The 72,089-nt window shown below is 32.7% G+C and overlaps 2 protein-coding genes across 3 annotated transcripts; one reads left to right on the top strand and one right to left on the bottom strand.

Annotated features, from left to right (window-relative positions):
- Positions 1-30,629: 30,629 nt before the first annotated feature.
- On the bottom strand, positions 30,630-35,345 carry LOC107954765 (E3 ubiquitin-protein ligase At3g02290). 2 transcript variants are annotated; one of them, XM_016890426.2, is made up of 5 exons: positions 35,082-35,342; positions 33,777-34,140; positions 32,960-33,383; positions 31,822-31,931; positions 30,630-30,950 (listed from the first exon to the last, which is right to left on the bottom strand). In XM_016890426.2, the coding sequence occupies exons 2-5, from the start codon at positions 33,894-33,896 to the stop codon at positions 30,924-30,926; spliced, it is 681 nt and encodes a 226-aa protein (XP_016745915.1). In that variant the 5' UTR covers positions 33,897-34,140; positions 35,082-35,342; the 3' UTR covers positions 30,630-30,923. The 2 variants fall into 2 exon arrangements, with proteins under 2 accessions (XP_016745915.1, XP_016745916.1); XM_016890427.2 differs by lacking the exon at positions 31,822-31,931 and having other exon boundaries at positions 35,082-35,345.
- Positions 35,346-37,272: 1,927 nt separating this feature from the next.
- LOC121219076 (10 kDa chaperonin 1, chloroplastic) lies at positions 37,273-39,248 on the top strand. The gene is made up of 5 exons (XM_041096600.1): positions 37,273-37,483; positions 38,357-38,422; positions 38,510-38,557; positions 38,679-38,708; positions 39,005-39,248. The coding sequence occupies exons 1-5, from the start codon at positions 37,451-37,453 to the stop codon at positions 39,071-39,073; spliced, it is 246 nt and encodes an 81-aa protein (XP_040952534.1). The 5' UTR covers positions 37,273-37,450; the 3' UTR covers positions 39,074-39,248.
- The last annotated feature ends 32,841 nt before the right edge of the window (positions 39,249-72,089 follow it).

Consider the following 72,089-nt stretch of genomic DNA (forward strand, 5'->3'; position numbering starts at 1 on the left):
TATATAAAACATAAATGGGATGGGAGAAAATAACCATAAATTAAATGTAGGCCTTTCTTTTATTTTTTTCCTATTTTTATCATGTTATGCCATTTATCATTGTTTGTTTTTATTTATCATTATAGTTTTTTTTTTAAATATATGTTCTTTTTTTTTATAGAAAAAGCAAAGGCATGTAAGGGCATAAAATAAATTATGCAATAATATCTTCATCCAACAGCAACCAATGAATGATATCTAAATTGTCCAAACAAAAATCAAAAGAGCAACCATCATTTAGAGTTCAATGGGCGAGACTGTGACCAACCCCATTGGTTAACCTAGGAATATAATGATTTCTAACAAAATCAAAATCAAAATCAAAACCAACACAAACACCATCAACCTCTCCAACGATTATACAATACAAGAATAAGTCCAAAGTTTGGCGATAAGCCTAATAGTAAGAGCAAATTAGTAGCAACTTTTTATAATAAATTGACGATAACCATGATATCTAGCAAGAAAAAAGCCCTCTACAACTTCAAAAGCCTTGGCAAAGAGAAGGTTGAAAGCATGGTCTAACGCCCCAAATTTTCAATTTTGAATAGTATTATTTCAGGAGAATTCATTGTGAAATTATGAGGAAAATTTGAAAAGAGTTATTAGATTAATATTATTATTGAGTTAATTCTACGTGATCTGTTAAGTAAGTATTATGGGACGAGATTTATAGAATGATTGGAAGGATTCCTCAACTAACAAGGTAGGAAAGATTAAGTATGATAATGGTATGATAACTTACGTATAAAGAAGTGATAAGACTGTATGGTATTAGCTGAAGGAAATGACACAGAATATCACTCATAGCAACTTCTACAAGATTTCAAAGTCTCCATCAAGGTATAATGAGTTCACTAAGTACTTTTGTACTTACAGTATTTGTTATTTCTTTTTAGGAATTGAAAAGAGACTTCGCTTGGAGGGACAACGCCAAGAGTACGCCAAGGTTGTGGCGGGGTTGAGTTGTTATTCATACAGTGGATATGTGGCGCAGTTTTGAACACACCTTAGAGTTTGTCTTGAAATAGTTTCTAACTTGTAAAAATTTGTATCAAATTTGATGTAATGAATTATTTATCATATATTCTACTTTAACTTTCCAAATGTTAAGTTCTTCTTTTGGAATTTCTAATAATAGGTTTAAATTAAATGAGAAAATGTAATATGCTTTCATTAAATGTTTTGTATTGTTTAGTAACACTCGAGATCTAGATTCGGTGATTCAGGTGGGGTTGAGGGTGTTACACCCAACGTACGCACGTTGAGGCGCGGTCAAAGTATATTATGAAGACACCATAATGTTGAAGAAATAACATGGGAAAGTGAAGAAGCTATGAGACAACAATATCCTCAACTATTTGAGTCAGGTAAATTTCGAGGGTGAATTATTATTTTAAAGAGGAGGGAGAAATGTAGCATCCTCAATACCCTAGAGTTGAGAGGAGTGTTAAATCGAGAGTAAATGTGTTAGAATTTGAGAAGGTCATAAAATAGAAATTATCAGTGTTAGTAGAGGGTGAAGATAGATACTTAAAGTAACTGAAAAGACACGTATGCTGTGAAAAATAAATCCGAGGTATTAACTAAATTGTAAGAGAAATAAATCATACTGTAACTCATTGTTATTGTCCGAATGGACTTCATTAAAAACCATTGTGGTGTCAAAACCCACATCTCAAAACCTTTCAACACTTAGTTACACCCTATTTCCCCATCTTTATCAATCACACCTCATATATCTAACATAGGTACACATTCAAATAGACTATACTCATTTTCTTAACCAAATCATGCTCAATACACATTTCAAACACACACCACACCACACAATCACGTATCACAGTATACATCTCAAACACACATACACAGTTGCTTTACAAAACCATATGCATCCATACCTATAGTCCATTACATACCAGACTCACGAGGACACTATATCAAGATCTCACACATATTTTCAATAGTCATTCAAGTTTTATTGATACTAGAACATTGATCACAAAAGATTTATCTCGAAAGACTTGTAGGAGTCGATATTAATGACTCACCTACTGCCAGCTACCAACTCCAGACTTAGACATTTAGTTCGAACCAGCAACAACAACTGCTTAAAGAACATGAATTCACCATTAAAACCAATTTACAGTCAAATGCTAACATTTCATCTACAGATAATCCCTATGCAGGGCTTCTTATTCATAACTTACATTCTATATACTTTATAGCATCTCTTAACACGAATAGTTACCAAACTTACTAGGAGATGGAACACCCTTTGTTTATTTTAAAAAACTTTAGCTTCCAGTTTAAATAAAAAAAACAACTAGAAAATAACATTTAATATTTAAGAAAAAAGAAAGAATTAAAGTGTAACATCCTATATTCGGTCCAGCCACCGGCTCCGAGCTATAAGGTATTACAACTATAACACTTTGACATCATTCATAATTTAATTAAAAATAACCAAATAAATTCATTTGTAATCATTTTTCCATGTTATTCAATTAAAACGAAACTTAATTTGAGCTTACGGAACATTTAAAATAAACTTGGAACAATTCTCTATTAAAATGAAACTTTTAAAAAGTTGGAGTAAAAAGTGAAAATAGGGGTCACACAGCGGTGTGGCGAGGCCGTGTGACAGAGCTAAACCTGTGTGGCTCAAAAATATGGTCGTGTAGCCAAACCATGTAACAACCTGTGCCCGTGTAACATAGAGTCAAACGGTCGTGTCGCCTGGCCATGTAACTCTCTATGGCGTGTGGACAAACCTGCACCAAAAATCAAAGAGGCCACATGGTCGTGTCATCCAACGGTGTAGGACACACGACCATGTAGCAGACTGTGTCACAGACCATGTGTGCCCAAACTTCCTTCAAACTCAAGTTGATTCACCTATAAATTCTTAAACTCCAAGCCAAGCATTTACCATCTCATAAACCTAATAAAAAAAAGTACCAAAACATGTCAAAATATGTCACTTTACATACAACTTATGTGCCTAACTAATATGCCCTCATTAGCATCACAATTCAAATATAAGAAAAATCAACCATTCATGACAAGACTTTTATACTTAAACATATTATTATCTAAACACTTATAAAGCCAATCAAACATTAACTAACATCATCACATAAGCACTTATTACATCAAAGTTGCTTATGGTAAGAACCAAAACATGATCATTATCTTGAAACAAAAATATCCTACATACATGCCACAAGTAACCAACATTCAAGCATCAAAATCTATTGAATCAGATGATGGTAGGTGTGAGCTCCCGTTGATCAAATCTGTAATACCCCAAAAATTACTATAATAAGAAAGATATTACCCTTGACATAGAAAAATAAGTATATAAAATGACAAAAAGAGAAATTTTGAGTTATGTCAACATTGGGAAGTATATTATGAAATATTAATTCAAGAAAGGACTAAATCGCAAAAGTGAGAAAAGTTTTGTGGCCCAAGAGTAAATACTCAAAATTTGAGGGGTTAAAGTGTAAATATGAAAAGTTGAAGGACTAATAGTGAAAATATTTTAAGGGTGGAATGATCTAGAAACTAAGGAAAATGGATGAATTAGGACCAAGTTGAATAATTGGAAAAAGTATGAGGGGTTAAATCATAATTTTACCAAAATAAGTGATGAGTCAAATGAGGAATTTTGAAGAATCATAGGGGCAAAATGGTCTATTAGCAAGGAAGATAATTTTGAAGAGTAATGATGATGTTGGTGATATTTTAGACTAATTAAATAAATAAATATTAGTTTCTTAATATTTTGATTTGATTTTTAATTATATTTTATTATTAATTTATTTAGTATATAAGGAAAGAAAGATGAAGAATTCTCTTCGTATTTCCATGCTACCAATGTGAGAAGAGAAAAGAAAGAAAGAAATTTTCTTTTCTTTACAATTTGGTCCTTTCACCAAAAATCCATCATTTTCACCAAGAATTTCAAGAAATTTTCATAATTACCAAGAAAGTAAAGTGATAAGGAGAATATGGAGAACAAGAAAATCACCTTGAATTTAAGAAAATGGAAGTTGGAGGAGAGAGAAAATCAAGTTAAAGATTGAAATCAATAGGATAAGGCAAGAACATTAAGATTTCAATATATTTTTAAGTTTGATGTTATTGAAAAAGCATGAAAATGATGTTAAAGTAGAGTTTTCTTATATATATATGTTCTTGATATGTTAGTGAAGGGAAATAAGATGAAGTGATGGGAAATATTGTAGAGAAAAGAAAGGAGGATGTTATAAACTTGGTTATCAACATTTTGCACTAAAATAGTTTTGGACAGCAGCAGTAGTTTGACTTTGAAAATTCACCCAAAATTGTATAAATTGAATTATAGGTTAATTAAAGTATTAAATTAAATCCTATTGAGTCTATTTTTACATAGAAGAAACGTTGTAAGAAAAATAATTTTATATTGTGAGATATATGACTTTTTGTGAGACAAGGTCAGATTGATTTCGGGTTCCCCTATTCTGACTTTGAAAAATCATAAAAAATTATAAAAAATAATTAGGGGTTAAATTTATATTTTTAAATTATTAATTAGTCTATTTTCAAGATAAACAAACACAAACATCATCCAAATCCCGTATTAAGAGATAATTAATTTTTAGCGAAGAAAGGTTGAAGCTGTCAAATAGCAGAACACGGATAAATTTGAAGATTTTACTGTACTTATTGGTTAAAATATAAATTCTTAAATTTTTATGGTAGAAATATATTTGAGTCTAGTTTCAAAAACATCAAGCAGATCTTAATTTAGAATTATGTAGCTCAAGATATAAATAATTTAGTGACTATGACTCAAGTGGACAGCTTTGATATGAACATATAAGCATGTTATATACTAAAAACTAAATATTCTAACATATATATATACATTAAGGATGTGGAATGGAGAGGAGGAAAATATATATGAATATTCAGCTAACATGGGTTTCCATTAAAACTGGCTAATTTGCATGTTTTAGGCTCGGGTACTAAATTGAATAAAAGTAAAATTTTAGGGGAAATTTTGTAAAAATGTCGAAAATGACCAAATTCCATGAAATGAATTGTTTTATTGTATAATTTAATATATTGAAATAAATTATTAATATCAAGTGGGTTTAGAGCTTTAATTTTGTTGTATAATGATATTATAAAGTGATTTTGTTAAATATTAATGTTAGTATCAAATTGTGAAAATAGTTAAAATATTAGGGTTTGGTATTAAATTTGTATTTTATTAAGGGCTTTATGATAGCTTAGAATATTTGTATAAATTAGTAATTGAGAAAAATTAGTTGATTTGATAGATTAACTAATTAAGGGACTAAATTGTAAAAGTTGTAAAAGCTAGGGTAATTGTGTAAATTCAAAAAATTGAAGGTTATAAATTGTGAAATAAATTGGAACTGAAATATATGCTAATGAATGAGTAATTTTATATTTTAGATCAAGATTGCGTATATACTTGTGAAAAAAGAAAAATAACGGAATAGTCTCTAAACTCTTGCAATTATTATAATTCAATTCAGGTAAGTTCATATGGTTAAACTTTTACTGTTTGTATATTAAATTGATGAATGATATTATGTATTTATTTATATCTATTGATGAAAGTAAAATATTGTTAAAATTATGGATTTTGAATTGAATGCTCAAAATGAATGGAATGCGGGATTGAGTACAATCATTCTGTAGCAAAGGATGAATTGAAGGTAAATGCAAAGGATGAATTGACAAAAAATTACCCAAGTTACCCGAGGTTCAGCATTTTTTGCAAACATTCGTGTTTATTTTCCGTTTAGCTCTTACGAGCTTCCGTTTAGCTCTTACAAGCTTCCGTTCAACCCTTATGGGCTTTCGTTAAGCTCTTTTGAGCTTTAGTTTAACCCTTATGAGTTTTTGTTCAGCTCTTACGAGTTTCCGTTCAACTCTAATGGGTTTTCGTTTAGCTCTCATGAGCTTCTGTTCAGTCTTCAGGCTTTTGAAAACGATGTACTCATATTCGTAAGTTGTTCTTCGAATGGTAAGTTATCAGGAGTTGTCTTGGATGATATATGTATATGAAGAAACAGTAAAAGATGATATGTATCATGAAATGTATATATATATCAATATCTTGATATGTTGATACACGAAAATTATGTAAGTTGAGATGAGTAATAAATTCAAGCGTGACATGTTGGGATAATAAGGTTATTGATGTTGAAATTATATGAAATATGTTCAAGTACGCTAACAAGTGTTGTTGTTTGACGTTTAGGCAAGTGCCAAATTTCTGGTTGAATGGTAATATGTTTAATTACAATATGCATTGAAATAGTAAGTGCTAAAATGAAAATATGCTTGTGATCATGAAAGAGTGGTAAGGTTTAAGCTATGCAATTTCTTATGAAATGAGTTATCATGTGATTAATTCGAAAAAGGTCTATGTTTAAATGCACTAGCTTGTAGCTATGGTTGAATGATATGCTTATGACTGGTGTGTTATGCATATGGAATGAGTGTGAAAAGTAAAGAAACCCAAATGAAAATAAAGAAAATTTGGACGAGTTAAAGTTGTTTAAAATTATACTATGTTAGGAATAATATGTATAAGTGATACTGTAGATTTATTCGCTTGAATTGTTAAATATAACTTCATGAGTATTGTGGTATCAATATTGGATTATTTTTTTATATGTATAAATTCCATATTTGAAAAGAAGTATTATGATTAAAGTTTATACGAGCTTACTAAGCATTTATTGCTTATGAATTTGTTTTCCTTTACCTTTCAGATTATTGGAAGCTCAATTGGGTTGGAAGCTTCTTGGAGTTGTATCGCACTATCCATCGATTCTATCGGTACTTTCGAATGTTTTGATTTTGGTTATAATGGCATGTATAGGTATTTTGTTTAATGATGGCATATATGTAATTTGTTGAGTTTAGCCAGTTATTTTGGCTTGTTTTGGATGTCTAATTATGGCTTATTGGTATATGTAATGTTGATTGTAGATTGACATAGAATTGGGTGAGAAATATGACTTGTAAAATGGCCTATTTTCGTCCACACGGGCAAAGACACGGACGTGTGTCTCAACCGTGTGTGACACACGGCCAAGTGACATAGCCGTGTGTCCCATGTATCTTAAATTTGCACAAAACAGAATGCTCACACGGTCTAGCACACGGGCTTATGAGTTGACCGTGTGACCCAAGTCAGTATACTCACACGGGCACGGACACGAGTTGAGACACGGTCGTGTGTCCCTATTTGGAATGCCCACACAGCCTGAGACACGGGCATGTCTCCAAACCGTTTGAGTCACATGGCCGTGTGACCCTTGCAATGTTGAAAATTTTAAATATTTCTGAAAAATTTTCTGATTTTTTTACTTAGTCCCTATTTGTTTCTAATGCATAAATTTAAGCCTCGAGGGTTTGTTTAAGGGACAGTATGTATGATTTTGATTGGTTTCTAATATGAATGCAAAGATGAAATGAAATGTCTGATAATTAATTTTTAAACTCCGGTAATGCTCCATAACCTTGTTCCGGCGATGGATTCAGGTTAGGGGTGTTACACAATCAGCACGTTCCGAACGTCTAAAATCTATAGAAAAATAGTAACACGAGTAAGTATATAAAATACTTAGTAAGCTTTTACAATTTAAACAAGTAACTTATCTTATTCATTTAATATTTAAATGCAATTCGTTATTCAAAAATATTTTCCCTATCATGCATAACACAACAACGTCAAAAGTGTAACACCCCGAACCCGAAACCGTCATCGGGGTCGAACACGAGGTGTTGACTGGCTTTACCCTCTTACAAAATTTATTTTCCAGACACTGCCCAATCTGTGTACTAGTCGTTTTAAAATTCATATCTTGAGTTTCGTAACTCGAAAATCAGTTTCGTAATTTTTCCCAGAAACTAGACTCATGTGCCCATCTATGTATTTTTTTCTAGAATTTTTGGTTGGGCCAATTAGTACAGTTTATTAGTCAAAGTTCCCCAAGTTGCAGGGGTCGACTACACTGACCTTTGCCCATTACGACTGGGATATCTCCCTGCACGGGGCTTCAATACTGTTGCCGTTTGTTTCTATGGAAACTAGACTCAGAGAGGAATCTGCACATATATGGTACGACCCCTAATTATCTCTGGTTAATTTATAATGAATTTCCAAAGTTGGAGCAGGGAATCCAGAAACCGTTCTGGCCCTGTCCCACTAAAATCTGATTATCTCTTAATATACTGCCCATATGATCTTTTCGTTACTTCCTCATGAAAACAGACTCATCGACCTTCGATTACATAATTTATTCATCAATTAATTCCACTCCTACTATTTTTAGTGATTTTTCAATCTCATGACACTGCTGCTGCCAGCATCTGTTACGAAAGTAACTAGGTCCATTTCATGCCTACCCTCGATCCAACTCAATCGAACATTCATGCCATTTTCGCATGGCTTAAAGTTTACATGCCATAATTCAAACACAACGTACTAGCTTATACATGCCAAAATGATCTTCTAAGCACACTAAGAAGAAAGTACCAAAACTAGCTATCTGGTGTGATGACTTCGTTGACGGCCCGACCCCGCAAAAATTGATGAGTCCAAGCAACCTATAATGGGTGACAAGGAAACACCGGGTGAGTTTATAACTCAGTAAGTCATAAGCAATGCTCTACTATACATCAATAACATTATCACAAGAGGAATAAAATGGAATGAGACAATTTACTCCATCCATACCGAACCATACCATAGTTCCACCAACCTACCGATTCAATTTCATATCAATTCATGCCTTCACAATTCATATACTCATCAATAGGACATTGAAGCATTTTCATAAATCAATTTATTTTCGTTACAATCAAACCACAAAACGGCCTTTCACCCATCCTACGATAAATTTTTATGTACGTGACTTCAAGTATAGTTGTCACATAGGTTCAACTTACCGAGCTCAACACCAAGTATGCGCATAGCACATATTAGCCATGTCCTCAAGACACTTACCCGATCCGCTGTCCGCGATCAGCTCAATAGTGTCGCACACATAGTGTCCATAATGATTCACGAATGTATATTGAGCCCGCACACTCAGTGCTATATAATCAACTCGCACATTTAGTGCCACGTAATCAAATCGCACACTTAGTGCTACATAGTCAAACCCGCACACTTAGTGCCGCATGGTCAATTCGCACACTTAGTGCATCATATTCATTTCGCACACTTAGTGCAACAAAGTAGAATCGCACACTTAGTGCTGTACAATTTAATCCCGCGCACTTAGCGCCAATCTCATGGTCATAAATGGTTATCCCGCACATTTAGTGCCGAGATCAACAACTCATTACATCTCACCTCATTTATTTCATTCAACAATTTCATCATCACATACGTACATTTATTCATTCCATTCAGCATCAATACACAACATTATGACCATTGAAATAATACCAACTACATGCTTAATGACTTACCTCGTGTTGGGTAAGACGGTTCCAACTCGGCTACTCGATAACCTTTTCTTTGCCTTTGCTCGATTCACCTCCTTTAGCTCCTTGAGCTATATCAATAATTTAACTAGTTTAACCACCTTGCTAAATATTTACAATCCAATCTCACATGTATATGCATGTTAGTATATTCGGCTAATAATCTCATGCAACTACCAAAGCCGAATCAACTAAATATGCTTATGTATACACACATATATCATCATCGAAATCACCTAAGCTTAGACATCGATTTTTAATTTCAAGTAAGTTGCCGAATGCAACCTTACTAAATTCTCATGGATTCAATATACCATTACCATGAAATCAACAACCAAATTCATAGACAATTTAGGAAAATCACATTACAATTCTCATATTCAAGCAAAGACCATGGCCGAATGCACATATGACCTCATAACAAAATATTGAACCTTTGGTTGCCCAATTAGCTTAACATCCATCAAATTTTTAAATCAAGAAGCTCACCTCATCTATAATCAACTCTCAATGCCCTAAGGCATCAAAAACAACATCAAAGAAATACAACCATCCATGGCCGAATGTCCTAGCCGAATTGTTTTAATCATGAGTAACATAACAAGCATAGATCGTGTTTATGGATATACCGTGGCCGATTCAAGCTAATCACCTCCAAAATCATCAACCATTTTCGTTGCATATAACATATATAAACATGAATAAGTTTCATATAATCCCTTAACACATTAATTTCTTTCATCAACAACCTTTTCCTTGAACACTTTCTCATGACCGATTGCTCATGTTATCAACAAGATTCAAAGTTTAAACATGGGCTATTTAAAACATGCATGCATCTCAAAGACAACATCAAACATACCTTAGTCTAACCACCACCATAGCCGATTTTTCTCAAGCCTTTTTCCCTTCCTTTCTTTCCTCTATTCGGCCAAGGATGTTCAAGAATGAACTCTCTTTTTTTTTTTGTTTTCTTTCTTCAATTCACGGCAACAAGGGGGGGTGAGACCATGTACTCTTTTTTTTTTTCTCCATCACCCTTCTTTCATTATTTAATCACCATGCTTCTTATTTTATTATTCTTAACATGCATCACTAGCATAACATGTTGGAGACATGTTTCCACCTATAGCATGGCCGGCCACTACATATTAGGGAGGGGGAATTTGACATGCAAGTCCCTTTTTCTTCCACATGCACTAATAGGTCCTCATGCATTGACCTATCACATTTTAAAATTTTCTCATATAAGTCCTATTGACTAAATTCACATGCAATCGACTAAATCGAAGCTTGAAATTTTTACACATTCATGATTACATATTCTAGACAATAAACATCACATTCAAACCTTTCGGTGACTCGGTTTAGCGGTCCCGAAACCACTTCCCGGCTAGGGTCAATTTTGGGCTGTCACAACTCTCCCTCACTTAAGAAATTTTCGTCCTCGAAAATCTTACCAGTAAATAGGTTTGGATATCGTTCCTTCATCGAGCTCTCGGGTTCCCAGGTTGCTTCCTCGATCCCGTGTTTGAGCCACAACACCTTAACCAACGGAACCCTTTTGTTTCGCAACTCTTTCACCTCACGAGCTAGGATACGTATCGGTTCTTCTTCATAACTCATATCGGCTTGAATTTCAACCTCTGATGGGCTAATTATATGCGACGGATCAGATCGATAGCGTCGAAGCATCGAAACATGAAAGACATCGTGAATCTTTTCAAGCTCAGGGGGCAAAATCAATCTATACGCAACTGGCCCCACTCGTTCGGAGATTTCGTACGGCCCAATGAATCTCGGGCTCAACTTGCCCTTACGGCCAAACCTAAGTACCTTTTTCCAAGGCGAAACTTTAAGGAACACTTTATCTCCCACCTGATATTCAATGTCCTTCCGTTTCAGATCCGCATACGATTTCTGACGATCTGTGGCTGCCTTCAAACTTTCACGGATTACTTTTACTTTCTGTTCAGCATCTTTAATCAAATCAACTCCGAAAATTTTACTTTCGCCAAGCTCGGTCCAAAACAATGGTGTACGGCATTTACGACCGTACAAAGCCTCGTAAGGTGCCATCTTAATACTTGATTGAAAACTATTGTTGTAAGCGAATTCAATCAAAGGTACATACCGTTCCCATGAACCACTAAACTCAAGGATGCAGCATCTCAGCATATCCTCGAGTATCTGAATTATCCGCTCGGATTGACCATCGGTTTGGGGATGAAAAGCGGTGCTAAAATGCAGCTGGGTACCCAAAGCTTCTTGCAATTTCTTCCAAAATCGCGAGGTGAATCTCGGATCTCTATCCGACACGATAGAAATAGGTACTCCATGTAATCTCACAATCTGAGAAACATACAACTCGGCTAGTTTATCCAATGAGAAATCCGTACGCACGGGGATAAAGTGAGCCGACTTAGTCAGCCTATCAACAACAACCCAAATCGCATCCTTCTTACTTGCGGACAATGGCAGTCCGGACACAAAGTCCATTGTGACTCGGTCCCATTTCCACTCGGGTATCATGATCGGCTGAAGTAACCCTGAAGGCACTTGATGTTCCGCTTTCACTTGTTGACATATTAAACATCTCGAAACAAAGTCGGAGATGTCTCGCTTCATACCATGCCACCAAAACCGACGTTTCAAGTCGTTGTACATTTTCGTGCTCCCCGGGTGAATTGACATTCGGCTACAATGGGCTTCGTTCAGGATCATCGGAATGAGTTCCGAATTCCTTGGAACGCACAAACGACTTCTAAACCTCAAACAACCATCATCATCAATCTGAAACTCCGATTCCTTGTTTGGAACACACTCAGCTCGTTTTGCAACTAATTCATCATCGACTTTCTGAGCTTCATGAATTTGATGAGTCAATAGTGGTTTGGCTTTTAATTCAGCTACTAACACATTGTCAGGTAGAACAGACAAGTGTACATTCATCGCTCGCAAAGCAAACAGTGATTTCCGGCTTAAGGCGTCCGCAACCACATTAGCCTTTCCCGGGTGGTAATCAATGACAAGCTCATAATCCTTCAACAATTCAAGCCAACGTCTTTGTCGCAGATTCAAGTCCCGTTGAGTCATCAAATATTTGAGACTTTTGCGATCCGAAAACACATGGCACTTCTCACCAAACAAATAATGTCGCCATATTTTCAATGCAAACACAATGGCGGCTAGTTCGAGATCATGGGTCGGATAATTTCTCTCGTGTGGCTTCAATTGTCTCGACGCATAGGCCACAACTCGACCTTCTTGCATCAATACACAACCCAACCCGAGTAGGGATGCGTCACTATAAACGACAAACTCTTTACCCGATTCGGGTTGCACCAAAATTGGAGCTTTAGTCAGATGAGTTTTCAGTTGATCGAAGCTTTTCTGACATTTCTCCGTCCATTCGAACTTAACATCCTTCTGAAGTAGCTTCGTCATTGGTGTGGCTATCATCGAGAAACCTTTGACAAATCGTCGGTAATAACCGGCGAGCCCTAGAAAGCTCCGGACTTCGGTAACATTTCTCGGAGGCTTCCAGTTAAGTATGGCTGAAATTTTGCTCGGGTCAACCCGAATACCCGATGCGGATACCACATGACCCAAGAAGCTAACCTCTCTTAGCCAGAACTCACACTTACTGAACTTAGCATATAACTGCTTATCCCGCAAAATTTGCATCACTAGCCTCAGATGCTCAGCATGTTCGGCCTCATCTCTTGAATAGACCAAGATGTCATCAATAAACACAACTACGAACCGATCCAAATACGGCCTAAAGATCCGATTCATCAAATCCATAAACACCGCAGGGGCATTAGTGAGCCCAAACGGCATCACTAAGAACTCATAGTGACCGTACCTCGTTCTGAAAGCAGTTTTGGGTACGTCCGAATCTCGAATCCGTAACTGATAATAACCCGATCTCAAATCTATCTTTGAAAACACCGATGCTCCCTTTAATTGATCGAACAGATCATCTATACGCGGTAACGGATACTTATTCTTTATCGTCACTTTATTCAGTTGACGATAGTCAATGCACAACCTCATGGTTCCGTCCTTCTTTTTCACGAACAATACTGGTGCACCCCAAGGCGAGAAACTCGGTCGAGCGAAACCTCTATCCGTCAATTCTTGCAACTGAGCTTTCAACTCTTTTAACTCAGTTAGTGCCATACGATACGGAGCGATCGAAATTGGCGTAGTTCCAGGTACAAGCTCAATTCCAAACTCTACTTCCCGAACAGGTGGCAAACCCGGTAACTCTTCAGGAAAAACATCCGGGTATTCACAAACCACCGGCACCGATTCGGGTTTCTTTTCTAACTCCTTGTCATCAAGTACATACGCGAGGTATGCTTCGCACCCTTTCCTTACATATTTCTGGGCCAACATTGCTGATATTACAGCTGGCAACCCCCTTAAGTCCGCAGACTCAACTCGGATTATTTCGTTATTTGCGCACCTCAAATCGATAGTCTTGCTTTTGCAATTCACAACCGCATCATGCGCGGTTAACCAATCCAAACCAAGAATAACATCAAACTCGTCGAACGGCAAAAGCATCAAATCAGCCGGAAAACAGGATTCTCGGATTAATAGAGGGCATCTCTTACACACTTTATCAACAAGTACGCATTGACCCAAAGGGTTTGATACTCGAATTACGAGCTCAGTAGACTCAACAGGTAGAGTCTTACTGGTTGCTAAGGTTTCGCATACATATGAATGAGTAGAACCAGGGTCAATCAATGCAATCACATTAGTATCAAAGAGAGTGAAGGTACCAGTGATGACGTCGGGGGAGGATGCCTCCTCTCGTGCGCGAATGGCATATGCTCTAGCAGGAGCACGGTTCTCGGCGCGATCGGCCGTATCAGAAGCCCCCCTCTGACTACCACCCCTGCCTCCAAAAATTCTCGGTGGTCTACCTCTAGATGTCACTCCACTAGGTCTTGCACCTTGAATCTTATTCTTCTCATCCAGCTCCGTGCAATCTCTAATGAAGTGGTCCTTCGAACCGCATCCGTAACAGGCCCTGTTAGTAGACTTGCCCCAACATTCACCTAGGTGTCGTCTTCCACATTGGGGACATTCAGGTTTCTCGTGCCGATTATTGCCCACACTAGCTACCGAAGTAGCTCGGGAGCCCATCGATGGTCTTGCCCTGATGGAAATTCCCGTAGTCGCCCTCGACTTATTAATGTCCTCCCTGAACTTCTTCACAGCTGAGAACGGAGCTTTACCCGTCGATCTTTTACGATAATCTCTAGCTTCAAATTCAGCCTTCCTCTTCTCCTTTCCAAGTTCCTCCGCCTTGCAGGCTCGTTCGACTAGTGTTACGAATTCCTTTATTTCCAGAATACCCATTAGTAGCTTTAAATCTTCGTTCAATCCTTCCTCAAATCTTTTGCACATAGCAACCTCATCAGCTACGCACTCCCGGGCATACCTACTAAGTCTTACGAATTCATGTTCGTATTCAGATACAGTCATACGGCCTTGCTTGAGTTCCAAGAACTCCTTACGCTTCTGGTCAATGAACCGTTGGCTAATAAATTTCTTCCGAAATTCCGTTTGAAAGAAGTCCCAAGTTACTCGCTCGTTCGGGACTATGGAAATCAATGTCCTCCACCAATAGTAGGCTGAGTCTCGCAACAAAGATACAGCACATTTTAGACATTCATCGGGTGTGCATGACAATTCATCGAACACCCGAATGGTGTTATCAAGCCAGAACTCGGCCCTTTCGGCATCATCAGTTACTATGGCCTTGAACTCCTCGGCCCCACGCTTCCTAATCAAGTCTACAGGTAGCTTACTCAGCCTCACAGGATCAGCGACTGACGGCCTTACAGGCTCTTGGGGTGGGTTATTCAAATTTGGGAATTGTTGGACAGCCGGGTTGGCTCGGGCATATTGCGCGACCCACTCATTCATCATGGTAAAGAAGGCTTGTTTAGCCCCCTCACCTTGATTATTCGCAGATGACTGGGGTTCAACAGGCGGCGTCCCTTGTGCAGGGGCAGCCGCTACGCTCTCAACGTCATCCGCTAGGGTTCTTTCTTCACCGGGATCCATTTACTAATCAAGACAAAAACATTTCAACCGTCAGAAGTCATCACCCTTTTAAACATTAACATTATGGCATGTATAGCTAGACTCATACGTGCTATGGAAGTCCTAGAACCGACTAAACCATAGCTCTGATACCAATAAAATGTAACACCCCGAACCCGAAACCGTCATCGGGGTCGAACACGAGGTGTTGACTGGCTTTACCCTCTTACAAAATTTATTTTCCAGACACTGCCCAATCTGTGTACTAGTCGTTTTAAAATTCATATCTTGAGTTTCGTAACTCGAAAATCAGTTTCGTAATTTTTCCCAGAAACTAGACTCATGTGCCCATCTATGTATTTTTTTCTAGAATTTTTGGTTGGGCCAATTAGTACAGTTTATTAGTCAAAGTTCCCCAAGTTGCAGGGGTCGACTACACTGACCTTTGCCCATTACGACTGGGATATCTCCCTGCACGGGGCTTCAATACTGTTGCCGTTTGTTTCTATGGAAACTAGACTCAGAGAGGAATCTGCACATATATGGTACGACCCCTAATTATCTCTGGTTAATTTATAATGAATTTCCAAAGTTGGAGCAGGGAATCCAGAAACCGTTCTGGCCCTGTCCCACTAAAATCTGATTATCTCTTAATATACTGCCCATATGATCTTTTCGTTACTTCCTCATGAAAACAGACTCATCGACCTTCGATTACATAATTTATTCATCAATTAATTCCACTCCTACTATTTTTAGTGATTTTTCAATCTCATGACACTGCTGCTGCCAGCATCTGTTACGAAAGTAACTAGGTCCATTTCATGCCTACCCTCGATCCAACTCAATCGAACATTCATGCCATTTTCGCATGGCTTAAAGTTTACATGCCATAATTCAAACACAACGTACTAGCTTATACATGCCAAAATGATCTTCTAAGCACACTAAGAAGAAAGTACCAAAACTAGCTATCTGGTGTGATGACTTCGTTGACGGCCCGACCCCGCAAAAATTGATGAGTCCAAGCAACCTATAATGGGTGACAAGGAAACACCGGGTGAGTTTATAACTCAGTAAGTCATAAGCAATGCTCTACTATACATCAATAACATTATCACAAGAGGAATAAAATGGAATGAGACAATTTACTCCATCCATACCGAACCATACCATAGTTCCACCAACCTACCGATTCAATTTCATATCAATTCATGCCTTCACAATTCATATACTCATCAATAGGACATTGAAGCATTTTCATAAATCAATTTATTTTCGTTACAATCAAACCACAAAACGGCCTTTCACCCATCCTACGATAAATTTTTATGTACGTGACTTCAAGTATAGTTGTCACATAGGTTCAACTTACCGAGCTCAACACCAAGTATGCGCATAGCACATATTAGCCATGTCCTCAAGACACTTACCCGATCCGCTGTCCGCGATCAGCTCAATAGTGTCGCACACATAGTGTCCATAATGATTCACGAATGTATATTGAGCCCGCACACTCAGTGCTATATAATCAACTCGCACATTTAGTGCCACGTAATCAAATCGCACACTTAGTGCTACATAGTCAAACCCGCACACTTAGTGCCGCATGGTCAATTCGCACACTTAGTGCATCATATTCATTTCGCACACTTAGTGCAACAAAGTAGAATCGCACACTTAGTGCTGTACAATTTAATCCCGCGCACTTAGCGCCAATCTCATGGTCATAAATGGTTATCCCGCACATTTAGTGCCGAGATCAACAACTCATTACATCTCACCTCATTTATTTCATTCAACAATTTCATCATCACATACGTACATTTATTCATTCCATTCAGCATCAATACACAACATTATGACCATTGAAATAATACCAACTACATGCTTAATGACTTACCTCGTGTTGGGTAAGACGGTTCCAACTCGGCTACTCGATAACCTTTTCTTTGCCTTTGCTCGATTCACCTCCTTTAGCTCCTTGAGCTATATCAATAATTTAACTAGTTTAACCACCTTGCTAAATATTTACAATCCAATCTCACATGTATATGCATGTTAGTATATTCGGCTAATAATCTCATGCAACTACCAAAGCCGAATCAACTAAATATGCTTATGTATACACACATATATCATCATCGAAATCACCTAAGCTTAGACATCGATTTTTAATTTCAAGTAAGTTGCCGAATGCAACCTTACTAAATTCTCATGGATTCAATATACCATTACCATGAAATCAACAACCAAATTCATAGACAATTTAGGAAAATCACATTACAATTCTCATATTCAAGCAAAGACCATGGCCGAATGCACATATGACCTCATAACAAATATTGAACCTTTGGTTGCCCAATTAGCTTAACATCCATCAAATTTTTAAATCAAGAAGCTCACCTCATCTATAATCAACTCTCAATGCCCTAAGGCATCAAAAACAACATCAAAGAAATACAACCATCCATGGCCGAATGTCCTAGCCGAATTGTTTTAATCATGAGTAACATAACAAGCATAGATCGTGTTTATGGATATACCGTGGCCGATTCAAGCTAATCACCTCCAAAATCATCAACCATTTTCGTTGCATATAACATATATAAACATGAATAAGTTTCATATAATCCCTTAACACATTAATTTCTTTCATCAACAACCTTTTCCTTGAACACTTTCTCATGACCGATTGCTCATGTTATCAACAAGATTCAAAGTTTAAACATGGGCTATTTAAAACATGCATGCATCTCAAAGACAACATCAAACATACCTTAGTCTAACCACCACCATAGCCGATTTTTCTCAAGCCTTTTTCCCTTCCTTTCTTTCCTCTATTCGGCCAAGGATGTTCAAGAATGAACTCTCTTTTTTTTTTGTTTTCTTTCTTCAATTCACGGCAACAAGGGGGGGTGAGACCATGTACTCTTTTTTTTTTTTCTCCATCACCCTTCTTTCATTATTTAATCACCATGCTTCTTATTTTATTATTCTTAACATGCATCACTAGCATAACATGTTGGAGACATGTTTCCACCTATAGCATGGCCGGCCACTACATATTAGGGAGGGGGAATTTGACATGCAAGTCCCCTTTTTCTTCCACATGCACTAATAGGTCCTCATGCATTGACCTATCACATTTTAAAATTTTCTCATATAAGTCCTATTGACTAAATTCACATGCAATCGACTAAATCGAAGCTTGAAATTTTTACACATTCATGATTACATATTCTAGACAATAAACATCACATTCAAACCTTTCGGTGACTCGGTTTAGCGGTCCCGAAACCACTTCCCGGCTAGGGTCAATTTTGGGCTGTCACAAAAAGGGTGAGATTTTGATTTATGATCACACTTATATCACAATTAACAATATATCAAAATCCAAATCAATAAACAATCTATTTCAAATATTCAATATTCATCTATTGTCCATGTTAACTTTACAATTCCACATTTCTCATCTCTTATTTTACCGATGAAACTTTGTAAAAGAAACTCGATACACGATTACAAATAACGTCTGATGCTCGTTCGAGCTAATCATGTACATCAATGTCAGGTTATCTGTCTGGGATAAACCTTTAACGACACAGTAAATAGCCTGTCAGGGCTATATATACATGTTAGATTACCTGTCCGGGCTAAACCTTTAAAACGACAACAAATTACTAGTCCATGTTAAATCTGTGTCACATGTAGCATTGAGTCTGTAACAAATGTTGGAGCTCAGTGCCGTCGAAAATCAACCTGAAACCTCGTGTACGAGCCTCTTACTATGTTTATCGAATTTATCTCCACACCTCAATTTAATACAATTTCATTATCATTAAGTCAAATTCCAATTTTTATACTAATTCATTAACCATTCAAACTTTCAATAGAACATATATAAATATTTAAATATAACTTGACAACAACTTGAAATCACTTAGATTGTATGAACTTACTTGTCGATATCTTAATGGTTTCACTATCAGGGATTAGTCAGTAATTTTTCATTTTCCTCATACGTCTTCCAGTCGTTAAGATTCTTGATCCAAAGTATAGTTTGATTTAATTAACCAATCCAAACAACATAAAACAACATATAAATATAATGTTCTAACTCAATTTAATTTATACTAAAATTCCTCAACTTTTACATTTACCACAATTTAGTCTCTAAAATCGAAACTATTATAATTCTCACATTTGAGTTTCGATTGAGTTTCAATTTTGAAATCAATCTCAATTTAGTCCTCCAACAGTCCATTAAAATACAAAATTTCATAATTTTATACACATTTTTGGACTTATTTCATTGTAGTCCCTAAGTTCAAAACTAACAACTTTTACTTTACAAACTAGTCCATTAACATATCTAAGCTTCATAACCAACCAAATAACCACAAAAGCTTCAAGAAAACATCAATGAAAACTTTAACAGTTTCACGAAATAATCCTTGGGTTAGCTAAATCAAGCTTCCGGGATTCCAAAACATAAAAATTATAAGAAACAGACTAAAAACAATTCACCAATCTGCAAGAATAGGCTTGTCGTGAGCTAATTACTCCTCCCCCTTTTATTTTCGATTCTAAGTGAAGAATATGAAAGAAATAACCTTTTTCTTTCTTTTCTAATTCTTTTATTGTTACTTTAAACATATAATATAATAGTTATAAAATAAAACATTACATCTTAACTAATTAATTTCACACCACCGTCCATCACTTTTAAGAATGGTATTATTACCATTTAAATCCCTTAACATTCATTTTTCATGCTTTTTAGTTAACAGAAATCAATAAAGATAAACATTTACATATTTTACGATTTAGTTCTTTATACTTAGTTAACTAACTAAACGTCAAAATTACCGAACCAAATATTAAAACGTCACTTAAATAATTTTATAAATATTAAATAATTAATATTTATTGACTCAAATATCAAAATTATGGTCCCAAAACCACTATTTCTGACAACACTGAAAATGGGTTCTTACATAAAAAAATTATCTTGAAGGAAGAATAAACTTTTCTCATGAACCCTCCTCACACATATATATAATCCACTTCCGTTTAGTGGAATTTGAAAAGTGTCAAGAAATTTCAGAATGTGCCTTTCCTAATTGCCTACAGAATCCAAAAGAAACATAAATGAGAGTCTTGTCCATATGTTATTTGACCAGTCAGTTAAGTTGGTTTATAACCAAATCTAGTTGCCAAAACCTACTATTCACAGTGCTTGAGCAAACTAGGCATACTATGCCTTTGGCGGTAACGTATACAAGGCTTACTTTTCTTTTATCGAATTCTTTCTTCCACTAAAGAACTCGTTAAGGACTAAATCTTGGTATACATCCATAGGCAAATACTCAATTTGCCAAAACACAAATGTGCCAAAAGCTTACAATTTGGTGAATTAACTAATATAGTGTGCCAAAATAGACAACTTCGTGTCCATGCGCCTTAAATTCAGATTAGCCAATTTTAGGGTATGACAATGTATATGGAATATTATGAGATAGTGTGTTATATTTCATCTGCCAAAAAAATATTATTATAGTGCTTAGTGAATTTTTATAACAATGACTAAATTGAAAAAAAAATTCAAAAGTATTTAAGTTTTGTTCTGAAATGTGAACATAAAGCTAGTTCCGTTACATTTTCCCATGTAAACAATAAATGAACTAGTAGGATATAGATGACATGTCATTAGTAAACAGTTAACGTGCTCTTTGTTCTATTAATGCACTTTGGTGTCACTCTGTTCTATTATTGCACTTTGTTTCATCTTTTTATTATTTTGGTACATCACGCATGTTCTGTTAAGTCTACGTTGGGCATCCCGTTAAATATTAAAAGATAAAATACAACTACGATCAATGTGACAAGCTTTTGTGTTAGTGAAAGGGAATGATAGTGAATTGAATTATATTGAATAAGTTATAATATGGAAATTCTAATATCATTTTGTTCCAAACTTCTTTAATATGATATTATTGTACATTGCTTTTATTTATTTAGTGTAAAGGTAAGATTAATTATTGGTGTACTTCCCAAGTTTTCACAAGCTTAATCTGTGATTTCTAACGTGTAGGTAAAGTACTGAAGTGAAGCTCTATTACAAGGATTTGAGTTTGATGCATCTCATCACTTCTCCAAGCTTGGAAGAAAGTATATGGATACATTTTTCGTTTAAAGTATGGCATGTACATAGGCCAAATTAAGATATTTTTAATGTTCTAGTAGAAATACTTGGGGTATCATAAGTATTTTGACATCTTAGTGAACTTATTTGAACTTACTTGAGCTATACAGTGATGTATGTGATAATTTGAGGTGTTTTATGGTTTAAAATGGTTTATGGATGATTGGAAATGAGTTGGATTGATTATGGCATTAAAATAAATGTTTTGGACATGATTTAAAATCCTTTGCAAAGAAGTATAGATACTTTTTTAACTTGTATCAATACATGTACTCCATAGAGAAAAAATGAACAGTGTCAGTAGAGTTGTACTGATACTTGGAATGATGAATATCGGTATAAGTGTTATGTTTTACCCTATTCTTGCTTAATTTGTCCCGAAAGGGGCCTAACAACCTCCGATCGCAACCAAACCATAGGAGATGCCTGAAAATGACCTGAGATACCTCAAAGGAGTTTAAAATGATAATAGTAAAGTATGTAAATGGAATGTGAATTAAATTGACTCGAGGTCCAAATGTAGCATTGCTTGCTCGGGTTATCGAATTAATCCGGGTAAGAGGGGTGTTACATTTTTAGTATTTTTCCTATGGACTTGGCATATTTGGCATATTGGGTATGTTTTAGCATATTTTGGAACCTTTGGTTACTTTTGAATTAGATTTGGAATGAAAATTTTGATAATTTTCACAAAAAAAATGTTTTGTAAATAAATTGGTGTTGGTTTAAAGACATAAACAACTATTTTTTTCCCATTCTTCAAGTATTAAATCTAGTAACTTGGTTTGAACCTATATAAATGCAATAATTTTTATTTTACTTATCATGTTTTCATTAAAAAAATAGTTACCAAATATGTTTTTATTATTGTAATTAATTTTTTATTTTTATTTATCAAATGTGTTTTTTATATTTTTTTAAAAAATAACAATTATTCTCTAAAACTAAAAATAGAAAAATGCTTTCAAAAACCAAAGAGTGCTTAAAATTCTCTAACTTTTTTTTATTTGATTTAAAAAGCCAATTTGATAAACTATTTTAACTTGAAAAGCTAACTGTCTAACATTGTTTATTGGTAAAAGAAACCTAGTTTAGCTTCAAAACTTAATTTAAAAAACAATGTTAAAAGATAACATTCTTAAACAATTAATATATTTGATAAATGTATGATGAGCGTCGAAACAACCAAATATAAATTCCTACGATAAAATAATAGTAATTAGCAGTATAGAGCAGTAGGATCGAATCCACAGGGACTGACTATCTAATTTTTCCTTATTCTGTGACCAAAATTACTGTCACAGTCACAGTCATGCCCACGACCTATGTGTAGAAATGCTGAAGATAAAAATATAAATGGGGGGTTTAAAACGATTAAGATAATAAAATATGGAAATATGAAAAATAAAATAAAAATAGATTCAAAAATGTAAAAATAAATTTAAGAAAATAAAATAAATGGATAAATAAAATATTTTAAAAATAAATTTAAGAAAATAAAATAAATGGATAAATAAAATATTTTTTAGCTTAGCCTTAGCCTTAGTGTGCTCCAATCTCGAATCAATCCTTGAAATAGATTTTCCTTTCCAAGTGATAAGCTGGTTATAGCAATCGAGGAACCTTCAAATTGCCAACTCTTCCTCTCATAGTCGATCCCGGTATCACCTGCAAATCAAACCTTGTCGAATTTTAAACCACGTGGCACGTACTCGTAATTTAAGACTTCGACAACCTTACGATCTGAAAAGCCCAGCTCAAATTAATGGCCTCAGCCATGGGGGTTGTTTAAATTCGATCACTATCTCACTTGACGGAATCCAACTAGCTTTTTCCTATTGAACACGCCAATTTTTTCGCGATATTTTGAATATAACACCGATGACTCAACTTCCCAATTGTACGCCAAACGATTCCAATCCAACGCGTGCTTTTTGAATTGAAATTGAATCAACTTTGAGGGACGAATTTGTACTATCCCATATACCGAAGAGATAACAAATACTGAATTGCAAAGTGTTAAGTGTGGGTTCATATCTCACGATTACTTTGTTGAAGCAACAACTGGGCTAAGACTAAAAAGGGTTTAGTTAATCATGAAAAGAATCATGCTTGAAAATAAATGGTTTAAATAGAATTGTGGAAAGTTGGAAAGGGAAAGGGCTTGGAAGACAAATAACCAAAAAGTTGAAAGAAAAAGAAAAAGAACTAAAATAGCATAATGGAGCACTAACGTAGGAAGGGAGAAACAAAATAAAGAATTTATTAAATGCCAAAGGTAAAGTGTGTGTTCAATTGGTTGTAGCCACTAGGTATTTACACACAATAACTTTAGTGCCTAATAAATACGATCTAATTTTTTCCAAAGCAAAAACAATGGCTAATAATTCTTTTTCAGTAGTTGAGTAATTGCTCTGGGTAGCATCTAGTGTTTTAGAGGCGTAGGATATGACGTGAGGTTCCTTCCTAATTCTTTGCCTAAGAACAACTCCTACATTCTGGTCACTTGCTTTGCACGTGAGCTTGAAAGGGTAATCCCAATTTAGTGGTTGTACTATAGGAGTTGAAACAAGCTTTTGTTTAAGAGTGTCGAACGCATCCTTGCACACTTGATCAAATTCGAACTCTTTATCCTTTTGTAAAAGGTTGCACAGTGGTCGCAAAATCTTTGAAAAGTCCTTCATAAAGTGCCTATAAAACCTGCATAACTAAGAAAAGAGCGAATTTCCCTCACGGTTGTAGGGTATTGAAGTGAGTTGATAATATTAGTTTTGGAATTATCAACCGTGATCCCTTTAGCACAAACAATATGCCCTAAAATCAATCTCTTATCTATCATAAAATGGTACTTTTTTCATAATGAAGAATTAAATTAAATTCTAAACGTCTCTCCAAATTTTAACAAGGTTTGACAGACATTCATTGAAAAAATTACCATAAATTGTAAAATCGTCCATAAATACCTCAATTATTTTCTCGACATAGTTAGAAAATATACTAGAATTTTAACTTGGAATGTGGCTAGTGCATTGCAAAGTCCAAATGGCATCTGTCTGTAGGTGAATGTGCCAAAGGGACATGTAAGCGTTGTTTTCTCTTGGTCCTCCAGTGCCACTAGAATTTGGAAAAAAAAACTGAATAACCATCAAGACAATAGTAGTGAGTTTTTCCTACTAAACGTTCTAACATTTGATCAATAAAAGAAAGTGGAAAGTAGTCTTTTTTAGTTAAAGAGTTCAACTTTCTATAATCTGTACAGACTCTCCACCCATTTTGGACTCGAGTGGGAACTAAATCTCTTATTGCATTTTTTACTACAGTCATACCGGTTTTCTTGGGTACCACATGAATTGGGCTGACTCAATTACTGTCGGAAATTGGATAGATCATCCCAGCGTCTAATAGCTTTTGAATTTCCTTTTTGACAACCTCCATCATTTGTGGATTAAGGCGTCTTTGAGCTTATCTCTTTGGGCTTGCATTTTCTTCTATCGGTATTCTATGCATACAAGTCGAGGGACTTAACCCTTTTATGTCGACAATCGTCCATCCGATAGCCCCTTTATAGTCTCTTAAGACTTGAATTAAATTATCTTCTTCCAATCCCGAAAGTTTACTAAAAACTATTACTGGTAAAGTGTTTCCATTACCTAGATAGGCATGCTTCAAGTGTTCCAGCAATGGTTTAATCTTTATTTCTAGGGCCTACAAAATAGAAGGTAATAATTTAGTTTTAGAAGGAGAAAATTCAAAGTACTTACCTTGGCTTCTATTGAGGAGTCTCTAATAGAACAATGGTTTCTCGAATCGATTCTTTGAACGTCATTATCTCCTCCAATTTATCCATCATATTGAGGTCTAAACTTTTAGAAAGTACAGTTTGTAATCCATCCCCTTCATGATATTCAAAATGAATTTTCGTTAGTGGTTCAATAATATCAACACTAGAAATATTTGGCATTGTGTTTGGTTAACCCATGGCCTCATAAACATTAAATTTTACCACCTCACCGTCAAATTTCATAGTGAGAGTTCTGCTTCAAACGTCAATCTTTGCACATGCGGTACTTAGAAATGGTCTCTTGAGTAGAACATCAAAAGCATTTTTTGAGTGGCCGTCTTCCATATTGATGATGTAAAAGTCTACAGGAAAAATTAGTTCATTTACCTTTACGAGGACATCTTCCAGCACCCCTTTTGGATATACGCATTACCTGTTTGCAAATTGAATAATCACCCTTGTTTCTTTCAAAAGACCCGTGTTTAGTAATTTAAAAATAGATAAAGGCATTACATTAATAGATGCTCCCAAATCACACATGGCTTTCTTTATTCCAATATTACCTATTTTGCAGGATATAGAAAACATACCTTGGTCCTTACAGTTAGGTGGAATTTTTCTTTGTAGTACTATAGAAACGTTTTCCCCCACATTTACCCATTCATTTCCTTGGAGTTTCTTTTTTCCGGTGTACAGTTCTTTCAAAAATTTTGCATAGCGTGGAACTTGTTTAATTGCATCAAGTAAAGGAATATTAATCTCTAACTTTCGGAATGTCTCAAGGATTTCTTTTTCCTCTCATTCCTTTTTAACTCGGGCAAGTCTTCCAGGGTATGGGGAAGGTACAATAAATGGTTTATGAGGTGCTACCTCAATAGGAGTTGCTGGTTCAACTTCCTGTTCAATATCGTGGTCACAATTCGTGCCAGGCACTAGTTCTAACTCTATTCCATTTTTCACAGTAACAACACTCGTATTTTGACGTGGGTCAGCTCGGTTTGAGATGGAAATTTTCCTTGGTTCTCCAAACAAGTAACCATAAGTGCTAACTTACTTATTTTCTGATCAATTTCTTCGAAGTGCACCTCAGAATTTTGTTGGAACTTTTCGGTACTAATGGTCAACCTCTCTACTATGGCTTCAAGAGATGGCTTTGGAGGTTGATACTGTTGAGGCGAAGGTGGTCTTGGTTGATATGGTTGATTATATCGAGGATTTGATCCATAGCTTAGATTTGTGTGGTCTCTCCACCCTGCATAATACGTGCTTGAATATGGATCGTAACGCCTTTTAGATGGCCTTGAGAAGTTTCCAATGGCATCTACTTGCGCAATTGTGTCCTGAAGTAAAATTGGACATGAGTCAATAGGATGATCAAGCTTAGCATAAATCCCGCACAACTGAGCTGGGTTATTCTGTCCTGCAAGCATATTTTTAACCATATTAGTAAGTTCATCAATATTATTTACTATAGAAGGAGTACTTAGCTCATGAACACTTCTCGTCGATTCCATAGGTGGTCAATACTGTTGAGAATTTGCAACTATAGTCAAAATTAATTCCCTAGCTCTTTGGGGAGTCATGTTCACAAGAGCCCCTCCACTAGCGCCATCAATCATCTTCATTTTCATTGCGAGTAACCCCTCGTAGAAGTACTGTAAGAGTGACTATTCAGACAGGCCATGTTGTGGGCAACTTGCGTACAACTTCTTGTATCGCCCCCAATATTCATAGAGTGACTCTGCTTCCTTCTGCTAAATTTTGACTATACTCCTTAATTCAGCTGTTCGAGCTGTTGGGAAAAACCTGTCAAGAAACAATTGAGACATATCAGTCCAAGTATTAACAGATCCCAGAGGTAAATAAAACAGTCATTCTCTAGCAGAGTCAGCTAATGAAAAAGGAAAAGCTCGTAGTTTTATTTGATTCTCAGTTACTCATTCTGGTTTCATGCTTAGACAAACTATGAGGAACTCTTTTAGATGAGTATAGGGGTTTTCATTTTTCAAACCACAGAAAGTAAGCAATAGATGTCTTAATCTCGACTTCAACTCGAACGGCATTTCGCCCGTCGGATAAGTTATGCATAGCGGTTGTTGTTCATCTGGTGCAGTTGCAAGTTGACGTATAGTTTGATCTGCCATGTCGTCTAAATCTTCGGATGAGTAAATATCTTCGGTGTAAGATTCTTCTTCAAAGTCAAGTTGTGGTTGTTTGTCGCACAGAATAGCTTCTCTTCGAAGTGTTAGAGCCAACTTTTCTATTTCCGTTCAAATGCTAGAGTTTCTAATTCTGACCTGGTCATAAAGAAAATAAACAAAAAATTAAAATTTGATGGGCATCGAAACCACCAAATATAAATTACTACGACAAAATAACAGTAATTAGCAATATAGAGTAGTATGGTCAAATCCACAGGGACTGATTATCTAATTTTGCATTTTTTGTGACCAAAATCGCTGTCGCGGTTACAATTGTGCCCACAACTTGTGCGTAGAAATGCTGAAGAAAAAAAATATAAAAGTGGGGTTTAAATCTATTAGGATAATAAAATAAGGAAATACAAAAAATAAAATAAAAATAGATTCGAAAATGCAAAAATAAATTTAAGAAAATAAAATAAATGGATAAATAAAATATTATTTTTAGCTTAGCCTTAGCCTCGGCGTGCTCCAATCTTGAATCAATCATTGAAATAGATTTTCCTTTCCAAGTGATAAGCTGGTTATAACAATCGAGGATCCCTCAAATCACCAACTCTTCCTCTCATAATCGATCCCGGTATCACCTGCAAATCAACCCTTGTCAAATTTCCAACCACGTGGCACGTACCTGTAATTTAAGACTTCGACAACCTTGTGATTTGAAAAGCCCAACTCGAATTAACGGCCTCAACCGTGTGGGTCGTTTAAATTCGATCACTATCTCCCTTGACAGAATCCAACTAGCTTTTTCCACTTGATCAGACTAATTTGTTCGCGAGTTTTTGAATACAACACCTTCCGACTCAACTTCTCAACTGTACGCCAAACGATTCCAACCCAACGTGCGCTTTTTAAATTGAAATCGAATCAACTTTAAGGGACGAATTTGTACTATCCCATATACCGAAGAGATAACCAATACCGAATTGCAAAGTGTTAAGTGTGGGTTCATATATCACAATTACTTTATCGAAGCGATAACCAGGCTAAGACTAAAAAGGATTTAGTTAATCATGAAAAGAATCATGATTGAAAATAAAGGGTTTAAATGGAATTGTGAAAAGTGGGAAAGAGAAATGGCTTAGAAGGCAAATAACCAAAAAGTTGAAAGTAAAAGGAAAAGAACTAAAATAGCAGAATGGACAACTGATGCAGGTAGGGAGAAAAAAAATAGTGAATTTATTAAATGTCAAAGGTAAAGTGTGTGTTCAATTAGCTGTAGTAACTAGGTATTTATACACATTTTTAGTGTTAAAATTTAGCTAGATTTTTTCCTAAATATTATCACTAAATAATTTAAAATTTATAAATCAAATTTAAACTAGAGATTAAATTTAAACTAATTACAGAGTTGTAACAATATAAAAAATCCTTCAATTTTTATCCAACCACTTTTAGAAAAATCTTCAACCCTTCAATATTTATCCAGTCATCCTTGAATCTTCAATCTTTCAATCAAGCCCTCCTCTCTGCTTTTTGTTCCAATTTAGCCCATTTTTGTAAGAGTTTGAATTCAGCACATTAACTTCATTCCTGATAAGAAAAATCCAAATTTAATAGCATTTATCCGATAATTAGCCAAAAATAAACATAATAAAAATACGAATTTATCTTGATATCAATGTACATTTTAAAAAATGCAAAATTTTTATTTTAAATTTTTATTTAAAAAACATTTTATTTATTTTTAATGAAAGTCAAATTTTAAATCACATTGACAATATTTTGAAATAAATTACACTATTAAATGCAAAATATTATAAATTTAAAAGAATAAATATTAAATACTGTAAAATAAAAATGTATTGAATAAAAGGAGAGACAAGAAGTAAATGCGGACATAACATTAAATCTTCAAAAACATTATAATATTTTAAAAAGAAAAGAAAATAAATTTAATATATTCTCCATTGAATTATCTACTTATTTTTTTCTATATTTTTATTAAAAAATTAATGTAATACTTATTTTAAACAAAAAAAAATTAGTTTTCAATTAATTAACAAACAACCCTCAACGATTTACCTTCTTATTCCCTACGTTTTATTCTTTTTGAGTCCCTACATTTCATTCTATTTTGGCGCCAACAATTTGATTCCTTACATTTTATTGGGGCTATAAATTACACCATTAGTTGTTATATTAAATTATAAATTTCCATTTTAATTAATTAAAAATAAATTACAATTTGACCAATGAATTATTCAAAAAAAATTTATTTAAATCACTAAACTATTCAAAAAAATTTTATCTAAGTCATTAGGTTGTTAAATTTTTTTCTTTTCACTAATAAACTCTGAACAACGATTCGACAATTGATGTAATAGATTAGAATCCATACTTAGATCCCAATTGATCTTATGAACAATGATAAAGATCAAAGAAAAAACCGTTTGAATTTTAATTTATACATTTATGACATTCAAAATTATTTCATGAAAAACAACAAAAAAAAAACTTTTAATTAGTATTGATAGTACGAATAGAAAAAGCTGCATAACATCAATTTAAATAGCCCAATAACATAAATAAAATCTTTTGAATAATACAATGATCAATTATAACTTTTTTTTAAATTAAATAACCAAAATATTTTAAAAACCAAAATAAAGACTTACCTATAATTTAATGGTGAAATTTACGACTAAACCCGTAAATAATTAGAACTCTATATTGATACCTCAAGACCCAGTGTTGCATTCCTTCCCGCAATTCGCAAGCTTGTACTGGCAAAAAAAAAATGATCCGGGCACATACATAAATTCCTAACAATTCAAAAGAGATAAGGCATAAAATATTGATACATAATAGCTTCCTCAGATCCACATTTCTTCACATTGATAAAGAAAATATTCTTTAGTGTGATTTACAACAATCGTGCGTATGATTCCCCCTCCCCCCAAACCCCAACTCAAATGTTCACAAAGTGTACGAACTTCCAGTCTTTATGCACAACATTTTTCATATTTACAACATGTGACAATCGCTTTATCCCTGCAATTTTCACATAGGAGATTACTATATCTTTTTCTTTTCTTTGCTGGCCGTCTTCTGTTGTCTTTCATCCACAACAAAACCTTTGGAACAAAAGTTAAGTCGTTTCATCGAACACCATAACCTGGAAAAGCAAACCGAGTTGAGATGGGAGATTTAGGTTACAACAGAGTATACAAATTGTTTTAACTTCGATATAAAGCTTTGTTAAGCACTACATTATTAGATCAAACGTCTAAGCAACTGAGCCAGGAGTAGGTAAATTCAAAAAATGCAAAAGAAAAGTGAACCATCAAAATTCAGGGTTCTTTAAACTCTATAAGCTAGACAATGATATGACATCAGAGTTTACAGACTAGGAGAAGTAAGCACAGATGGAACAAAAAAGACATCTACGTCCCCACCAACATTGCTATTGTTTGGAACTAATATTTACTTGAGAAGGTGCCCAAGGAATTGGGAAGTCGGCAGAAAAATATTATCAATCTAGACAGCAATTTTGCAGTCTGGCTAAACATGCATGCAACATTAATTCGAAGCTCGATAACCTCTCAATGCCTCAATTACCTAAATAATCAATATCCAGTTTATAACAAATAATTCTTTCCATTCAGTTTTTGATATAACAGAGTTCATCATTTCTGCTGCTGGCAAATATACATCAAAGGATATATAACCTAAACCACAAGGCTCACCAAACAAAGTTCACATTTTGGGCCTAATATGCCTGTTAAAAATAAGTCAGTTTTATTTGCAAAAAATGGAAGATATCAAAATTGGACAATAAAAAGAAATTAAAAAGGCGGGAAACCGTGCACATATAACTAGAAGCTTGTTTGACCTGAAAATATCAAAGGAAACTAAAAAAGCCCGTAAAGCTTGAGTATCCTAGTAAATTGTAAGCTAATCAAGCAGAATAAAATGTAACTGCCATGCAGTTGATTGATTACTTATAACCATGGATATGAAAACGCTAACTGGTTCAAAAAGGTCACCTTTCCACAGACCGGACAGTTTTCACTTCTCTCCATCCATTCATAAATGCAACCAAGATGGAAATGGTGGGAACATTTTGTTATTATCTTGGGATTCTCTGGAGTATATTCTGCACCATGGGAGGTACCAATAAGTTTATAAGGAACATAACCCATCCATTAAAAGCCCAATCTCATATGATTAGTAATATCACGCAGTTTTTTAGCAGCACTTATTTCTAAGAGCAAAAACTATGTACAGTGATTAGAATAAGCACCCCCCCCACCTATACAAAAAGTGTCATTGAAGCCTCTACTTTTTCATTAGAGCAAATTAAGCCCTCCATCTAATTTTCTTTTGTCAAACTGACCAGCAAGTTTTTTATGGATGAGTGGTATGAGGTTTAACAAGTTAATGGTTTGCAATTAAAGTCAGATTTGATTTTCATAAAGAATAATATTAATAATGATAAAGGAAATTGGGTGTCACGGGTTATTGGGGTTTTAAAAGTTAACATGAATAGGAATCTTAACAGGAAGGTAGGATGTGAATTGGGTTTTATTGGGGTTGAGCACCAAAATCTTCAATGCTTGAATTTCTTTTTAATTCTTACAGAAGTTTGATTTTCACGAAAAACCATGGAAATGGCAATGGATATAATCTTGTGTTTGATCTGTTTTTTTTTTTCCTACTTTGCTAGTGGAAACGGGTGGCCATAATTTTCGGGAATGAGTGATGAAATGGGAAGAGATTGAATATCAAGGTGGTCATGTTGGAACCGAGAAAATTAGAAGTCATTTTGGCAATATACATATGTATATATTAGATGGAGGGCTAAATTGACCATAACAACAGGCTAGAGGTTCAAATGACACCTATTGAAGTGGAGGACTAGTTTTATCATTAAATTACAGAGTAATTGTAAGTTCCCCTATTAAATCAATGCTGCTTAATCATCAACTCATTAGAATCTAGGTCCAATTAATGGCATGAGTGTCCATGTTAGAGAGGCAAGATATAGCATAAATTTAGCATTTTAATGCATCCCTCCTTCCTAAGTTATAGCAAATCTTGGCCTATTGAGCAAGTTCTAACAAAGCTTCACTGCAAATATAGTGGCTATAATAAAACACCATTCAATCTTGAGAAAAAGATCACCTTCAAGACATGTTGGACAGACATCCTCCTCTTCTTCAGCAGATGAATAGATGTACCCAATTCCAACTGGTGCTTTTGCTGATGAGAGTTTTTGTGAGGATTTAGAATGCTGCTCTTTCGAGCCTCGCTCAAAGGCATTCCATTTGCCCTCGGTACTCAAAGATCCTGGATCTGCATCGTTTTCGCCTCTTAAAGGCTCTGACTCTTCGTGTGACTGACTTGAACCCTTCTCATGTCTTGAAACAAGACCATCACGTTGTAAGCGGAAATATCTAGCCTCAGCATCATAAGGCAAGGGTCTTGGAGGAGATTGGTACAAGTCAGAGAGTGAGTTATCTAGAGATGCAGAAGAGATAATAGATCCTGTCCCCTGAATGGATGAAGGGACAGAACGCAATTCTCCTCTTCGGAACAATGTGGTATACTACAATTACAAGGGCAAAGAAAACCAAAAAAGAAAAGGATCAAAAAGCTGGCACCCCATGAATCAAATAATTGAGGTGAATGTGCCTTACAAGTCCCTCTACCATAGGGACCGGATAAAATTAGTCCTCCTACTATTAAATGGATCAATTTAGACCCTGCTTATCCCTACTGTTAATGAATTACATTCTTCATAGTGTAAACAATCAACAGAGAATTTCATAAGTTAGCTCAGTAATTAATGATCCACAACTAACTTCAATAGATATTTGTTCACCTAAAGCCAATATATATAAATGCTGATGGAATTACCTAGAGTGACACAGTGAAGGAGAGTGAATAAATAATACTAGAGTCTGAACCAATGCTTAATGATGAGAATAATAAAACATACCACGTGTACGAAGTTCTGAACAAAGCAACTGAGGCACACGCAATTTCTATATACATTACTGTTCGGATTGATATAGTCCTCAAAATCCTCAGGGCGCAAGCAGCAACAGACAGAACCCATAATGTTATCTTTTAAGCTTTTCCCTTCAGTTAAAACTCTTCACACAACCTCACCATTAAAGCTCAACTGTTCTAATTATACATATGCACCAACAAAAAAACTCCCAAAGCTAAAATAAATGCAATGAGAGAGGACCCTAAGCTCGAAGAAGTCCCACCACCTCTACGAACCAGTACCTCTCTCTCTTCTATTTACAAAATGTTGAATGCCCTTATATAATTTAGCTCTAAAGGTATTTCTTCAGCTGTAAAAAAAAATGCATGTCAGTTTGCGGATAACATAAACCAGATTGACCCCAACAGAACAATCATCATAACAAGCTCAGAATGCTAGTAATAAAGAACCAATGAGCTTCCCTTTAGAGGTGAACATGCAAAATATATATTTAGAAAGACTCCTAAAATTTGTTTGTACAATTTTACTTTGTTTTCCAACAAAATTGACAGTCTCTTTTGTCCATAAATAGTAATGGGGTTCTTTCCTTTTGACTGTAAGAAATGAAAATACCAATAAAAACAATCAAGCCTCAATTTTCAGAATCAAAGATCGCAGCTAAAATTTAATTTTCCTTTGAAGCCAACCAATGAAAAAGAAAAAGAACAAAAAGATTCAAAGATTCAAGTTTTTATCAAAATAAAAAATCGAAAAAATCATAAAAAAAAATCAAGAGATCAACCCAGAAGCCAACATGAATAACCAAATAAAGAAAATCATTTTAGCAAGCTAAAAAAATCAAGCATATATATTCGGAATCAAAGACTGCAGCTAAAATTTAACTCTCCTCTGATTTCGAACAAGAAAAGAATAGAACAAACGATTCAAAGATTCAAGTTTTCGTCAAAACCAACACCCTAAAATCCATTAAAAGCAAAGAGATCAACCCAGAAACAAGCGTGAATTGACCAAATAAAAGAAAAAACCATTTTAGATTGCCCTAAATGAAAGCAAGAAAAAAAAATTTAAAGCACATAATTTGGTCCTAAACAAGCATGGACTGAACATAATAAAAATACCCAATTTAGACAATCCCAAAAGAAAGTATTTGGTCAAAAACAAAAAAAAAACAAAAAAAAGAAAGAAAAAGCGTTGCTGTTAGGGCTTTGCCCTCCTCTTTTAATTCATAAAAAAAAAACAAAGAAAACAATTGAAGCATCTTAAACTGACAAAAAGAAAAAAAAAACATACCTTGATGGCAATTGCGCTGAGAGAAGTTAAAACCCAGAGACCTTTCTTTTTTCTGTTTTTCTTTTGCAAAGGAATAAAAGGGAGAGGGACAGCGAACCTAAGGGAGCTCCAAATTTTGGGAAGTAAAAAAAAAAAAAAAAAGGGTTCGGTTTCCTGTTTGAAAGTTTAGTTCGGCGAGAAAAGTAATGCAAGCGCGGAAACAAAGCGAAGGTTCTGTTCTTCCCCTTCGTCTGCTTTTGTTGGCTTAAGTATGCGTTCCCTAAATTTGGCACCTCTCAACTTAAATAATATTTATATTTTACGAAAATGATTTGAGTAAAATCATTTCAGGAAAATGAATTATTTCTCCGAAAAACTTATTATTATTTTTTTTTTTGCATTTTGGATAAATTTATATAATTTCTTTTTTTTTGCTATTTGACAGATATTTAAAAATATTTTATAAAAATTGTTTTTAATTTTATAAAATACACATTTAAGATTTTTATTTTTTTAATTATTTAATTGAATTTATTTTATATCTATAAATTAATATTTTATTTGTTCTTTGTAAAGCAAACACGATATAAATATATTTGTTATAAAATATTATAGTGTAATTTTCTTTTCATAATCGAAATTTATTTTATAATAAAAATATTTTATAATAATCAATGTCATATATAAACTTAATAATAAATAATGCTTAATTAAAACTTAATTTAAATTAAATATATGAGAGTACATATTGACATATTAGAGTTGTAAGGGAAAAATGTAGCAAAGCATTATTTAAACAAATACTTATATTTATATAATTAAAATATTCATATTTTTATACTAGGTTAAAATATGACATAAGTTTTTATACTCTTCGTAAATTTGAAATTTAGTCCATGTACTTTTATTTTTGGGTTAGTCCTACTTTTTATATATTAAAATTGAGGTTTAGTTGTTAGCGCTATTAAAAATATTTTATTACAATCATCTTTATTATAACATGATTTTTTTAGTTACATAAATACCGAGTATTTTTTATTTAAAAATGTGACATAAAAAAATTTAACAATGTTAATAATTGAACTTGATTTTTAAATTTGAAAAGTAAAGGGACTAAATTCTTGAAAATAAAAATACAGAGACTAAATTCCAAATATGGGAAGAGTACATAGACTTATGGCTTATTTTAATCTTTATACTACAAAACATTTATTATTAATATATTTATAATGATAATAAAATATTTAATATTAAAATATTAATATTGAATATTTTTAATAATATATTAAGAATATTATTTAAAATTATTATTTTTAAAATTTATTATTAAAATAAATTGAAATAATAAATAATTTATTAAAATAATAAATAATTTATTATTATATGATTAGATATAGATAATTAAATAGGTATGTTTAATAATATTGAAAATTATAATATTTTATATTAATAGTTTATTAATTTTAAATATTTTAAAAATAAAAATAAAATCAGCTATAAAAAAATTTATTTTCTGTTGATCTGTAAGTCATTTTCTGTTGACCAAACTATTTTCTATTAAACAAACACGGGAAAAGTATATAAAATATTTTCAGAAAGTTATTTTCAATAAAACAAAGATAGTCTTAATTATAAAATTAATATTTTCATATTTAGATTACATAAAAGAATTTTTTATTAAAAATAATATTTAAACTATCAATTTTATTTCACTTCATCCAAAATCTATATGATATCCAATAAAAACATATCATGCATTACATTCCTATTGCAACTTAATATCCAACTTCTTCTTTTTTTTTTTTTTTTTTGCAATACGAACAAATATAAGATACCTTGACACTCTAAAACTATAACAAGTAGTAATGATAATATCACAATAACATCATGCGAAATTTTTTTTATATTATATATTAAAAATAAAAATATTTCAACATAATAAGAAAATAGAGATGTATAATTAATACTATATTCTAAATAAAATTTAAAAATATATTAAAATTGAAAAATAAAAAATTTAATTTAATTTTAAAGTAAAAAAAATATTGAAAACACACAAAAAAAAATATTGAATGGTTCTATTCTTCATCTTCTTATTTTTTTTCAATTTAATTCAAAAAAAAATCCCTTTTTTTGGGTTTCTTTTATTAGTTCCTACATGGGTTTTGTATTTTTTCATTACTAGTTAAGGCCGGTTCAGCTTTGCTTTTGAGAATAATTTTTTCCTAAAAAACACCTTTCACTCCAAAGAACTACTAAATAAATACTGATTGAGTGAAAATTTTAACTTAAAAAAAGTGTTTTTCTTCATATGGAAAAGCCAAAAGTGTTTTTGGCTAGATATTTACATTTTTATTCTCCATTTCTCTTCTCCCAAAACACACGGTAGAATGCTAATTTTTTCTTCATTTTCTCTTTCAAAGGTTTTTTTTGTGGTTCTCTTCTCTTTTATTTTCTTCAATTCTTCCATTTTCTTCAATTGTTGCTGCTCTCTCTCTCTTTCTTTCTACTCTCCTAATCTCATATTCTCATTTTAACTCTAAATTTAATTTTTTTTCCTTTTTTTTTCCCATTTTAGGTTGTTCCTCTTTAATTCTTCCATCAGTGAGCTTCTTTTCTTCTGCGACTGTTTTAGTTGTTCTCTTCTTCTCTTTAATTGTTCCTTATGCTTAGGTTAGGTTGTTTTCTGCGACTGTTTTGGCTTGTGAAAGAATCAGGTTTTTTAGCTCTTAATATTGTATTGGAATATTTCAATCTCTAGTTTATGATGAAACAAGAAAAAAAAATCTTACAAAAATTGATTGCTTGATTTTTTTAACGGGATGGGGCTTATTTCTTTTTTCTTACTTTTCTTGTGACAAACTTTTGCCTTCAAAAGGCAATGATGATGTTGAAGGGTTTTTATTTTTATTTTTTATCTTTGTTGTTTTTCAGTTCCATTCCCTGTTCTCTGAGTTTATATGAAGGTTGAGTTACATAAGTTTGCTATTCTTAATTAATGTTGATTTCACTACTCTATATTTAGATCGTTAAGTAGTTTCATTAACTGAGTTTGTATCTTGTTAACTATTGACATTAACTCAGTGAATCACTTTAGGCATAGAAGTATATCTACATGATGACCTATGGGTGGATGAATGCACATTTCTAAGCTATGGTGTATAATCTTGTAAATCATTAGGCTCCTTTTGAGAGATTATCTGCTTTGTGCTAGTCTCATGTGATGAATCTCTTCTGTTTTGTCCCCCTACTGTTGTCAATTGTTGAGAAAATGAATTGCAATTTTTATACCACAGAAATCAGTTGGTAGAGTTATGTTGCCCAAATTAGCTGTCAAGTTTGAGAGGTACTTGATGGGGGAGGTACGATGACAATCCCTTAAACACCTTTTTCCCTTTTTCAAATGAATGCTTGAGATGTCTTAATTCATTTTATGATTTCAACTTCAGTTAGTTTCGGTCGGTGCTGAAGTAGGAAAAGTGGAGCTTGGAAAGAAGGTAAACAGATTCAGGAATTTTTTGAGCAATCTCATGCTAAGTGATGCCTGTCAAAATGCTGCCATTTTTGTATGTAGTTATTCTTCTAATACAATCTAAAAGAATTCTTATACTTTTGCAGGTTCTTTTCTCGGATATAAATGCTTATGAGGTTAGTTAGCATTCCTTTTTGGCGAAAATATCATTTTGTGTTACCTTGGGTTGTCTTATATGTCGATATTCAGCCTAGTTAGAAAAGAAATTCTAGTAACTTGCAAGTTTAGCAGTAAGACTATACTAACTATTAAAATGATGGTATATGTTATAGCGATGAATTTTTTTAGGCATAATCTCTGGTTCATTCATTTGGCCGTAGGTTTCTTTGACAAACATAATAGTAATGTTATATTTCAAAAAGTTGGGTGTACTGCACATGAGGTTTCTAAAATGCTATTGTGTTTCTTGCAGGTGGATTTGGGAATAGATACTAGGCACGTGTTTTGTAAAGAGTTTGACTTGTTAATTGAAGTTGATTGAAGTTTCTTCTGGTCTTTTGTTTTAAGATGAAGAATCAATTGTATTTCAAAATTGAGCAGTAATTGTATTTCAAAATTGAGCAGTTCTTACTTACAATTATAATGTTGTTCAGTTGCTGCTATATTTATGTTAGTAACTTATTGGAGATAATAATAATTGTTTAGATGTTAAGAAAGCTTGATGTTCTTAAACATGCCTTCATAAAATCTTTGGGGAATAATATGAACTCATTAAAAAATTGACTCCATGTGAGTTGTGAAATCCACCAACTATTTTGATTTCGTTGATTTTCAACAAATTCTATAAGATATTTTCATGTTCTAACAAATGGTTGGAAATGTTATGCATCTCTATGTTCTTCAAGTGATAAGTCATGTAAATTTTTAAAACTTTGGCATTTCATTTCTGTAAGACATTTTTTTATGTCAGAAATGCCAAGTTATTGTTTTGAAAAGCAAACAATGATCGTTGTTGCTACAATGGTGATACACAAATTTATTCAAAAACATGTCGGTTGAAAATGATGCAGATTTTATGGAATACGAAAATATTAACAGGGCATATGAGAATATTATTGATTCAGAAAATGTGCATGATGGAGAAAGTGATGTGATGATGATGATGATGATGATGGTGAATCAAACTATCCAAGTGGTTTTGAAATGGAATTAATAAGAGATGCTATAGCTTCTAGTTGAATGAATTCACTTTAAATTGTAAATGCTAATATAAAATTTTTAATATTTATATTTGGTATATAAATATTAACCCTTCTTGAAACTTTAATCCAAATACATGTAATATTTTAATTTGTTAGGTTTATCTTTTCTATGTTATGTTAATATCTAATATGGGTTATATATTCAAATTACATTTTAAAATAAAACAATACAAATGTGTTAAAATCATTAATTAAAAATTAAAAAAATATATTTTTTAAAATAATACAACTGAGTTAATATCTAATTACGAATATTTAATGATTATATTTAAATATTTAAAATATAGCTTATATATTCTAATTAAATTTAATAAATAATTAATATTAATTAATTTAAAATATTTTAAAATTAATATTATATATTAAAATATCAATAATAAGTTATAATAAATTATTTTTTATATTCTTGCTAAAATATCATAATATTAACTAATTTGAACATTATTTAAATGCATATTTGTTACTCTATAATACCATATCTAAAATGGACATTTAATTTCTTAAAAGTACTTTTTGACAGCAATATTAAACACTTAAATTTTAAACCAAATTTCTCAAAAGCAGTTTTCCACTGTACTTTTCAAAAGCAATCCTAAACTAGCCCTTAATCTTGTAACATCCTAAATTTTTTGATACAGTATGTAGCACTATTTCGAACATTGTTATAGTGAATTTTTGAAAAAAAATCGAGACCAATAAGGAGAAATTTTAAAGGGAATTATAAGGATTTATTGTTAGAAATCAATGAAGTAAATGTTGGGTGAGAAATTGTGGGAAAGGGAATCAAATTGTAAAGTTGGAAAATTGTAGGGATCTAAAGTGTAAATTTCCCAAAAATTGAGAAATGAGCCAAAAAGTATTAATAGAGTCCTTGTGGTCAGTATTGCAAGTAGGTATAACAAATAAGGACTTATCAGATTGAATTGAATAAAAATGAGAGTTCAAGAATTAAACCATAAATTTACCATTTTGTCGAGGAAGGTCTCAAATACAAACTTATGCATGGATAATTAATAATTATGATTTAATAGTATATATTAATGGAAATTTGAAGGACTAAATGCCTTGAATGAAATACAGATTAGTGATGAGAGAAAAAGAAGTTAAAGTGTAATTTTATCACATAAGGGGTATTTTAATATTTTATAGGGAACTTATTGAGAATATTATATTATGAAATATTTTATATGTGGGACTAATTGTGAGTAATTAGATTGAGTTAAATGACTTGATAAAATGTAAACCACGCATGATATGAGTTTTTTTTTAAGGTTGACTTGGGTTTTTAAAATTGATTGAAAGAGAGAAAAGATGACATCTTTTGTCAACTTCTTCTCCATGTGGCCAGCCACCATAAAGGAAAAAGAGAAGTTCTCTTTTATTCTCTCTTCCATTCTTCTTCAATCCAATGCCAAAATCTCACCCCACAACTTTGGTTTTTTTCTCTCACTAAAAACAAGCAAGAAAACTTCATTCAAGTTGGATTATTTCATATGGTCAAGAAAACTTCATTCAACTTTAGTTTTAAAAACTATTCATATGGTCAAGTATCGATACCAAATGCCAAAATATCGATACTTGAGCTCAGAATTGGTAAAATTCTATCTTTAAAATGTCCATTTCATGCCCAAATCACATACTAATCAAAAGTTAACTATATCAACCAAAGGCATATCTTAACATCACCTACACAATTAACCTAAATGTCTAACCAATGTGCCTTCCATGTCACCTCAATATTAAGCCAAATATTCAAGCATTCAAGCATTCAACATTTGATTTCATATAAGCTTATAACCTAGATACTTGAACTACAAAATCATTTTCAAACATAGCATAGATATAAACATGAACTTACCCACTCCTTGATAAGCTTGAACTAAGCATGCATCACTTAACCTTTCTAAGATATGATAAAACATTCAAATTCACTTATAAAACATACACCAAATATTGCCATCCATTGTAAGACGAAAACCATTTACCAACCATCATTATCACAACTATGCATTAACCAAATACGCACCTAACATATTAACTTCTCAACTAACAAACCATTATGCACATAACCAAACTATTTTAGAAAGATAACATCAATTTGACCATTTCCATCAACCACATATATAGACACTTATACACATAACATTCAAATCCCATCAAAATACAAAATGATCATATTAACCAAATGCCAAGACAAAAATTTAAAACATCACCAACACTTGAGTTTGGGATTATCGCTGGATGTTGAGTCAATGGTCGATTCTTTAAGTACTTATCCTGCACAAAAAACAAAATCGTACGTTGAGTATAACTCAGTGGTATTTCTATAATTCGAACATTAAAAACATAATATAAGTAATAATGATGCAAAAACTTAATTAAGATAATATGCAATAAGTAAACTCAATAGGCTAATTCACATAGTAGTTAATCCAAATATGCTCATTTTACCAACATTAAGACTTAACAATCACATTTCATTAGTCATTTGCAAATTCAACTAATGTAATGACACATTTCATCTCAATTTCTGATGTGAAATGTTCATTGAAAAAATATAATCAATATTCATAGTTCAATCCACTATTTCATATTCTATTTCACATTTCATTTCATTCGATAACATTTTCTATTTCGATAACATTGCCATTTCAATATTGATAACTCTTGAAAAGAGTTATATTTCGAACCTCTAAGCTTGATTAAATGCTTGTACTTAAGTAGATATATCTGCATTTTTAGGTTATTTTTAGAACATTGCATAATAACGCTTGGATTGTGCCTTAAATGTCATTTCATGTTACTTTTACTGTTGGGAAGAAGGGAATTGGTTGTTGTATGTTGTATGTTGGGGTGTAAATGAACAGAACGTTCGATGAACTATTCGTATAACGTTCGTTTATGTTCGTTTATTAAGCTAAATAAACGAGTAAGAACAAAATTTTTATGTTTGTTTAATAAACGAATGAACACGAATAGAGGTGTGTTCAGTTCATTTATGTTCATGAACAAGCTCGTTTAAAAGCTCATTTATTGGCTCGTTTATGACTCTTTTATTTATTAAGGATATTTTCTTATAAAAATTCCATTAGTATATATTAATAGAATTATCTTAAAACTCATTTATTATTCCATTAATATATATTAATAAAATTATCTTGGTTTGTATTTTTTTTCATTTATAATATAATTGTTAATATTTATATTTGACTCTTTTATATCTAAACAATATATTTGTGTGTACGTATTTATTGTTTGTTTGTTTGTTTATTATTTATTAACATTGTTCGTGAACATGTTCAATTATATGTTCATGAACATGTTCGATTAAGTTAAATGAACATGTTTGTGAATATTAAACAAAAAAACATAATCACACATAATTTTAAATAAACGAACATGAACAAAAATATAAAATTCTTAACGAATACAAACTGAACACGAACAAGCTTAAAAATAAACAAACGAACATGAATAGAGGTTAATTGTTCGTTCAAGCTCGGTTTATTTACTACCCTAGTTGTATGCAACAAGTGTAGGAAGGATGAAAAAAAGGAAAGAAAGGAGGAAAAGAATGAAGGAAGTGAAATATTTCCATGGAAAAAGGTTGGATGGATTGCCAACACCAATGTCATGGCAGTTCTAGGAAAATGCTGACGCAGCACTCAGTCTTCATCACTCTCAGCCAGCTGGACGTGTACCAGATAAATCCACCTGAAAAATAAGGAGAAAAGTGTGTTTTGAGAGAGGGGAACCTACCTTATAAAAGAGGAAAGAGAAAAGAAATAGGAGACGAGGATTTTGGTGGGGGATTTGAAGGGGCATTTTAGAGGAGGATTTTGCATGATTCAGCAGCGTCAAAGTGAAAGCTAGAATGGAAAAAGTTTCATGCAATTCTACCTTCATTTTGTTAATTAATTTTTGTGATTTCTAAACTGTTAATGATGATGTTGAATGCTATTCTGATTTTGGATTTTAAATCCTAACCCATGAGCTAATTTTATTTTGGTTGGAATTACTGGATCTATCTTGATATATTGATGATCATGGTAATGTTTTGAGTAGATCTACTATTTTATTCGATTTGGATTATTTTAAATATATGCATGCAAGCTCTAGACATAGATGAATGCATGGTATATTCTTAGACTTGATTTAATTCTAAAAAGGTTAAATAAGTTGGATCGAAATCGAATGATACGAGTGAGTACTCAAACGAATACTCATAGCAGTCTAGACATATAACTTTAATTCTAGCTATCGAAAGAAGAAGAATGTAGTAGTTATACTCTAAACAGTAATTTGGTCAAGATTTTGCCATGACATTATTATGTTATTAAGAAATAATCCAAGTAATTCCAACCTTTCCATTCAATAGCTTCAATCCTTTCAACTTTGTCTCGTAGAATTGCCACAACATTTTATTCATTATTTGATTTTTATATTTCATACATTAATACTTCACTTCAAATCATTATTTTGTTTACTTTGCAATAAGCCTAATTAGTATAGTTTATAGTAATAACTCAACCATACTTTTACCTATTCCGATCCCTGTAGAGATGATCTCACTTATCACTTTATTACTTGATTCGATGTATATACTTGCACATTCGCATTACATATTCACACGCGACAAATATCATTTTCCATTTCAAAATAATCATCTCAATTTCACCATTTATTTCCCTAATAACACAACTTGGATTTAGACGGATACATGGACCCAACCAACACACTAGTTTGCCACCCAATGCCTCATCGGATAAATCTGAAGCAAGTAGTTGCGCCCAATGCTATAAATAAGTTTGACACCTAGTTTCTCATCTGTTAAACCGAAGCAAATTGACACCCAGTGCCTCATCAACTCGTAGTCGAAGTAACCCTGAACTCTTCATATACTATGACATGCCAACTATATCCGACATTTCCCGAACAATTAATAGGTTATCTATTTCATATTTAATTACCATCCAATTTCACATTTCACATTTATTTCATTATGAACACACTTACCCAACATATATGGCAACAATCATCATCTCAATATATGTTCAATTTTCACATTTATATAAAACCCACATTTTTTAAAATATATTCAATTTATTTCTCAAAATCATCCATTCAATTCAATTCAATGTCATAACAACTAATCATATCAAAATGCCTCACCTTAATTTCTTACCATGCAACAACAGTTCAAAATGCAACAATTTACAAGTAGTTCGGATTATAGAAACACAAGCCGTAAACTCCGAGCTACTTATCGACAACTTTATCTTTTCCTTTCTTTTTCGAGGAATTCTGGTCAACGTTTGTTACAGATTAAAGCAAACATAATAAATTATCATTACGAAGCCAATTTCACATTCAATTTCTAATTTATGCAACTTTTACATTTTATTCAATTTAGTCCCTAAAATCGAGACTAAATAACTTTCACATTTAACCTCAAAATTTTAAATCATTTTCACTCTAGGCCTAATTTAACTTCCTATTTCACATTTCTACCACTAAATTTGAAATTTGTGCATTTTAGTCCCTATTGCACAAATTTAACAATTGACTTTACAACCTAGTCCTTTATCAATTCTAAACTTAAAGTTGATCAAAATAACACCTCAAACTCAAAATATACAAAAATGGTAACATCTTAAAATTTTAAAAGTTCTAAAAATTGTGACATGATTTAGCTAGTTCAAAATACCGAAATTCTAAAAATGTAAAAATTACAAAAAAAAAAACTAAATTAAACTAACCAAATTAGTACTTGAAACCTTGGAAAACCTAGTCGTTTTGCCTTCTTTTTCTTCTTCTTCTTCTTTTTTTATTTTTGAAATATTGAGAATTGAAAAGAGTAATGAATGTTTCTCTTTCAATTCACTAATTTTTTGTTTTATTATAATATAATACTTTAATTAATTAATTATAAATTATGAAAATTTTCTTCCACTTATAAAAATAGTACCGTCCATTATCAGTAAAACATTGGTTAAACTACCTTATAGGTCCCCTATTCATGTTTTACTTTATGATTTAACTATAATTCAACTTTTAACACTTATGCGATTTAGTCCCAACACACTAATTAAGTCTTAATTCAATAAAATTACTTGACCAAAATTTAATTCAATTTAATCATAACTTCGTAAATATTTAAGAAAAATATTTACAAATTTTTTATGGAAATAGAGTCTCGAAACCACACTTTCTAATACCATTGACTTTCGAGTAGGGTTGTTGCCTCTCATACTTGTTATGAGGGGATTTTGGGTCTCTCTTAGGTCCAATTATGTGTGCTTACTAAAATTTTAACCTAGCACTTTATAATTTAAATCAATCCAATACATATTATTCTATTTCTCTAAATAAATATTATTTATTAAATTAATTTAAATTAATTAATTTTCCAATTAAATAATTTTCTCAGCCCAATTATAATTCCATTAAAATCAAGACAACTTTACTATAAAAGAATATATGAGAAAATATATTTAATTTTTACATTCAACGGATTCACAATAACCAATTAATTTAATTCCATTTTTGAACTTCAATTAATGAAATAATAATTTGAAAAATTTAAATTGATTCTCAAGTCCTTTCCATAGTTAGTAAGAAACCACATTCATTTTCGAATGTAACTAATTTATCTAACTTTTTCATTTCTATTTATTTCTGTTCATTTGATTCAACATGCATTTCATTTCTAGTTTTAATGAGCTAGCGGAGGGATCAATTGGACATTTGTGATTAGGGCTCAAATTATTTTTAATTAAGTTCCAGATTTTCACTTATTAATTATAAACTCATTTAGTCACGAAGTCATTAATCTGCCACAATTCGTTGTGGCAAATTAAGTTATTTTCGACATTTGATGTGCTTGTTTTCAAGTAATTTGATTATATTTCTATTAGTTTTCCATTTTAGTAATTTATATTTAATTTTAGTAAAATAAGCGTTTTTGGCTGTTTTGACGACCCGTTAGGCCAATCCAGGCCTAGGAAAGGACTAATGAGCTAATTGAGTGTGTAGGACACCATTTCAGGCCAAGGAACACAAGGGATGACTTCAATGTCGCGACACCAGCATGCAGTGTCACAACACCCAACTTCGAGCCAACAAAAGTCCCATTAAAGTCTAATGTCGCGACATCCATATTTAGTGTCACGAGACCAGTTTGGCAAGGGCCAAAATACTGCCAAGGTGTTTTCGTCTGCACAACGTGTTTTATTTAGTCTAATCACTTGAAACTGACCAAAAATGGTCAGAAACCATTAGACTTATATATAGTAATGTTCAGGAGTAATTTAAGAGGCCATTTTTCATTAGTTTAATTCTTACTTTTCAATTTAGGTCTAAGATTTTAACGAATTTTGGTTGTTATTACATAGTAGGATTCAATTGTAGTCAAATCTTTATTTTCTTAAGTAATTGTTAGTTTTTCTTCTCTTTTCACTTGCAATCAATGTTCACTTTATGACTATTAATGGGTTTTCGACTTCCAAGCGCAATCAACATATCAACAAACCAAAATTTTCTTTTCCCTTCTCTCTAATTTGATATTTGTTTTAATGTCTGAATTGAATTTAGGAAATTTGAATTTAGATTCATGAGGAGCTAAACCTATAAGAAGATTAACAATCGGAGGTGGAATTAATTAACTGATGAATTAGGGTTTGCCTTGAATTAGTTGGATTAAATTATGTGTGCTTAAACCCTAGGATTGACATCCCTAAGAAGTTATTTAAGTAAATGAGGTCGAAAGAATAGTTTACCAAGTACCTGCAAATATAACCCAGTTTAAACTACAAGGTCCAAATATAAGTAGTTTCTGTCTATTAATTGATTTAGTTAGAGTTGAAAGGTAATAACTAGGTTAATTATTAGCTAATTAATCAAAAACCTAAATCTAAAGTTAATTATAAACATTGACACAAGTTAATATTCTATATGTTTAATTGAGTGAGTTCGATTGTTTGTTTACTTTTCTTAAATTTATGGTATTTTTCCTTTCAATTTTATTTTGGTTTATCGTACTATAATTTTAGGTGATTATTTTTTAGACCTGTTAGCGTGGAAATTAGCCTTAGTTTAATTTAGTCTTCCGTGGGTATGATCCTCGGAATACTTCCGTGTTCCATTGTAAATTCTATATTTAAATGTAACCCATATACTTGTGGACACAATTGTTATTTTATATCTATTTACTTGTAGTATTTCTAGCCCCGCGTTTGCCCATCGAGGCAGGCAATCAAGTTGTTGGCGCTTTTATTGGAGAGGCTTCAACATTAGGCTAAATTTTCATTTCTACATTTAATAGGATAAATATGAAAGTTTCAAGTTATAGATACAATTTTTATTTTTAATTTTATTTTAGTTTACTAATTTAATTTTTTGTTTCTTCGATTTCAGTGTATGACTCAGAGTAGAAGTATTCCAATCAAGCCAAATGTTGAACCTAAGAGAACTTAAGGTAGAACCGATGACAACAACAGATGCTGAATAATCCACCAGTTTGACGATTTAGTTGAATCACTACCAGAAACTCAAATACGAATAAAGCTACCAATGGCTCGGCAAGGGCTCAAATTATTTATAATTAACTTCCAGCTTTTCTCCTATTAATTATAAACTCATTTAGTCACGAAGTCATTGATTTGTCACAATTCGTTGTGAAAAATTAAGTTCTTTTCGACATTTAATGAGCTTGTTTTTATGTAATTTGATTATATTTCTGTTAGCTTTCCATTTTAGTAATTTATATTTAATTTTAGTAAAATAAGTTTTTTTTACACATTTTTGGATGTTTTGACGACCCGTTAGGCCAATCCAAGCCTAGAGAAGGACTAATGAGCTAATTGAGTGTGTAGGACACCGTTTCAGGCCAAAGAACACAAGGGATGAATTCAATATCGCGACAGCAGCATGCAGTGTCACAATACCCAACTTCGAGCCAAAAAAAGTCCCATTTGAAGTCCAATGTCGCGACATCCATATCTGGTGTCACGAGACCAGTTTGACGATGGCCAAAATACTGCCAAGGTGTTTTCGTCTGCACAACATGTTTTATTTAGTGTAATAACTTGTAACTGACCTAAAATGGTCAGAAACCATTAGACCTATATATAGTAATGTTCAGGAGTAATTTAAGAGGCCACTTTTCATTAGTTTAATTCTTACTTTTCAATTTAGGTCCTAGATTTTAAGGAATTTTTGTTGTTATTTATAGTTGGATTCAATTGTAGTCAAATCTTTATTTTCTTTAGTAATTGTTAGTTTTTCTTCTATTTTCACTTGCAATAGATGTTCACTTTATGACTGTTAATGGGTTTTTGACTTCCAAGCGCAATTGGCATATCAACAAACCAAAAATTTCTTTTCCCTTCTTTCTACTTTGATATTTGTTTTAATGTTTGAATTGAACTTAGGAAATTTGAATTTAGATTCATGAGGAGCTAAACCTCTAAGAAGATTAACAATCAGAGGTGGCATTAATTAACTGAAGAATTAGGGTTTTGCTTGAATTAGTTGGATTAAATTATGTGTGCTTAAACCCTAGGATTGACAATCCTAAGAAGTTATTTAGGTAAATGAGGTTGAAAGAATAGTTAATTCATCAGAACCCTAAATTTAAAGTTAATTATAAACATTGATCGAGTTAATCTTCTCTATGCTTAATTGAGTGAATTTGATTGTCTGTTTTGTTTCTTAAATTTATGGTATTTTTCCTTTCAATTTTATTTTGGTTTATTGTACTATAATTTTAGGTGATTATTTTAAGACATGTTAGCGTAGAAATTAGCCTTAGTTTAATTCAACCTCATTGAATATAATCCTTGGAATACTTCTGTGTTCCGTTGTAACTTCTATATTTCAACCTAACCCGTATACTTGTGGACACAACTATTATTTTATATCTATTTATTTTTAGCATTTCCAACCCCGCGTTTGCACGTCGAGGTAGGCAGTCAAGTTGTCGGCGCCGTTATAGAAGAGGCTTCAACATTAGGCTAAATTTTAATTTCTACATTTAATAAGATAAATAGGAAAGTTTCAAGTTATAGATAAAATTTTTATTTTTATTTTTTAATTTTATTTTAGTTACTAATTTAATTTTTTGTTTCTTCGATTTCTATAACAACCCGTTTTCAGTGAAATGGAATAGTGATTTTGGGACCACAAATTCGATGAGTAAATTTTTATTTTATTATTTAAATGGTGTGTACAAAATTTTATTAGGGTTGTATTAAAATTTCATTAAGAAATTTTGGTGTTTGCATGATTAATTAAGAGAAAAGGACTAAAATGTAAAAAGTGTAAAAGTTGAATTCTAATAGTTAAAAGGTCAAAATGACTTTGGAAATGGAAGTTAATGGAGTTTATTGATAATTATACCATTCATAAGGTTAGTGGATGTTCATGGCATGATATTATTGCAATTTTGTTAGTTTTTAATGGTTAATATGGTAATTAGGTAATTAAACTAAAATCAAAATAAAAGAAATAAGGTGTATGAAGTTTACATGCCTAAAATATTAATGGTTAATATGTTATCTTTGTGAGAAAAGGTCAGATTGCTTTCGGGTTCCCTTGAAAAATCATTATAAATTATAAAAAAAATTTTAGGTTATGAAGTTTACATGCCTAAAATATTAATGAGTCTATTTTCAAAGAAATTTAATTTTTAATGAAGAAGGGTCTAAGTTGCCTAGCAGCAGAATAGGGAAAATTTTAAAGAATTTACTGTATTAATTGGAATAAGTAAAAATTATGAAATTTTTATAGTAAAAATTTCATCGAGTCTAGTTTCAAGAATAAAAAGCGGATCCTAATTTCAAATCTTTTAGGCCTAGGTATAAATAATTTAGTGACTAACATTCAATTGGACAACCTTGATAAGAGTATTCTGTAATTAGAAGAAAAAAACCTTAATTAATGTCACACATAGACATAGTATGTTAAGAGGAAAAATATTTATGTATATAAAAAATATATATTAAGGATGTGGAATGGAAATGAGGTGGCAAAATAATAGAAGAGTGATAATACTAAGGAATTTTTGCAAATAATGGACTTGAAAATACATAAAAATAAATTCAAATGCTTTGTTGAGGTACTAAGTAAGTGATTCTCATAAAATGATTTTATGAAGTCCTAATTAATAAATTAATATTTATATATATTAAAATTAGTAATGGTATGTAGAAAAAAATAAATTGTATTTGTAAGTGTGAATCCTCTAATGGACTTATTTGTAAAACTTTGATAATTGTGTCAATTTTATAAGCCTTGCTATTTCTGATTGAATATCATGTTATATTATGTGGATTTGAAATTATAAATACTCAAAATTTGAATTATTTGCTATGTGAAATGAGTCAAATTGATTGAATTTTGAGCTTTGAAAAGGGACTTGGATGTTAAAAACTTAAAATATGGTAAAACATGGAAATAGAATTCTTGACACGATGAGGAACCACATCGCGACGACATAAGTCAATTTGTGAAGTCTTAACGAGGAACCCCCTAATGTCGCGATGTCACCCTTAAATTTTGAAAGCCTTTCACTCTAGTCCCTGTTCCTCTTTAGACTATTTTAAAGGTGGCAATAAACCTAAATAAGTCCCGAAAATGATACCAAGCGTATCAAAAGCTTAAATTGATCAAGGTGATTAGATAAGTATTCAAAATGAAACGAATTTGACTGTTGTTGCTTCGACAACAGATGTAGCATTCTGATATCTTGACTTGGCGATTAGGTAGAGTATAAGAGTGTTACACACGGCCTGAGACACGGGCATGTGTCCCAGCTGTGTGTGGCACACAGCCTGATGACATGGTCGTCTGTCATCTGAGAATTTCTTTGTATGCAAGTCAGTGAGTTACATGGCCTAGCATACGACTTGTCACATGGGTGTGTGAGGCTATTTTGAGAGTTACACGGCCGTGTGACCCTACTCAGAGAGTTACACGGGTGAGTACATGGGCTGGGACACGACTGTGTGTCCCTAATTCGATGGTTACACGGCCTTGGACATGGGCGTGTATTTCAGCCATGAGAGTCACACAGCTGTATGACCCCTATATTCAAAATTTTCTACGTTTTTCTTGGACTTTTCAAATGTCTTTAATTTAGCCCAGAATTGTTTCTAAGGTATTTCTAGAACCCCGAGGGCTTGATTTAGGAACAGAATGTGTATGTATTGGTTGATATATGATATATTTATATTATTGTTTGAGATATCGTTTAAATGTTTCTGATTGTACGGTAATGCTCAGTAACCTTATTTCAGCAATGGATTCAGGTTAGGGGTGTTACAATTTTAGTGTATGACTCAAAGAAGAAGTATTCAAATCGAGCCAAATGTTGTACCTAAGAGAACTTTAAGACAAAACCGACGACAACAATAGATGCAGAATAATCCACCAGTTTAACAATCCAGTTGAACCACTACAAGAAGGTCAAATACGAATAAAGCTACCAATGGCTTCGCAAGGGATCAAATTATTTATAATTAAGTTCCAGCTTTTCTCCTATTAATTATAAACTCATTTAGTCACAAAGTCATTAATTTGCCACAATTCGTTGTGGCAAATTAAGTTATTTTTGACATTTAATGAGCTTGTTTTCAAGTAATTGGATTATATTTCCATTAGTTTTCCATTTTAGTAATTTATATTTAATTTTATTAAAATAATCATTTTTACGCGTTTTTGGATGTTTTGATGACCCGTTAGGCCAATCTAGGCCTAGTGAAGGACAAATGGGCTAATATAGTGTGTAGGACACCATTTTAGGCCAAGGAACATAAGGGACGACTTCAATGTCGCGACACCAGTATGCAGTGTTGCAACACCCAACTTCGAGCCAAAAAAAAGTCCCATTCAAAGTCCAATGTCGCGATATCCATATCTAGTGCACGAGAACAGTTTGACGATAGCTAAAATACTGCCAAGGTGTTTTCGTCTGCACAACGTGTTTTATTTAGTCTAATCACTTGCAACTGACCTAAAATGGTCAGAAACCATTAGACCTATATATAGTAATGTTTAAGAGTAATTTAAGAGGCCGTTTTTTATTAGTTTAATTCTTAGTTTTCAATTTAGGTCTAAGATTTTAACGAATTTTTGTTGTTATTTCATAGTTGGTTCCAATTGTAGTCAAATCTTTATTTTCTTCAATAATTGTTAGTTTTTCTTCTGTTTTCACTTGCAATCGATGTTCACTTTATGACTATTAACGGGTTTTTGACTTCCAAGCACAATCGACATATCAACAAACCAAAATTTTCTTTTCCATATTTTTTTTAATGTCTGAATTGAACTTAGGGAAATTTGAATTTAGATTCATGAGGAGCTAAACCTATAAGAAGATTAAGGATCAAAAGTGAAATTAATTAACTAAGGAATTAGGGTTTGCCTTAAAATTATTTGGATTGAATTATGTGTGCTTAAACCCTAGTATTGTCAATCCTAGGAAATTATTTAGGTAAATGAGGTTGAAAGAATGTTTAACGCCCTTGACCCTTATCTGATTCATCGGATCTGGATCTCGGGTGTTATGCTCTCTTACCGTCTTTACTTAAACTTGTTCATAAAAAATTTTCAAACTTATACATCTTATTAAGTAATGCTGCCTATCAAACAAATCATTTGAGTATACAATGTATACTTACAACCATTAACAAAATTTTTTACTTAACAAGAACTTACAAGTACAAATATATGTATATATGACACATATATTTCCCTTAAACAATATCACTCACATCACTTATTTGGCCAACACATTTTATCTACATTAGTAGGCTTACGAATAGTTTTCCTAGCCTAATCACAATATTCTTGTCATACTTGAACACGTCGCTTCACTCGATTTGTATGCATAACAGCCCAACGCGCCCCTATCAACTTACCTATGATATAAGAACACAAAGGTAAGTTCAGTAGAACTTAGTGAGTAAGCCCTCATTTACCTGAGTCTTATCTGAGAACTCTTTTATCAAACTACTTATCTCTTATTCTTCAACTTAACATTGGCGGATACATTCTTTAGATTCTATTTGTTATACTATAGGTGTCACACTTTGCACTTAGGTCATCTTTTGCCTTTCATATCTTTTGTACCACTCTCACGTTCCTCATCTTATTCTTTTGTGATTCCTTAATCATTCCCGTTGCAGAGGGCCTTTTAGGCAGAATGTTCTAAGTTTACCACATACTCTAGCGCACTCTAGTCTCATTGTTCTTACCATCTTACTATATTGGGTTAGCCATAACACTTCTTATAATACTTTTCTTTCAGAGTTTGCCATACTTATCGTTCCTCTAGAAGACTTCATACGCCATTTTATCAAAGTTCGCGATGAGTTCCTTTTTTTTCATTTAGAGTCTGCCTCGAAGGCATTTCTTTCAAATGCTTTCCGTAAGGGTCATTCTTTAGATGGCACCACAAAGGCATTCATTTTTAGAAATAGCCATAAAGGCTTTCTTATCTAGAGATTGCCACAAATGCTTCATTAACTAGAGATTACCACAAAGGTGTCCTTTTCATTAAGTACTCACCACAAAGGCTTTCCTTTCAGAGTCTCGCCACAAGGTTTCCTTTAAAAGGTTGGCCACGAGGGCTTACCCTCTACAGTTTTACCATAAAGGTTGTCCTTTAACATGTTCGCCACAAAGGCTTACCTTTCCAAAGTTTTCCCATAAAGGCATTTCTTTCGGAGGTTCTCCATAAATGCTTACATTTTCAGAGTTTTACTATAAAGGTGTTCCGTTCCTTTCACCGGTGTTTTAAATAATTGGGATTTGCCTAGACTCACATTTCATGAGGTTTGCCTAGACTCACATTTCATAAGGTTTGCCCTTCATTGTCCTAGGACACACAGAGAACCATGCTAGGTAATAACCTTATTTTAGTTTTTCCATATGATGCCATAGCCAACTATGGTCTTACACGATATGGTTTTCTTCCCATATGATGCCATAACCTACTAGTTATGGTCTTACACAATATGGTTCTTTAGTACCATGGCCATGGACTTGTCCTTTCAGAGATTCGTGGTTTTAGTCTCGACAGACCTCTTGGATAATCAGAGATAGACATAGAATCATCATCTATCGATTCACTCATTACAAACATTCTTATGCTTACCAGACCAACTTGCACTTCCTATCAGACTCGTTCTTACTTTCAGACATAAGCATACCATGGAAACCTTATTAACCTTATTAACCTAAGATGGAAACCTTTATTCTCTTTTACTCATTTCAGAGTTTGCCCACATCATACGGAAAAAATGTATTTGGGTGAATACCACTTCGCCAATTATACTTCTATAAGACAGTACACCAGGTCTCGTGTCTGCCAGGACCAAAGCATTTCAGGTGTACCCATAAGGTTTTTATACTTCATCTAATTCTACACTCCCAAGATCTAATCTATATGCCTTACTTCATAAATAGTATTTGCACATTTAGAATTCACCGGGTGGGATGTTACAGAATAGTTTACTGAGTACCTCTTAATTTAACCTGGTTTAAACTGCGAGGTCAAAGGATAAGTAGTTTCTATCGACTAGATGATTTAGTTAAAAGCCAAAAGGTAATAACTAGGTTAATTATTAACTAATTCATCAAAACCCTAAATTTTAAGTTAATTATAAATATTGATGTGAGTTAATCTTCTATCTACTTAATTGAGTGAATTAAATTATTTGTTTAGTTTTATTAAATTTATGATATTTTTCCTTTCAATTTTATTTTGCTTTATGGTACTATAATTTTAGGTGTTTATTTTTAAGACATGTTAGCATAGAAATTAACCTTAGTTTAATTTAGCCTCCCTTAAGTACGATCCTTAGAATACTTTCGTGTTCTGTTGTAACTTTTATATTACAACCTGAGTCATATACATACATAAACCACTACTATTTTATATCTTTTTATTTACAGTAATTCTAACCCCAGAATTCTAATGTTGAGGCGGGCGATCAATCATTCCACTACAGTATCATGATCGAGCTCTCCCCAATTGCATACCATTACGAAAGCTACTCGACCAGTGCTCATCTGATGACCTTGTCATAAGTCTGTTACACTCATAGGATATTCTTAATCTTTTAGCGATAAATTTGTTCTCCCAACATGGTTCTATTTTATCTCAAGGTAACCATTACATCTTCCTCCATGAAAAGTCAATTACTATCAAATAAAAATTAAGTCATTCATCACAAAGAGAAACAACCTATGACCATATTTACTTTTCATCTATCATGTAATGCCAATTAGAGGATATCATTTACCCATGTCTTGGGCTATGAATTCCACTATTGTGAATAATGCTACATACTACAGAAGTCGTATGCCATACACAAAAGCTTTCGATTCCTTATCTATTTGAGCTCAAGCTTTTACTTACAACAAATTATATGATTCACGCATACATAATTCACCGTCCACTCAGGATTATGAAAATCACAAGTGAATAAATCCATAAAAAGGTTTAGGATCTATTCTACTTGGGTCCTATCCAATGTATTGTCAGTCCAGCAAGTCAAATCTATGTATCTATATTCTGGTAGTCATCTGCTTCGATGCTCAAGATAAAACATCTCTCCAATTGGACTGATAGATGACATATTAGTCTTTCAATCGGTTCGCTCAATTCTAATTAGACTAAGAACATGTTTAGGTTCATATACTAATGTAAGTTGTATTTTCGAATTATGATCCGACCATGTAATATCGTTTAGTATTAGTTAAACAATAGATAACTAGTCAGCTAATATTTTCTTCCATTTTGTTTTGCAAGCAAAAACCATTGAGGAAAATATACAAAAGGTACTAATGTAATTCATGAATAATTTTATGAAACCAATTTGTTCAAAGAAAATACAAGTTAGACGAATATACTGCATTCAGGGAACCATTTCCAATAGTCTCCCACTAGCCCTAGTGAAGTAGATGAGTCATATTTTCCATTCCCATGCCCTCCATGTTTTTCTCAAAACTTCTAGCTAGTAGATTTTTGGTAAATAGGTTTGCAAGGTTGTCCTCAAATGCGACTTTGACTATATCCACAATTCCGTCTACAACTACCTCCATTATGGTGCGATACTTTCTATCAATATGTGTCATCCTTTTGTGGTTTTTGGTTTCCTTGGTGTTAGCTATTGTTGCATTGTTATCATAATACATTCCTTTTCTATACCAGAAACGACTTTAAGATCTGTAAGGAACTTTGGAAGCCCTATTGCCTCTTTTGTAGCCCTAGAAGCAGCCACATATTCAACCTTCATAGTGGATTCACCAATACAACTCTACTTGACACTTCTCCACACTATGGACCCACCACCTAAGATAAAGATATAGTCCAATGTTAATTTCCTCGAATCTCGACACATTTGGAAGTCAAAATTAGTATATCCTATAGGAGTAAGATCTCCTCCAGAATATACAAGCATATAATTCCTCATTTTCTGTAAATACTTGAGTATATACTTAACTACTTGCTAGTGTCTTGGACTGAGATTTGCCTGATACCAACTCGCCAACCCTACTGTGAAAAAGATATTTGGATGTGTGTATAACATAACATACATAAGACTTCCTACTGTAGAAGCATGATGAATCTTTCTTGTGTTTTCTCTTTCTTTCGTTGTCTTAAGCGAGTTCTCTAAAGAAAGATGAAATCTCGATATAAAAGGTTGAGTTCCCTTCTTAGAATCGGTTATTGCATAATGTTCCAATATCTTGTCTATGTACAAAGCTTGTGATAATGCTATCATTGTTCTTACAATCCCTTAGGATTCGAATACCTAGCAAAAAATTAGCTTCTCCTAAGTCCTTCATGCTAAACTCTTGAGTTAACCATATTTTAACCGATGACAATGTCCCTATGTCATTTCCAATGAGTAGAATGTCATCAACATATATAACGAGAAAGACCACCTTTCCACGTCCAATAAGTTTATAAGCACAAGATTTATCTACGTTTTGCTCTAATCCAAAAGTTTTCACCACTTGATCAAATATTTGATTCCATGAGTGCGATGCTTGCTTAAGTCCATATATGGATCTAAGCAGTTTACAAACTTTATGCTTGTTTCCTTTAGCTATATTTTTGGTGGGTTGCATCATATAGATGCTCTCTTCAAGATAGTTATTTAAGAACATTGTCTTGACATCCATTTTCTAGATCTCGTAACTGAGAGCCATCACAAGGGATAACAATATACAAATTAACTTGAGCATGGCATTCAACCCTGAGTTTTACATAATATTGCAGCACTAGAGTTGGGAGCTAATTTGGCGAAAGCTTTTTGAAGTTATTCCTTCATTATCTTGATTAATTTCTATGAATTTTAACTGCTAAATGATGTTGTTGAATGATACCTTTATTTTGGATGTTAATTTCCAACCCATGAGCTAATCTCATCGGGTTGGAATTGCCTGATGAATCCTTATTTCCATTAATGACTAGGCATTATCTTGATTAGATCTAATGTCTCATTTGATTTGCATTATTTTGAATGCATGCATGAAATCTCTAGACATAGATGGATGTACGGTATGTTCACAAACTTGATTTAATTCTGAAAAGGTTAGATGAGTTGGATTGTGATCGAATGATACAAGCAAGTAGTCGAAAGAATATTTGTAGCACTCTAGACATAGAGTTGCACTCTATACAGAGTGAGGAAGAAACAATATTGGGTATCATCCTTGAAGCTTATAGACATACAAAGCCTTAGGAATGGTAGCTTGAAGTCAGACTCTCGAAAGAAGCAAACTACTGTAGCTAGAATCTGAATAGTAGACTGGTTAAAACTTTTCCATTGCATTATTGTGTTATAAGGATGTAATTTGAGTAATTCCAACCTTTCCATTCAACAACGTAGTTCCTCTCAACTTTGTCTCATTAAATTACCACAACATTTTAAGCTAGTTTTCTGATTTTTATTAATGCATTCATGATTATCCTTTACAAATTTGTTTTTTTGTCCTTTCCATAGCCTGATTCATATAGTTCATAGTGATAATTTAACCAAATTAATCCTAATTGATCCTTGTGGAGATGATCTTAGTTACTACTTTATTACTTGATTCGACATTTTCACTTGCACATTTACATATCGTTTGACACGTGACAAGTTTTTGGTGCCGTTGCCGGGGATCAACAAATTGGTGTATTTTGGTTTGTTATTATTGATTTGATTTTGTTAGTTTTAACCTAGTTGTTTTTTATTTTCTTTTTTAGGTCTGTTGCTAGTTTATGAGTAGAGGTATTCCTAAAAATGAAGAGTATTATTTTGATCTTGAAATTGAGAGAACCTTAAGGAGAAGGAGAAAAGAATTGTGAGAGATGGCAATGTTGGAAATGATACAGATAAAGAAGATTCGTTACGTCTGAAGGGTAGGGACGCTAAAATTCCTCTCATGATAAAAGATAGATACATACCCATTAGAGAACATGTAGTGCCTATCTTGGATGATTTAAATCCAGGGATTGTCAGATCACAGATTCAAGCTCAGCATTTCGAGTTGAAACCAGTGATGTTTCAAATGCTACAAAAAGTAGGACAATTCAGTGGATTACCTACTAAAGATCCACGGCTGCATTTAAGATTTTTTTTAGAGTTTTGTGATTCATTTAGGCAACAGGGTGTTCCTGAAGATGGCACGAGACTCAAGTTATTTCCTTATTCATTTTGAGATCGTGCTAGACCATGGTTAAATGCTTTACCTTCAGGAATGGTGGCATCCTATAATGACCTATGTCAAAAAAAATTACTGTGATAAATCCTCCAAATATGAAAGCTAAGTTAAGGAATGATACATCGTTTCAGTAATCCGAGGACGTTGTATGAAGCTTGGCAGAGATTCAAAGAATTATTTAGAAAATGTCTGATGCATGGTTTCCAACATTGGACATAGATGGGAATGTTTTACAATGGACTGAATGCACATGCAAAAATGGTAGTTGATGCATCTTCCAATGGCACATTGCTAGATAAATTACATAATGAGGCATATGAGATTCTAGAAAGGATAGCCAACAATGATTATCAATATCCAACTATAAGAGTAGGGATAGGCAGAAGAGCTCCTGGAGCAGTGAAGCTTGATACAATCACCTCATTAATAGCTCAGGTATCATCCCTAGCTAATATGATTAAAACCCTGAAGAGACCAGCTATAGTGCAAGAAATGAAAGTAGCAGAGCTAACATGTATTTTTTTTAATAACTATTCTATTTAATTCAATCCAAATTCATATTTTAGCAAAATTATGCTTTTTCCCCTATAATTTTAATCTCATTACAATTTAGTCCTTAAGCTCATAAAATGAAAATTAATGTAATTTCACTATTAACCAATGTTAGCCGAATTTCATATAGGTCCCTAGCAACTCATACATTTCATTATTTTCACAATTTCACCATGGATAATTTCTATTTTTTAATTTAATCCCTAATTGACATTTTCAACAAAATTCACTTTACAACAGTAGTTTACCTAACCACAGACATTCATTTTCTTCCATCAAACATTAAAAATTACATGTATTAATTCATGGAAAAACCCTAGCCTTTTAAAAAATTTTCAAATTAGTCCTCAGGCTAGCTAGATTAAGCTACAATGACTTTAAAAACGTAGAAATCATTAAAAACGGGATGAAAAATCACTTACATGCATACACTAAGGTTGGTTGAATGCTTCAAGCCCTGGCTATGGCTCATTTTATTAAATTTTTGGTGATATGAAGTTTTGGAGAAGATGAGAAACTTTTGTTTTAATTAAATTAACCTTAATTTGCCTATTTACTATTTTAACCTTATTATTAACCTTTATAATTTCATTTTACTTGCCATAAAAGCCCAATAGCAATTTATATGGTCTAATTGCAACATAAATACCTTAACTAATAAATGTCATAGTCATTTGATACCTTTAACTTATAGAACTCAAGTTTTGCACCTTTTGCAATTTAGTCTTTTTTTATCAAATTAAGCATGTAAACGGTAAAATTTCTTAACAAAATTTTTATACGATAATACTAACATGTTGTAGACATTAAAATAATAATAAAATAAATATTTTCACATCAAATTTGTGGTCCAAAAACCACTATTCCGATTTCACTAAAATCGGGCTATTACATAATTCCAAGAAGAAGCTGATGCAATAGCCGATCCGTGCCACTCTCAGCCAGTTGTACTTGTACCAGATAAATCACCTGGAAAAGAGGGAGAAAAGTGTGTGCTGAGAGAGGGAACCTACCCTATAAAAGAGGAAATAGAGGAGAATTCTGGGATGATTTTTACACAAGGATTTAGGAGAGGAATTGGGAGAACCTTTTTTTTTCTCTCCAACAAACTTTCGTGAAAAATCTAGAGAAAAGAAGAAAAGGTAGTAGTTAAAACACAGAGCAGAGACGCAAGGAAGGGGATGAAGCATTCAACCCTGGGTCTTACACAATATTGCAGCATTAGAGTTAGGAGCTAATTTGGCGAAAGCTTTCTGAAGTTCTTCCTTCATTATATTGATTAATTTATATGAATTTTAACTGCTAAATGATGTTGTTGAATGATACCTTTATTTTGGATGTTAATTTCCAACCTATGAGTTAACCTCATCGGGTTGGAATTACTTGATGAATCTTTATTTTCATTAATGATGAGAAATTATCTTGATTAGATCTACTATTTCATTCGATTTGCGTTATTTTGAATGCATGCATGCAATCTCTAGACATATATGGATGTATAGTATGTTCACAAACTTGATTTAATTTTGAAAAGGTTAGATGAGTTGGATTATGATCGAATGATACAAGCGAGTAATCAAAAGAATATTCGTAGCACTCTAGACATAGAGCTGCGCTCTGTACAGAGTAAGGAAGAATCAATATTGGGTATCATCCTTGAAGCTTGTAGACATACAAAGCCTTAGGATTGGTAACTTGAAGTTTGACTCTCGAAAGAAACAGACTATTGTAGCTAGAATCTGAATAGTAGACTGGTTAAAACTTTGTCATGGCATTATTGTGTTATAAGGATGTAATCTGAGTAATTCCAACCTTCCCATTAAACAGCGTAGTTCCTCTCAACTTTGTCTCATTAAATTGCCACAACATTTTAAGTTAATTATCTAATTTTAATATTGTGTAAGTGATTATCCTTTACAAATTTGTTATTCTATTTTTGCCATAGCTTGATTCATATAGCTCATAATGATAACTTAACCAAATTAGTCCTAAGCGATCCCTAGGAGACGATCTTACTTACTACTTTATTTCTTGATTCGACGTGTACACTTGCATATTCATATATCATTTCATACGCGACAGAGAGAAGATTTCTTCATAAATGATACCTTCTTTTTTAGTATAACCTTTTGCTCCAAGTTTTGCCTTGTAAGTCTCCACTTTTCCATCCGCGTTTCTTTTCTTCTTGTAGATCCACATACATCCTATGGGTTTTATTCCTTCCGGTAAGTCTACAAGTTCCCACATTGAGTTGGATTGCGTAGAATCCATTTCAACTTTCATAGTTTTTTCCCAAAGCTTGGAATTAGCACTCTGCATCACCTTATCAAATGTGAGTAGATCATCATCTTCCTTTTCGACAAACTCAATGTTTAGAACACGTCCACCATATTGGAAAAAATCAGGGCTGTGACAGATCCTCCCACTACGATGAAGCTCCCTATGCTACTGATCGTTAAATCATTCTTGGAGTACTTCATTACTTTGAGGTTTAAAATCGTTCATGTAACTTTCCTCAAGGAAAGTAGCATGATTCGACACTATAACTATTTACTCTTTCAAGTTATAAAACAAACCACCTTTTTTTCTCTTAGGATATCCCACAAACATGCACAATTCTATTCGTGAATTCAACTTCCTCGCATATTTATCCAATATGTGGGTTGGTTATCTACCATAGCTGATCATGATATTTGTATCCCTTTTCGCATAATTTTATCTTGTTTAATAGTAAAATCAAGTCCTTTTAATAATAATTTCTGTTTCTAAATTTTAACTACTCAAAACGTACTTTGTTCCCTTAGGATATCCCACAAACATGCACAATTTTATCCGTAAATCCAACTTTCTCACATCTTTCTCCAATACGTGAGTTGGTCATCTGCCATAGCCAATCATGTTATCTGTATCCCTTTTCATATAAATTTAGCTTGTTTAATATTAAAATAAAGTTATTTTAATGATAATTTATGTATTTACATTCTAAGTAATCAAAGTATACTTTTTAGTAGTTTTTATGGTATTTGATATCTAAATAAGGTTATGTGGTTATGTAGGATAGATCCAGAGCTAAAGATGAAACTTTGGGATAGAATTGATGTCAATGTCACGACATTAGGCCATAGAAGACAAGACATTGAAGACAGAGGCAACAATAAACTCTTGGGACGAAATTGTCATTAATGCCGCAATATTAGAATTGAATGTCGCGACATTGGATTGAATGTTGCAAATTAGAATTGAATGTAGCGACATTGGGGCTAAATGTTGCAACATTGGATTTTTATGTCGCGACATTGACTTTGTGCAACGATGATTTCCTTCATGCATCGATTCTGATTTTAAGGGCAATTAGAGGTCTTTTTCCAACTTAAAACCTTAATTGAAATTATAAATGAAGGGGCAATTTATTCTTTTGACTTTTATCTATATAAACAACATTATAATCAAATTTGAGGGGACTTTTACACAAATTGCACTTAATCTTTCAGAAAATTAGGTTTTTACTTAAATGTTCTCTTAATAGGAGATTCTATTTAGAAGTTTATTCATTACGAGTGGAGAATGTTCTAGACGCGTGCATTCGCGTTACTTATCAATGAGCATTCTATTCTTTATTCTCTTTATTTATATCTCCTCATTAATGTAATTAACTGAATGTTTGTATGAATAAGAGAATAAAACCTATGTTTTCAGAAATATCTTGCGTGATTGTTTGAGTAACTAATTATTTCATTCAGTGCTTGTTTATCTAAAATTGGGTATTTATTTGAGTTTGCTAAAGTTCTCAATATACTAGGATAGACAACCCTAGTAGAATATCTAGATAGATGAGACCGAAAGGGTACTCTATTATGTAAGCCTTTAGTAAGCTTGTGCTGAGCGGTGAGACCGAAAGAGTATGCATATGCTTAGTGGAGACCAAAAGGGTATCTTAGGTAGTAACTCTTAGAGAGGATGACACCGAGAGGGCATTCTTAGTTACGGGTGGTAAATAATTCAATTGAAGTAAATATTGGTTTCATTGATAATTAGCAATTCAACCAACTTTAGGCTAAGTAGCTCACTCGTTTAAACAAGGAATAGGAAGTTTCAATAGTCTTAACCTTCAGTTTAATTTTAATTTAGAATTGAATGTCGCGACATTGGATTGAATGTTGCAAATTAGAATTGAATGTAGCGACATTGGGGCTGAATGTTGCAACATTGGATTTTTATGTCGCGACATTGACTTTGTGCAACGATGATTTCCTTCATGCATCGATTCTGATTTTAAGGGCAATTAGAGGTCATTTTCCAACTTAAAACCTTAATTGAAATTATAAATGAAGGGGCAATTTATCCTTTTGACTTTTATCTATATAAACAACATTATAATCAAATTTGAGGGGACTTTTACACAAATTACACTTAATCTTTCAGAAAATTAGGTTTTTACTTAGATGTTTTCTTAATAGGAGATTCTATTTAGAAGTTTATTCATTGCGAGTGGAGAATGTTCTAGATGTGTGCATTCGTCGTTACTAATCAATGAGCATTCTATTCTTTATTCTCTTTATTTATATCTCCTTATTAATGTAATTAACTAAATGTTTGTATGAATAGGAGAATAAAAACTATGCTTTCATAAATATCTTGCGTGATTGTTTGAGTAACTAATTATTTCATTCAGTGCTTGTTTATCTAAAATTGGGGATTTATTTGAGTTTGCTAAAGTTCTCAATATACTAGGATAGACAACCCTAGTAGAATATCTAGATAGATGAGACCGAAAGGGTACTCTATTATGTAAGCCTTTAGTAAGCTTGTGCTGAGCGGTGAGACCGAAAGAGTATGCTTATGCTTAGTGGAGACCAAAAGGGTATCTTAGATAGTAATTCTTAGAGAGGATGACACCGAGAGGGCATTCTTAGTTACGGGTGGTAAATAATTCAATTGAAGTAAATATTGGTTTCATTGATAATTAGCAATTCAACCAACTTTAGGCTAAGTAGCTCACTCGTTTAAACAAGGAATAGGAAGTTTCAATAGTCTTAACCTTCAGTTTAATTTTAATTTAATTAGTTTTATTTCAATCTTAATTTGGAATTTTCACTACTAATTCATTACTCGATTAGACTAGTACTTGCATTTAGTTAACTGATTAAGTAATAGTTTTTACCAACTTAGCAATCCCTTGGGTACGATCCTCGAAATAATTCCACAGTGTTTTATTGTAATTAAAAAATATATTACAATTTGAACTGTACACTTATAAATACCACACTTAATTATTTATTGAATTGCATATTTCTAAGCCCTGGTACACACATGCCGGGGCACGGTCAAGTTGTTGGCACCATTGTTGGGGATTACGGCGGTGTGAGATTGTTATCAATTTGGTTGTTATTAATAAAATAATACTAGTCAAAAGAAAAATGAGGTAGATTCTTATCAATTATTTTTATTTTTCACTTTTATTAGTATTTTTAGTTGTCTTGTTGGATATTTAACTTAATCAAGGATAATGACTGATATAGATGGTATAATTAGCAGTATGGATATGATAAGGGATAAAGTTGGTTGAACGGAGCCTCGATGAACCAATGGAGTTATGACAGTGAATTTGGAAGACACGGGCACTCTCGTGAACCTCCTTATGAGTCATATGACTATATGTCCGAGTGGGAGAGCTTCAATCGAGAATTCCAAGCTTATTTAGAGCGAATCCAAAAATAGTTGGATCATTTAGAGGAATTTCTCCAAAAACAATTTAAAGTAAATACTCCAAAGAAGAGGTTGTGCATGATGGTCTTGACTTTGACAATGAGATCTTGTAACACCCTAAACCCGACTTGATTCACCGGATCTAAACCTTAGGTATTACTACTCAAAAACACTTAGCCAAACTCACTAAACCATCTTGAATAACATCATACTTAATACACAGTCTTTTAAATTATTCAAGACAAATTTCAAGAAACAAATATAGTGTTTAAACGTAAAATATTACAAAATTTCTCAATAAATCCATCTAAAACAATTGTCTACTAAATATAGATTCATTTAAGAACTCCTACAGTACACCACCCCAACAACTCTGTATGCTTAATAACCTGACAAGCCTCTTCCTTGGTGTAATCCTGGCATCGTCCCTCCAGCCGTAACCTCTTGTCAACGAAACCTAAAACAATTTAAAAGTCTTTTAATGTTCATTAGTAATTAATGAACACTATTTCATTGAATCTTGATTATTACTTTATATTATTTGATTATCATTTATGCAGCAACTAACTTTTTGAGCGATCTATCGAGCGGATACCAATATAGTTTGATTCACATACGCGCCAACTGTTATATTCATAATATTCCAATTCTTTCTCACCTGATTATCTAAAGATTCTTTGAAATAATAATTAAGTCCATCATTTACATATATGCATCCCAACCAAATTAATCTTCAGAATTCATTTCGTATAGATCATATCCTATTTCTTACACTTATCTCAAAACAATTGTTCCTAACATTAACTATGGACGGATACATACACATTTGGCAACTACTCATATAAATCTAAGCACCATCAAATTATTAAACCAATCATATCCTAAATTAATACCATAAAACTCATATCGATAGAGTACTTCATAAATCAATCTGGCAACATCCACAACAATATTTCCAAATCCCAAGTGTTCATTATAATCAATATTTAGTTTTCATAAGATTTCAGGCGAAGTCATCATTCAATTTAGATTTGGCATATTCCAAACAACTTTGATTAAACCATACCATAACAAATTCATGTTGATGATATCTTCGGTCATACATAGTATGAATAAGTCCAATTCCAACATTGTCATATTATGGTATGAATAAGTCCAATTCCAACATTGTCATATTATCACAGTGAATACATTCTCTATCATCTAGATACACAGTTATTTTCAACAACATTCTTTCAACGTATTCGTTTATTTCACTAATCTTACTCAACCCTGAATCTTAAGAGCACCAATACTTTATCTAGCCATACTTCATAAAGAAATGATAGACTTTATTCATAATTTATCACAAAGACTGATATACAAATATTACCATAAATATATGACAGATCACGCCACAAGGGCCAAACTGAATATGCCATAAAAGCTTCACATAGAAACACCACAGAGGCGTTATGCATAGTCTCGTGTTTACTGTCTTGGTAGACTTTCACATAAATTCATGTATCATGATCTTCCACTTTTATTCATACATCATCGATGGCTACACCATGAACATACATACATTCATATCATATCATACCATAGATCGTAACCACATGCTCTTACACACATTCATGTATCATATTTTCCCATTTAAATTTAATTTTACTGAAGGCTACACCATGAATGGTTCCCAATCATACTAAGCTTCCATGGACCTATATTCTATGTTCTTACACTCATTTTCAAATTGTGACATGCCAGTCTGGTTAGCACTAAAACTACTCTACTAGAGGCTTCATAATATTTCTACTCAGCATCCACTTACCTAGATGACCAACTTTTTACTAACTTCTCCATCTTGTATACCAAACCTTACCTTTCTGCTATCAAACTTCATTCCTTTTACTGAACTTTATACATTTTATTATAACACATCTCTCTTCTTTACCAGTTTTTGTAAACTTCATCATCACTCTATTTTTGTATGTATATAAATATTTTTCTTATTTTAATACTTCATATAAAAGAGTCAAGTTGAAAATTCACTTTAACTCACCTAGATTGTATTTCGAAACTCCTTACTTGAACATCCAACACGATCCAACAACCACAATTATTTACAGAACATAATTTACCATTACAACTCATTCTTATACTATTTACTATCATATCAAATGCTCACAACCTTCATGCAATAATCTTATACTTATAGTCTTATTATTCACATACATCTTACAGACTTACTCAATAAAAATCTAACAAGTAAAATTGTCATACTTACCCGATGATGGAAGAACCACTGATTAGTTCTAGATCTTTAGCTTCCAGCTTAGGAAGAAGGAATTACCATTGGTTATGAAAAATAATCAAATAACAACATTTTCTGGGAAAAGAAGAAGAACCCCTTTTCATAACCATTTAACATATATATATACAACCTAACCCATTTAGTGGAACTTGACAAGTGTCATATATGTCAGAATTTACCTTCTTAATGGTCTATAGTTACTGTCAAAAACATAAGTGAGCACCCCGCATTCACAATTATCAGACTAGGCTATCTGGTTGATTTCTAACCAGATTACTTATAATATAACTAGCACAATCTCCAGACAAAAAAGGCATACTGTACCTTTGGCGAGAACTCATACCATGCGTACCCTTTTATCACGCACCACAAACTTCTCCTTAATACAATAGAATATAATGAAATAAAATCCTTACTTAATTATGTGGCAGTTAATATACGCCCACATGTATACGCCACAACAAAAAATTACGCGAATTAATCTTCGCTAGTCAGTACTATATGCCACATCAAACAATGTGGTAGTTACAAAGCCATTATATCATTGATGACAATGTTAAGTTAAATAAAAAAGTTAAACAAGAGATTAGAATCAGAAACCATGACGAGAAGTTGAAGATGGAAGAAGGTGTCTTCGATCCAATTAATGTAGTAGTAGATGTAAGAGTAGGAGCAAACGTAAAAGTAGTTACTAACAATGAATTGAAACCAGATCTGAATGAAGATGTAATATAGCCTGTACACTTTCTAGCCATATTTAGGGAGATGAAAACCGAAGGAGTCGGTGAGTTCATTCCGTTCTCATTCGAAGAAAAAGGTAAAGCTTGAGCAACCGGAGCCTCATGCGAAATTGGGTTAAGGATGCGCAAGGTCATAATACCCCGAAAAATAGTATAGGGTTGACTCGAATTTGACATCAAATGGCTCATAACGTGGATGTCCTATTGGTAAAAAATAAGATGTTTCCAGTGGATTCAATTGAGGGGGTTGGTTTGTATTTATTAACAGAAGAACAAATGAAGGATCAAAGTGTCAAGAACCAACTAAAAGTTCTTTTATGGTACCGATATGGATTTTCTGTGTTTTTAAAGGACTATTATGATTTCTTTTACTTTTTTAAAATTTTTTCTTTTTAAGTTTTCTTGTTTGTTATTTAATTTTAGTGTTAATCTCTTTTTTTTCATAGTATGTGTTGATATAGTGGGGTGACAGAACCAAAAAATTGAAGAAGTCGTAAACTAGATTCAATGTCGAGACATGGAAAGCTTTAAGTTATGACTTTGCAACTGTAAACCTTAAACCCGATCCAATCATCAGACCCGAGCTATAGGATGCTACAATAGTAAACTAGAAAATTTGCAAGCAATTTATTTAATATTATTCAATAATAAATAAATACAAGTTAATTCTATGTTAAACATGCATTACATTCAAAATTGAGTCCTATTTAGGCTTACAAAAACCTTTGAACAGAGTTCAAAATTAAATTCGAACCAATCTGAAACATTTACAAAATAAGAGGTAAAATGCAAAATAAGGGTTACCAACCATTCAAATAGATCTAAAAAGATCAATTCATAATAAATTACAATCATTTCCATGTTATTGAATCATATCGGGACCTAAATCAAACTTATGGAACATTTAAAATAAACAGGAAATGATTTTAGATTAAAACAAAACTTTTACAAAATAAATACAAATAACGAAAAAAGGGGTCACATGGTCGTGTGACAAGGCAGAGACCGTGTGGTGCAGGGATGGAAGCACAAAAATATATAGATTTTTTAATGCCCTTTTAACTCAAATTCATGCAATTTCATAGTAATTATTTTCGAAAAAAATAATATAATTATAAAATAATTAAATTGTACTTAAATTATTAAAATATTAAATTTTAATAATTTTATAATAAAATTTTCATAAATTTTGATTTATTTTGACATTTTTGCACGAGGGGTGAAAATTTGCTCGACAAACACTATTAGAAGCTCAAACCCTGAAGCGATTTCTGAAGGGTTGAGGCGAATTAATTTTTTAGCCTAAGACGATCCAAATTATGAATATTAATACATAATATAATTAATTTTAATTTTAATCCAATTTATTTTGTGTTAAATAATTATTATTGATTATATTATGAAAAGGAGGCCCAGTTGTGCTAATACGAAAGATTTATCTAATCGAGCAATCGGGCTGCCCAAACTCGTCCAAAATGCTAACCTAATTAGCTCAAATCAGTTGATTTATTGAATTGTAAATCAGCCATTAAATTCTCTTTTAAAGAACATTCAAACCCCTCCACTTATTATTCTTTTGTAAAATTTCCCCTAGCTAAATATAGCAAGTTGAAATCATCAACAAATGTATGAGTGGTGGCCGGTCATGGGGGGAGTTAATGGCTGATATTTCTTTGCTAAAATTAGCAGCTACTCCCACCTATAAATACCCTCTCCACATATTCATTCAACACACCTCTCATTCACACTTCTTTATCTCTTTTACTCACTTTCTCCCTTCCAAAACCTCCCTTTGTATTCCATTTTCTTTCTTGTCCCTTCCTTTGCCGATTTCTCCTCTTGAAAAAGAGCCTTCTTCCACCTTGGAGTAGCAGCACTCAAGTGTTCGTAGAGGCCTCAAATTGACAGAACGAGCAGAGAAGAAGAAGAGCACGCTAGTGACTTCAGAGGGACACTGGATTTGTTTCTAGTTCCCTACTCTTTTATTTTCTTGATTTTGTTATGATGAATACTCATTGTTTTGTTACTCTTGATTTAATTAAAATGGCTTAAATTTAATTCGCGTTAGATTGATTGCGTTCTATTGCATAATTTATTAAAAATCATTTTTGTGTTGTTATAGGCCTTGTTGATTTGTTCAATTAAATAAAATCATGTTTATGTTATGCTTGCATTTAAATTGTAATGTAACAATTGAATTAATTAATAAGCAGATTGAAATTGTAATTAATGGACACAATATTTAATTTGTGCATGTTTAATATTCTAAGGTAGCTGAAGGATGAATTAGCGACGATATTAAACAATACATTATCCTTGCATAACTTGCAGGATTTTGTGATTAAATTGTTTCAGTTCATAGATATATTGTTACCTATTTTAATCTTTTACTTGCTTCTAAAAATTGAATTAATTGTTTGAATTGGCATTGAGGTATGTACAAGAGATTACTTTAATTTCATAAGTATGTATGTGCATTAAAACGTTTGCTTATGAAAATTTGTTTAATCGATTGAATTGACATAGAGATTTATAGTCAAAAGATAAATGGATTTTGATAGGTGAGTATGTTCATAAGTTAGCAAATTACTGAGTTTCCGTGAATTAAATTCATAACAGACATGAACATAGTTCTAATAATGTTAAGTTAAAGAATGCAATTGATCTAGCACTTTTATGTCATATTGATTAAAACTTTTTTGTGATGGAAAATGTTATTTTTTATTTTATTTTAATTAGTTTAATTTTTAATATTCATTAAACCCCTTTTCAAATCATCAAAATTTGACCACCAACTTGTTAAATTATTTATTTCATAAATATTTCTTTGCACAGTCCCTGTGGGTACAATAACTCGACATTTACTTGTCCCTTTATTACTTGTTGTGATTGTGTACACTTGCACATTTCCATTGTTCCAACTTTTTGGTGTCATTGCCGAGGATTGTTTTAAAAATTCATTATTTGTGAAATTGTTAATTTTTCTTTTTGGTTTATTTTTCTCTTTAATTTTAACTTAATTATTTTTTCTGTGATTATTTCAAGTGTTTATGAGTATTGACCAAATTATTGATTTAATCCATGTAGATTTTGAGATTGAAAGAACTTTTTGACAAAGAAGAAGACAAGAAAGTCAAAGAAGGACAAAAGAGATGAACTTTGAAAATCGGAATCAAGGAGATGGAGCAAACCCTGTTCAAAATCTTATCCTTATTACTGATGATAGGGATAGAGCTCTAAGACAGTATGTCGTGTCAGTGTTTCATGAGCTTAATCTGTGTA

This window comes from Gossypium hirsutum, chromosome D07 (assembly GCF_007990345.1).
Source record: "Gossypium hirsutum isolate 1008001.06 chromosome D07, Gossypium_hirsutum_v2.1, whole genome shotgun sequence".
Lineage (NCBI taxonomy): Eukaryota > Viridiplantae > Streptophyta > Magnoliopsida > Malvales > Malvaceae > Gossypium > Gossypium hirsutum.

What these genes read in the sequence shown, in the direction of transcription:
- LOC121219076 (XM_041096600.1), top strand. Translation starts at nt 37,451, where the DNA reads ATGCTAATTTTTTCTTCATTTTCTCTTTCAAAG. An exon ending in AGAGGTACTTGATGGGGGAG is followed by an intron (nt 38,423 to 38,509) that starts GTACGATGACAA and finishes TTTCAACTTCAG; the next exon opens with TTAGTTTCGGTCGGTGCTGA. An exon ending in CGGATATAAATGCTTATGAG is followed by an intron (nt 38,709 to 39,004) that starts GTTAGTTAGCAT and finishes TGTTTCTTGCAG; the next exon opens with GTGGATTTGGGAATAGATAC.
- LOC107954765 (XM_016890426.2), bottom strand. Translation starts at nt 33,896, where the DNA reads ATGGGTTCTGTCTGTTGCTGCTTGCGCCCTGAGGATTTTGAGGACTAT. An exon ending in TTCAGAACTTCGTACACGTG is followed by an intron (nt 33,384 to 33,776) that starts GTATGTTTTATT and finishes TTGTAATTGTAG; the next exon opens with TATACCACATTGTTCCGAAG. An exon ending in ACTGTCCGGTCTGTGGAAAG is followed by an intron (nt 30,951 to 31,821) that starts GTGACCTTTTTG and finishes TTGCTTTTCCAG; the next exon opens with GTTATGGTGTTCGATGAAAC.